This window comes from Triticum dicoccoides, chromosome 7A (assembly GCF_002162155.2).
Source record: "Triticum dicoccoides isolate Atlit2015 ecotype Zavitan chromosome 7A, WEW_v2.0, whole genome shotgun sequence".
In the NCBI taxonomy this organism is placed as follows: Eukaryota; Viridiplantae; Streptophyta; class Magnoliopsida; order Poales; family Poaceae; genus Triticum; species Triticum dicoccoides.
In genome coordinates, this window is record NC_041392.1 from 339859996 (window position 1) to 339932084 (window position 72089).

Consider the following 72089-nt stretch of genomic DNA (forward strand, 5'->3'; position numbering starts at 1 on the left):
ACTAGTCTCGCGTAAGCGTACGCGTAATGTCGGTCCGGGCCGCTTCAACCAACAATACCGCCGAACCAAAGTATGACATGCTGGTAAGCACTATGACTTATATCGCCCACAACTCACTTGTGTTCTACTCGTGCATATAACATCAACGCATAAAACCTGGCTCTGATACTACTATTAGGGAACGTAGTAATTTCAAAAAAATTCCTACGCACGTGCAAGATCATGGTGATGCATAGCAACGAGAGGGGAGAGTGTTGTCTACATACCCTTGTAGACTGAAAGCGGAAGCATTAGCACAACGTGGTTGATGTAGTCGTATGTCTTCACGATCCGACCGATCCAAGTACCAAACGCACTGCACCTCTGAGTTCAGCACACGTTCAGCTCGATGACGTCCCGGGAACTCCAATCTAGTAGAGCTTCACGGGAGAGTTCTGTCATCACGACGGCGTGGTGACGATGATGATGTTCTATCGTCGCAGGGCTTCGCCTAAGCACCGCTACGATATGATCGAGGTGGATTATGGTGGAAGGGGCACCGCACACGGCTAAGAGACCTAGAGATCAATTGTTGTGTCTATGGGGTGCCCCCTGGCCATGTATATAAAGGAGTGGAGGAGGAGGGGCGGCCAAGAGGAGGAGGCGCGCCCATGGGGGGCAATCCTACTCCAAGTAGGTTTTGCCCCCCCCCCCTTTCCTATTCCAACTAGGAGAAGGGGGAAGGAGGAGGTGGAGAGAACGAAGGAGAAGGGGGGCCGCGCGCCCTTCCCTTTCCCAATTCGGATTGGGGCAAGGGGGGCTGCATGCCACCTCATGCTGCCTCTCCTCTTCCACTACTTTGGGTCCATGAGGCCCAATAACCCCCGGGGGGGTTCGGGTAACCCCCCGGTACTCCGGTATATATCCGATAACCCCCGGAACCATTCCGGTGTCCGAATATAGTCATCCAATATATCAATCTTCATGTCTCGACCATTTCGAGACTCCTCGTCATGTCCGTGATCACACCCGGGACTCCGAACAACCTTCATTACATCAAAACTCATAAACTCATAATATAACCAGCATCGAAACGTTAAGCGTGCGGACCCTACGGGTTCGAGAACTATGTAGACATGACCAAGACATGTCTCCGGTCAATAAACAATAGCGGAACCTGGATGCTCATATTGGCTCCCACATATTCTACGAAGATCTTTATCGGTCAGACCGCATAACAACATACATTGTTCCCTTTGTCATCGGTATGTTACTTGTCCGAGATTCGATCGTCGGTATCTCAATACCTAGTTCAATCTCGTTACAGGCAAGTCTCTTTACTCATTCCTTAATACATCATTCCGCAACTAACTCATTTAGTTGCAATGCTTGCAAGGCTTAAGTGATGTGTATTACCGAGAGGGCCCAGAGATACCTCTCCGACAATCGGAGTGACAAATCCTAATCTCGAAATACGCCAACCCAACAAGTACCTTTGGAGACACCTGTAGAGCACCTTTATAATCACCCAGTTATGTTGTGATGTTTGGTAGCACACAAAGTGTTCCTCCGGTAAACGGGAGTTGCATAATCTCATAGTCATAGGAACATGTATAAGTTATGAAGAAAGCTATAGCAACAAACTAAACGATCAAGTGCTAAGCTAACGGAATGGGTCAAGTCAATCATATCATTCTCCTAATGATGTGATCCCGTTAATCAAATGACAACTCATGTCTATGGTTAGGAAACATAACCATCTTCGATCAACGAGCTAGTCAAGTAGAGGCATACTAGTGACACTCTGTTTGTCTATGTATTCACACATGTATTATGTTTCCGGTTAATACAATTCTAGCATGAATAATAAACATTTATCATGATATAAGGAAATAAATAATAACTTTATTATTGCCTCTAGGGAATATTTCCTTCACTAGAGAGGTATGTGTGTGTATTAGATATTCAAGAGAGGCATGGATAGAGGGTCCGGCGGGGGGCATGTGAGAGATAGCACGAGAAATGAAAGTGATCTAGAGAGAGAGAGATGAATATGACATCACGGCGAGAGATTACCTTGAGTGTGTATATGCAAGGGGGAGTGGATAGAGGCAACAGGAGAATATTTTTTTGAGTGCGGTGTCTGTGCTGGTATGTGTGGGTGTGACAGGATAACGAGACGTGGGGGCAGAGGGTGTGTCACCGCGTGAGGTCCGGTGGGTCGAGGGGAGGCCCTTCATTCGGTTTCGTCCTGCGCCACATTAGTCGGCCCGTGACACATTTAGGGAGACCCATGGATGATTAGTCGTACAAGACAAAGATAGCATAATTGTGAAGGACTCTGTGTCCACTGACAAAGCCGGCAGATTTGTAACCCTAGGTTCTTGGACTAAGGTAACCCCTTTATCTCTGATATTACTATTCATCCAACCTAACTTTAAGGGGCATCCTAGAGAATACTCTACTAGAATCATACTCATCGATTAGGAAGAGAGGTGTGAGACAAGGCGTGAGAGACAGGCCTAAAGATAATGTGCGTACAGGAGACATGTAGGCAGGTCTATGTATCTAGAAAGGGTCGATGGGGATTGTGCGTGTGTATGCTTGCGAGAGGAAGAGTGCTTGTGATAAAGGTTAGTGAAAATAGTCATAAATGGTTACGAGAGGGAGGGAGGGTTATATCGAGAGCATGTGTGCAAGAAAGACACCTCGGGAGAGAGTGTGTGAGCATGTGTGAGAGACCATCGATGGAGAGTGAAACTACACGTAAAAGACTGTTGTACACATTAATTAAAGATATAAATTGTATCCAAATATTAGGATCGGATCATGATATTTGCAATTCACGTAAGGAACGGTCATTGATCCATTAGACATCTAGATTCTATTGAATTTGATCATGTCTATGTTATTATTCGACACAATTGATCCACATAGTTAGTATTTTGAACTCCAGACAATGCATCGCTTTAGCAATTGAATATAAATGTGCGTATAGTTCATGTTGTGTGTGTAAAGCACATTATACATACGAAAGTTACACAATGAACATTATAAATAGCTACCTATGAACTAGCATACATTTGAATTCAACTTAAGGTGGTTTAAAAAATCAAATTCAATATGAAGTCCATTCAATTATTTGAATTTGATATCATGGCATTTGTAAATCATACCTAAATTATGGGGGCACCAATCTTTGCTCTGATTTTGTACATAATAGCATATGTAGTCGTGTACAAAATAGATTCAAATTTAGAGGGTGCTTGGATCCAAGGGACTATTTTTAGTCTGACTAAAAATAGTCTCTTTTAGAGGCTAAAGTTCCAAGCACCCCTGACTAAAGAGAGGCTAGGACTAGTCTTGAGGCTAAAAAAAATTAGTCATAGGAAACCTACTAAAATATGTATTAGCCCTCTCTCTCCTCATTTAATGCCTCTCCTTTAACACATGCGAGTTCTGGATTGGAGGGTTTGGAGGATAATAAATGCTCAATAACTTGATTTTAGTCTCTTTAGTATTTGGATCCAAGCATATGTGAGGCTAGCAAGTTTTAGTCCCACTACTTTTAGTCATGGGACTAAAACATATCCAAGCACCCTCTTAGCTCCTCCATTCCAAAATAATCGTAGTTATTGGATTTTAAAGTGTCAAAATTTCAAAAAGAAGCGGATAATTTAATGAGGTTTTCAAACATACAAGGTGAAAGTTAACGTTGTCTATTTAGGCCAATCCTCAAAGTTCAAGAGTACTCTAAACGTGAATGCTTGTGTTTCAAAATTTCGAATGAAGCACCAAAAGAGCCTCTACTCGCTCGAAACCACGTGAGACCAATGTTTGGTAGTACAAGGAAATTACTTTTCTAATAACTCCGACCCGTGAAACCTACCGACCCGATGTCCAAGGATCTAAACCAGGGTAGGTTTGTAGCTTCATCTAGACGCCACAGAACCACCTCCAAAAAACATTCATACACAATGGCCGCCTAAGCACACATGCGCGCGGCCAAAATCGCTCCCGCCCAATATTTGGCACACCTAGGATTACCATCCTACCCCGACCTGCAGTAGGTCCAAAATTTAAGAGGGGGGCAAAGTTTGTACTTTCCCCAAATTTCAAACAAGCGTGTCCCATCTTACGTTCAAAAAAGCCAAAAACAAGCGCATCCCAGACTGAAACATGGTTCTCCCCCCTCCCCCGGGCCACCCGTCTGATTCCCCATTCGTACTCCGTGGGCGCAAAAACTACCTCTCCACCACCCGCGAAACTCCGGCGTCCTCAATCTGCCACCCCATCCCACCCATCAACCGCCACCCTCCTCCATCACGCCAGAGCCGATACCCCGACGTCGTCGTCCACCGCAACCTCAACCGCAACGCCCTCCACGTCTAGTAGTTGAAGCTGAGGCCGAGCCATCCGTACCCGAGCCAGTTCAACCATGCCATCCTGCGCCTCACCGCTGCCGCTCCAACTTCGCCACCCTCCACCGCACCAGATATGTTCCTACTAAGTTGTCCTTCGCCGCCTCGGATCTGCTTCCCCTTCGCCGATATACGGCCACGGCAACACATTCAACAATTTGGCCATGGGTTTGTCCAAGGATCCATGGTTCTTCAAAACATCGGTTCCCCCGGTAGAAAAAATAAGATCGCCGCGACATATGGAGGAGACCACACTGGCAACCGATAAGGGTACTCCTCTTCCCTTACTCGTGCAAATCTTACATGTCTGCTTGCACGGTATTCATCCCATAGAAGACACTAGTTGACCACTGATACTAGATGTTCCTAGTAACGATGCACAAGGTTTCTCCTCATATACTATTTCACCTTAGCTAGAGGTCCATCGCCCCCCTAAATTTCAATTCCTGGTCAGTTGATTCCCAATTAACGGAAGCATTCCCCGGCGTAACAGGCGCTAGTGCGCCTATTACGCCGGAGAAGCAGTGCCTCAATGTTTATCTTAGGGGTGTGTGGGGCCTAGAGCTACTGGTGCCCGATATGGAGGTCGTCCGAGATTAAAGGGATGGCCTGGGGGCGCTGCCAAGCATGGTGGTGGTGTGAGGTCGAGGGGAGGACGGGGCGGCGGAGGCAGGGGTCTGGGCCGGTGGTCGCTGGTGGTTCGAGAAAGATCATCAACAGTGACTGGCGGGAGGTAGATGAAGGCCATCTGCCCATTCCTTATAGATCGGACGGTTCATTAAAAAATCGACTGACCTATTTATTTTTCAGTCGACTGTTATCTTGATATGACCACATGTGGTGGTGTGCTGGAGGAGTACCTGCATTTCCTGTGCTCATATATTACAAAATCATACGGAGTAGAATCTAATTTTGTTTGCCATGCAATGTTGTAGAGCTATCATATGTCTCCTATCATTTATTTTTCAGCCACCTGCTATCTGCTACTTTTACAGTGCACTAGTTCTGCACACACTTCACCCATACTCTCACTATTGTGTTTTTATGCAAGGGTATTTCAGAGTCTGCCTCGAGAGAAGCAGAAAAGAAAAGAGAGAAGTTGCTCCAGCTTTCTATGCAGGTAAGAACGGCACGTTACAGCGCTATAAAGGGTGTAGTGTCAGCAGATGGATACGGTAAACGTAGCTCTGGAGTTGATGACCTCGCTCGCAATGAACCACCATCCCAAGTGCTTGCTTTAACTTCGCGGTGTCATATGTGGTTGCATGTTCCATATGGTGTCTAGCTTGTATTCGAAAGGCCGGAGTCGGTCTTTATTAAGATAAGGAAAGATATTTTTTACATGAACCACCATCCCGTGAGCACCAGAAGACAAATAGCTAGTCAGGGCACTAGCCGAGCCAGTGACAAGCCCAGCAAAGACAGGCATCACCTGGAAGCCAACTAAAAAGACGCGATGGTGGCGAAGCAGCCCGCCTCCCACCAGGCTCTCAGGTCCTAGATGATCATGCTCACCACTCCAGCCGGATGTCTAGCTTGTATTGCTTCCAATTTGGTTAAATTGCATCTTCTTAGCTTACACATTATACCTTTGAATATGACATGCCTTTCTATTTTTGGTACATACTAGTACATCTGTGTATTAGCCATATTCTTACATCAAACTAATGTTCTTGTGTATCCCTCATCAATCACTTATGATGAGTCAGTCAGGCAAGTGGACTATTCCTCATTTAAAGAATGCAGCGTCAGCCTCCCGACATGATTCTCAAGAAACAACAAGGCTAGATGAAGATAGTGAAAGTAGCTCTATAGTTGATTACCGCATTTCCCCTACACTAGCATCTCAGGTGCTTGCTCTAACATGGCAGTGTGATATGTGGTTGCATGTTGCATATGGTGTCTAGATTGTAATTCTTCCAATCTAGTTAAACTGCATGTGCTATTCTGCATAGCTTATACATTATACCTGTTAATGTGATATGCATTCCTGTATTTAGTACATAGTACATCTGTCTATTAAGCATGTCCTTACATAAAACTATTGTTTTTTGTATCCCACATCAATCAATATGACGAGACACCTTTAGTATATGCAGTGTGATGTTAGTTACATCTTTCATATGATTTATAGCATGCGCCGCTTCTAATTTATTGAAATTCCATTTATGATGGGACGCTTTTAACTTGGCAGAGTCATATTGGTTGCATCTTTCATGTCGTGTCTAGCTTGCATTGCTTCTTATTTGTTTGAATGGTTTCTTCTTAGTTTACACAAACAGTTGTGAACATGCCATGACGTCCTGTTTTTCGTACATATTCCATCCTGGTATCATGTGTTTGCCTTACATCAAAGTAGTGATTGTCAGTATCATGCATGAATAAGTTCTGAAGAGAGAATTTTATTGCTTTTTCTTGTCGGTTTTACTTAACAATTCGAAATCAATAAAGCGGAAGGAAGTTAGCAAGGCAGCGGATAAAGGTGCTCCTTCCAAACGAAGGGCCTCTACAATTTCTACTCCTCCATGCCCCCAAGATGATTTCCAAGACAACACATGCATAGACACTCAACGCAACTGTGTTTATGATGAGCACGTCTCTCCTAGTGCACCATCATTGGTGCTCCCTCTAACTTGGCACTGTTATATGTGGTTGCATGTTATGTGTGATTTCTAGCTTGTATTGCTTCTATTTTTTTTGAATTCCATCTGCTTACTTTACACATTATACTTGAATAAGACACGTGTTCCTGTTTCTAGAACATACAATATCTGTCTATCACACCATGTTCTTACATCAAATTACTACTGTTGTGTAACCTGCAACAATCACTTGTCACAAGACACGTTTGACTTCGGACTGTGATATAGGTTACATCTCGCATTCTTTTCTATCTTGTACTACTAATTTGTTGAAATGGCACTTATGACGAGACAATTTTAACTTGGTAGAGTCATATTTGTTGCATCTTTCATATGGTGTCTCGCTTTCATTGCTTCTAATTTGTTGAAATGCCTTCTCCTTAGTTTACACATCATAAGCTGTGAATATACAATGGCACTAATGACGAGAGACCTCTAACTTGGTAGTGTGATGTTGTTTGCATCTTGCATATGATTTATTTATTGTACTGCTTCACATTTGTTTAAACGCCATTTATGATGAGACACTGTTAACTTGGCAGAGCGATATTTGTAGCATCTTTCATATGGTGTCTACCTTCCATTGCATTGCTTCTATTTTAGTGAAATGTCTTCTGCTTAGTTTACACATCATAGTTCTGGTTATCTCTTCCGTCCTGTTTTTCGTACATATTACATCCTCCTATCATGTGGTTGTCTAACATCAAAGTTTAATTCGTCTATATCATGCATCAATTTGTTCTGAAGAACTAAACTGTTATTCGTTTTTCTTGTCGGCTTGACTTAACATGGCACAGAGAAAGAGGAAGAAACACAGAATGGCAGGGAATGGGAACCAGAAGAATCATGTAGATTCTGTTGGTACTAATGGTGCAATAGAAGGTCAAAGTCCAGCGGAAAATTCTACAAACAGGGTATCCCATGCTACACGAGCTGTAGAAAAAGCCAAACAGAAATAAATAGCTGCCACCAAACAAGCAGAGACAGCCCTAGTTCTTGCAACACCTTCCAAATTACTACCAGCTGCATGAGTTACTCGTGTGTCAACTGAGCTAGCAGCACGTTCCCAAGCTCCCTTGCCACCTGACACTACTTCCAAAGCACTCTTGACACAAGATGAGTTGGCAAGATTAGATGAACCTTGTGAGCTTCAACAGCAAGAAGGTAGTTGTTGGAGTCAAGCTACAGTTGCATGCTTCTTTATATGTAGACTCACAATTTGATGTACACTAACACTTCCTATGTTCGTTGTTGGACTAGCACCTAGGCGCAAGAGGAAACAAACATCAGGGATAATGCTCGATAGGTTAAATAAATCTAGAGGAGGAAGAATGGAGATCCGTTTTGAGACAGTTTAAAAAGGCCACGTGATGCTATAGAGTCAGCCAAGTTAGTATCAGAGGCAGCGGTTGCCGTTAGGTGCCATGTACATATCCTCCCAACATGGATTCAGTACAGGAATGAGAAAGACGAAACCCAGTTCAACACCTTCCTCGACCATTTATCTGTAAGTATGGTTATGTATGAAAACTAGTAATATCGTCTTGCTCTGTCCCATACTTTCTAGGTTGCTGATAATGAGACTCCCATAATTTTCCACATATGAGGTTCAAGTTGGATAGCCAAGATGATGCAACCAGACAAGCTTGCACCCATGTTTTCAAGTCTGCTCTGCGACAGTATCAGTATAACTTGAGGAAAACTCACTTCGAAGGCAAGGATAACAGTGAACTTTCCCCAACATCTCCAATGGAAAATATATCGGATGAAGACTGGAGGGGCCTCGTTAAACACTGATCTGATCCAAAGTATCAGCTACATTATATATATATGTGATTAGATCACATGTTGAAGTCCTATTTACGCATGTGCCACACAAATCTATCTTCTTGTAGGTGAACTGTTCAAAGAAGAAGGCCAACCGTACGAAAGTGAAATTCCAACAGACGACAGGATCTCGTAGCTATATTGCACACTACGAGGCTCTTGTAATTAGCTGTTGTTTCACTCTTTTTGTTGTACCATATTATCAGATCTATATTGACTTGTTCCAAATGCAGAGGAAAGCCCGCAAGGACCAAAAACTACCTGAACCAAATGCTGTGGAAATCTTCAAGGACTGTCACACCAGCAAGAAGAAGGGCATGACTACACCAGTCAAAGCCGCTGTTGTAAGTCCTTAATCCTCATGCCTTTTAACTACTACTTACTCTGGCTTGTGCCTTGAACTGCATGGTTTGCAGCCAATGTCTATTACTCTTTTCAATTTTATACACAAATGTCTTAGCGTATAATTGCACCTTACAAGGTTTAAAAGAGAGGAGTGATGTTCCTTTGATCTTGACATGTAATCTAGTTCCGTGCTGGACTTGCCCACACAACGTTACAATAGCCTATTTGTCTGTTCTCATTTGTTTTGTGATATGAATGATGTCATACTATGCTTACCGTATTATAAACTTCGTCTCTTTATCCTTAGCCCTCAACAATGTGAAGAAATAGACAATACATTAGCGATGGTACATGGTCATATGTTTGGAACCTGGTTTTATTATGTACTTTGCAATAAAATACAACTAATATTTTACATGGGTTCACCAGAATAAGTTATGTATATAGACCAACGCTATTTTGTTTGGTTTTGCTGCTCCTTAATATCTTCTATTCTGGTACTACTAATGTAAAACCTCAACTTTTTAGCGAGCTATGGAAAAATGGTGGAACCGCCACCTTCTGAAGGTGGCGAGGCAACTATAATCGCAATATCAGCTCTTGCTGCAGTGGGTCAGTACCTATCCACTAAAAGTGCCAAAAGCACGTTCCTGCATAATACTGGGTTGGTTGTTAAGGCAATCTCGTCCAAACTGCCTCATGATCAAGATATGCAAGCTCAAAACAATGTTGTATCTGCGCTCCAGACACAAGTCCATTCCCTAACAGAGACCCTTTGTGAAACAAGGAGAGACATTGTTCGATGTTGTCAAGATATGCATGGTTTTGAAACCAGACTATCAGACATTTGCTATGTTGTTCAGGAGCCTAGGAGAACTAAAGGCGAAGGTTATGGTGCTCCATCGGACAATACAGCATGAAAACGTAACAGTCAGGTCAAATGAACTGATCTTCTAAACTTCTGGTGGTGCATTTATCTGCTAGACTATTAACTTTTATGCCAACCTTCCTTTTGTTTTATATTGTTATTTGTTTTGGTGCGATACAAAATTTGTTCTTAACGTGCAGCCACTGGCTGAAGAAAACAACAAGCCATTTTTGTATAGTGGAGGGTGTTCCCTATATTTGCACTGGTGGCGAACTTTGATGCCCAGTGGATGTAATATGTGTAATAGTCGTGATAGCCTAGCGTAAGTTGCTTGCTTATTTATTTCCTTATTTTCTTGTTTATTTGTTTTCTTGTAGTTAGTGCAGTTCTTTTTCCGCGGTTTGCTAGTGGCCGCAATAACCTATTTTTAAAAACTAGGCCACATTAACCATGGGCTACATATTTACTATAGTTAACATGGGCCTCCTACGGGCCATAGAAACAATGGGCCTTCTAAGGGCCGTAGAAACAATGGGCCTTCTATGGGGCGTAGAAACAATGGGCCTTATACGGGCCGTAGACATAATGGGCCTTCTACGGGCCGTATCATCAATGGGCCTTCTACGGGCCGTATGATCGGTTGGCCAAACATGGCCCAATAACGGACCACATTATGGCCGTAAATGGGCTAGAGTTGAAATCGTCCGTTCGTGGGCCGACCATAACAAGTCGTCGTTAATCCGCCGTATTTGATGATGCTATGAAAACGGCCCAACGTATTAACGGGCCGACTGTAACCACGGGCTGAATTTGGCCCACAAGCAGAAAATGACAGTAACGGGCCGAAAGTAAACGAATGCTAGAAATGAGCCCAAGAATAAATGGGCCTTGAGAAGGCCGAAAGATAACATAGGCTGGAAACGGCCCAACGGAATAACGGGTCGTTAATGGGTATAAAGTGATACACTGTTCATTACGGGCCAGTTTTACCACTGGCCGTTAATGGGCCGAGGGTTACTAAGGGCCTTATATGGGTCGAAAGACGTCATGGGTCATACATGGGCCGGAAGTTAAAACATGCTAGAATTATATTGGATGGCCCAGATGACACTACTGGGCCTAATTCGGATAGGCCGTAAACGGGCCCTAGGTTAGCGGCCTGTAAATGGGCTATATGTGAACAGGCCGTTAACAGGCTTGCCACCTTTTAACCAAGTCAAACGGGCCGGTCTTTTCACAGGAATGGGCCTCTGTTGGGCCGTGCCACATGTCGACGTATCATAGGCGCTTTGGGTCCAATGAGTGGATGACATCTGTCCCAACGGTGAGCCGACACGTGTTTCCTCCAACCAATGATGATTTTACACGTGGAAAATCCCCATTGGTCGGGGCTGTTAACGGGTTATCAGATCCAAAACCAGACCCGATATCTTAACGGTGTTCCGTTACGGTGGATGCCACGTGTTGGTGACCCTTGATGAAAACACTTCTGTGACGCGCGATTTATCGTCATGGAAGTGGACACTTCCGTGATGATAATTTTGGTAATGTCATGGAACACTTCTACGACAGCACAGGTATGACTATCTTGATTCTGTCATAAATTTGTCATGGATGTACATGCATGACAGAAAACGTGACCTACTATGGCAAACACGTATCATCACGGAAGTGTATTTTTTTGGTAGTGCCACCAGCTGAAGGTCCGAGAACAGGATATACCTAAGACAACTTTTACCACAAGGTACATGCTATATGAGTACACGGTCATGCATTTTGGTTTGATTAACGCCCCTGCCTACTTTATGAGTAAGATGAATAAGGTGTTCATGGAGTTCTTGGATAAATTTGTTGTGGTGTTCATTGATGATATATTGGTATACTTTAAGAATGAAGAACACAAGGAACATTTGCACTTGGTTCTCGAGAAGCTCAGGGAAGATCAGTTATATGCTAAGTTCAGCAAATGTGAGTTTTCGTTGAAGGAAGTTGGATTTCTCGGACATGTTATATCAGGAGAAGGTATATCAGTAGACCCTTCCAAGGTATAGTCTGTCAATAAGTGGTTGGCACCCACCTCAGTTGGATAGATACGCAGTTTTCTTGGACTCACAGGATATTATTGGAGATTCATTGAGAATTTTTCCAAGATCGCGAAGCCCATGACGGAGTTATTGAAGAAGGACACCAAGTTTAAATGGACCAAGGAATGTGAGGCCAGTTTTCAGGAGTTGAAGAAACGTTTAGTTATAGCCCCAGTGCTAATTCTTCTGGATATACACAAGGATTTCCAAGTATATTGTGATGCTTCTCGCCAGGGACTTGGAGGCGTACTTATGCAAGACAGAAGAGTTGTTTCATATGCCTCACGTCAAGCTTCGACCTCATGAGTTGAAGTATGCCACGCATGATTTGGAGTTAGCAGCCGTAGTGCATGCGCTTAAGAACTAGAGACATTTTCTTATTGGAAACCGTTGTGATGTATACACGGATCATAAGAGTTTGAAGTACATCTTCACGCAGAAGGAGTTGAATCTCAGGCAGAGGAGATGGTTGGAGCTCATAAAGGATTATGATATGAAGCTGCATTATCATCCAGGAAAGGCCAATGTTGTAGCAGACGCTTTGAGCCGCAAGAGTTATGTTAATACCCTCATAACTGAAAGATTACCTCAGGAGTTAGCCGACAATCTCACACAACTTCGCTTGGAGATAGTTCCGAGAGGTTTTCTTGCAGCGTTGGAAGTTCAGTCCACGTTGTTGGGAAATATTCAAGAAGCGCAGAAGACTGATAAGGAGATTGCGGAGATAAAGCAGAAGATGAATAAAGGAAAGGCCAAAGGTTTTCGTGAGGATGAACATGAAACATTATGGTTTGAGGATCGTATTTATGTGCCCAATGATTCAGAGATCAGGAAGTTAATACTTCAGGAAGCTCATGACTCGCCATACTTGATTCACCCAGGAAACACCAAGATGTATTTGGATTTGAAGGAACGTTTCTGGTGGACATGTATGAAGAAGGATATTGCCGAGTATGTATCCGTATGTGATGTATGTCAGAGAGTTGAGGCAGAGCACCAGAAGCGAGCAGGATTACTTCAGCCTTTGCCGATACCCGAATGGAAGTGGGATAAGATTGCACGGATTTCAGCACCAAATTACCCAGGACACGATCAGGATATGATTCCATTTGGGTAGTAGTTGATGGCTTGTCCAAAGTGGCTCACTTTATCCCCGTGAAAACCACTTATACGAGCGTGAAGTTGGCCAAGATATATATGACTAGGATCGTATGTCTGCATGGAGTTCCGAGGACCATCATATCAGATAGAGGAACACAGTTTACCTCGAAGTTTTGGAATCAATTACACCAGACTTTGGGTACCAGACTAGAGTTTAGTACAACCTTTCATCCGCAGACAGATGGACAGACTGAGCGAGTCAACCAGATTCTGGAAGACATGTTGAGAGCTTGTGTGCTAGATTATGGATCTAGTTGGGATGATAATTTGGCTTACGCAGAGTTCTCGTACAACAACAGCTACCAAGCCAGTTTGAAGATGGCCCATTTCGAAGCCTTGTATGGAAGGAGGTGCAGGACACCATTGATGTGGGATGAAGTTGGAGACCGACAATTGTTCGGACCACATTTAATCAAACAGTCTGAAGAGAAGGTTAAGTTGATTCGTGATAGACTGAAGGTAGCTCAGTCCAGGCAGAAGAGTTATGTTGACACTAAACACAAGGAGGTAGCCTATGAAGTCGGAGACAGAGCATATCTTTGTGTGTCACCACTTCGAGGAGTTAAACGATTTGGAGTCAAAGGAAAGTTAGCCCCAAGATTTGTAGGACCATGCCGAGTTTTGGAACGTATGGGAGAAGTTGCCTACAAATTGGAGTTACCCGAAGGTTTTTCAGGATTTCATGATGTGTTTCATGTTTCCCAGTTGAAGAAGTGCCACGCAGAGATGGCCGATATTGAGATAAAGTGCCCCTGGAAGCAATTCAGTTGGAGAGTGACCTAACCTACGAGGAGAAACTCGTCAAGATTCTCGAGTTTGCCAACCGAGTTACACGCAGCAAGGTTATCAACTTTTGCAAGGTTCAGTGGAGCCATCATACCGAGGAAGAAGCCACCTGGGAGCGAGAGGAAGACCTACGAAAAGACCACCCACACCTTTTTGCTAGCCAACCCGAATCTCGAGGGCGAGATTCATCTTAAGGGGGGTAGGTTTGTAACATCCCAATTTTCAATTTGGATGATAATCATTAGGTCATCATATGCATCCATGATTTGTGCATTTCGAATTTGGTTTATTTGGACCTTTGATCCTATAGACCTTAAGCAACTCAAGGACCATTTGAGAGAGTTGGAGTTTTTCATAAAATTCCATTTTTAAATCAAAATTGGTAATTTGGATCAAGGTGATTTTTATTTGAAATTATTTTTCCAATTATTTTCAAAATAAATAAATAAATGAGAGAAGATAATATGACTTCTTCAAAACAACAAGGAAATAATGGAAATTTAATTTTGAATAAAATATATTTTTTTTGTAATTTTATTCGGTTAAATTAGGGGAAATATGCATTTTTTAAAATTGCATTTAGCCTAGAAAAATGTTCACTTTGTCCTAAATATTTGGAGAGGATGGTGAAAATTATTTTTGGAATTTTAGGATTTTTATTTTTATTTTATTTGGAATTTTCTTTGCGGCAAATTTTTTTTTTTTAAATCTCCGCTGAAACTGGGCCAGCCCAGCCGCCACCGCCTCGTCCCCGTCTCCTGGACAGAGTCCCACTCGCCACCGCCGCCTTGGCCCCTCCTCCAAGAAGCCGCCGCCCCTCGCCCTTTATAAGCTGCCGCTCGACCCCCCCCCCACTCTCCCCTCAAACCGCCGCAGCCGTCGCGTGTTGCACCGCTGCCGCAAGTCACCGCGCCACCGCTGCCGCAAGCCGCCTGCCGCGCTGCCGCCTCCCGTCGCTGCCCCGCGCCGCTAGCTGCCGTTGCCGCGCCGCCACCCAGCCGCTATCGCGCCACCCCGCCTTGCCAGAGTTGTTGCCACCGCCGCCGGTTTTTTTTCAAACCGGTATAACCGGTAAAACCCGCCCCGGTTTTTTTCTAGTTTCGGTTTTTCATTTTAGATCGGTTTAATTTTATTAGGTTAGGTTAATTAGCGAACATTCGTTCGTTTAGATCTGTTAGTGAAAGTTTTCGTTCGTTAGTTTCTGTTAGCGAATGTTCGTTCGTTAGATTTTTCATTTAGTATTATTTTCGGCCAGAGACCTATCCGCGAGTAGTTTTCTTACCGATTAGTCCCAAATCTTTAAACCCTCACTACATTTTGCTCGTTCATCCAAGTCCAATGAAACCAATGCCAAAATCTTTGTCTTGTTTCCCTCTGTCCAGATAAACAACTTGAACATGATTTTAAAAATTTAAAAATTGGTTTCAAGCAGATTTGAATTTGAACTTTTTTATCATAGTTTGTGTTCCCTAACTCCGATTCGATTCACTCCTTTTGCAAACCGAAGCTCTTCTCTTGAACTTTATATTTAGATCTTTTCTTTTGGTTTTACCTTTGCATCTTATGCTTGAGTGATTATGTATGCTATTGTTTGTTCACGAAAGAGTTTCCGGAGTGCAAGGCTTGCTACTAGGAATCTCTACGGTATTCCGATCGTCAGCAAGGCAAGTAACACTTTGATCATATCCCTTTATTACCCGGTTTTTATGCATTAGTCTCAACCCTCAAACATTGCATGAGTAGGACTGTGAACATGTGGGTATGGTTAAGTAGTTGGTGAGGTAGGAACCTATTGTCTTTTATCAACCCTGGGATTATACGTTATGCTCATTATCTCTTTGATATGCTCGTAGACGTGGATTGGTTTGTGAGATTCATGAAAGATGTGACAGTTAAATTTTAACTAAGGGAAACTTAAGGTGGCTACTTTAATACACATCTAGGTGGATTGGTTGTGGGCACCTGGGGAATCCAGTGTTGTCCTAGGAGATCCCGGGGGTACCCGTGTGATCATCCTATGGAATGCCACCCAGGCTCAAAGGGATCATAAGATTATTCATGCTAGAAACTTCCATGTGCAGCCACAAGCCATTATGGGCTCTGGCATAGTTGAGTAAGTTGTGGGAAACCTTTCCATGATGGGCTAGCAGATGTAGGGGAATTGTAGGTGTATCGGCCTATCTATCGGTTAAGGGGACCTCTTTGGAAAGACTGTGTCTCGATCATCCGTTTCTCAAACATCATGTAGTGCGAGAAATCTAACAGAGGAGATTGAGTCTTGTGGGGAAAAGTACGCAAACCTCTGCAGAGTGTATAAACTAATCATGGTTAGCCGTGTCCCCGGTTATGGACATCTTGAGTATCTGGTACTTGAATTATTGTTTGATCTCATCACTTTGCTTAATGAATTTGTTCGGTTATTAATATTATTTTGGGATTGAGTTGGGGGTACCTTCTCAATAATGACATAAACTTTGTAGTTAAATCAAATATATTCCTTTGTTGCTGGGGAAAATTAGCTTTATGCAAATGATAACCATAGAGCCTCCACCATCCAAATATGGATGCAGTGATGGCTGTTATTTGTACATTGCTCTATAGTGTTATCTTGCCAGCATATTCCATGTGCTAACCTACACGGCTGGAAAGTATCATGTTGCAGTGTTTTCAGCTGAAGAGTAAGGTGTGATAGGTGATACGTCTCCAACGTATCTATAATTTTGGATTGTTCCATGGTATTATATTATCAACTTTGGATGTTTACGGGCTTTATTATGCACTTTTATATTATTTTTGGGACTAACCTATTAACCCAGAGCCCAGTGCTAGTTTCTGTTTTTTCCTTGTTTTAGAGTATCGCAGAAAAGGAAAATCAAACGGAGTCCAATTGACCTGAAACTTCACGGAACTTATTTTTGGACCAGAAGAAGCCCACGGAGTATTGGAGATGGACCAGGAGAGTCTCGTGCTGTCCATGAGGGTGGGGGGCGCGCCCACCCCCCTCGGTGCGCCCCCTGCCTGGTGGACAGCCCGGAGGTCCACCGACGTACTTCTTCCTCCCATATATACCCATATACCCTAAAAACTCCAAGGAGCACAATAGATCGGGAGTTCCGCCGCCAGAAGCCTCCGTAGCCACCGAAAACCAATCTAGACCCGTTCCGGCACCCTGCCGGAGGGGGAATCCCTGTTCGGTAGCCATCTACATCATCCCGGTGCTCTCCATGACGAGGAGGTCGTAGTTCTCCCTCGGGGCTGAGGGTATGTACCAGTAGCTATGTGTTTGATCTCTCTCTTTCTCTCGTGTTCTTGAGGTGGCACGATCTTGATGTATAGCGAGCTTTGCTATTATAGTTGGATCTTATGATGTTTCTCCCCCTCTACTCTCTTGTAATGGATTGAGTTTTCCCTTTGAAGTTATCTTATCGGATTGAGTCTTTAAGGATTTGAGAACACTTGATGTATGTCTTGCGTGGGATAACCATGGTGACAATGGGTTATTCTATTGATTCACTTGATGTATGTTTTGGTGATCAACTTGCGGGTTCTTCCCATGAACCTATGCATAGGGGTTGGCACGCGTTTTCGTCTTGACTCTCCGGTAGAAACTTTGGGGCACTCTTTGAGGTTCTATGTGTTGGTTGAATAGATGAATCTGAGATTGTGTGATGCATATCGTATAATCATACCCACAGATACTTGAGGTGACATTGGAGTATCTAGGTGACATTAGGGTTTTGGTTGATTTGTGTGTCTTAAGGTGTTATTCTAGTACGAACTCTAGGGCTGTTTGTGACACTTATAGGAATAGCCCAACGGATTGATTGGAAAGAATAACTTTGAGGTGGTTTCGTACCCTACCATAATCTCTTCGTTTGTTCTCTGCTATTGGTGACTTTGGAGTGACTGTTTGTTGCATGTTGAGGGATATTTATGTGATCCAATTATGTCATTATTGTTGAGAGGACTTGCACTAGTGAAAGTATGAACCCTAGGCCATGTTTCCTAGCATTCCAATACCATTTGTGCTCGCTTTTATCATTAGTTACCTTGCTGTTTTTATATTTTTCAGATTACAAAAACCTTTATCTACTATCCATATACCACTTCTATCACCATCTCTTCGCCGAACTAGTGCACCTATACAATTTACCATTGTATTGGGTGTGTTCGGAACACAATAGACTCTTTGGTATTTGGTCGGGTTGCTTGAGAGAGACCATCTTCATCCTACGCCTCCTACGGATTGATAAACCTTAGGTCATCCACTTGAGGGAAATTTCCTACTATCCTACAAACCTCTGCACTTGGAGTCCCAACAACGTCTACAAGAAGAAGGTTGTGTAGTAGACATCAAGCTCTTATCTGGCGCTGTTGCCGGGGAGGTTAGCGCTTGAAGGTATATCTTTAGATCTTGCAATTGAGTCTTTTAGTTTCTTGTTTTATCACTAGTTTATTTTATAAAATAAAATTACAAAAAATGGAATTAAGTTTGCCTCATATGCTTCATCTTTTTAATATCTTTCGTGAGTATGATGGAAAGGAAAATTGTGCCAAAGTGTTAGAAGAAGAATGCATTAAAATGTTTGGCACTAAATCTTTGAATTATGAGCATGATTGCAATGTTTTTAGTATGAACTCCTTGAATATCCATAGTACTAATGATGATTGCACTAGTTATGATGAAAATGTCTCCTATAAACATGTCAATTTTTGTGGAGTGCATTGGGTTTGCAAGTACACACCAAATAGGTAAGATAGATATTGCAAGAGGCATAAGCATTTAGAAACTAAATTGTTGCAAGAAAGGCTAGATGTTTGTGCTGAAAATTTAAATTTTCTTGGCCATACTTGTGAACTTTGGAATGAACGGGGTCATTTAACTATCCGATGCAAATTGTTTCATGATCTAATCGTGTCCAAAAATTGTGATGACTTGATTTCCCTTGCACATTATAATGAACTTAGTTTGCTTATGGGTTACGAAGAAATGAAACGTATAACTAAGCATCTTCCTGAATTTTCTTGTTATAAACTTCTTGATTTTGATCTAGAAGAAATTTATATGTATTGTGCGGTGAATTGCATTGAAAATCCTTATATTGCCAATTACATAAAGGAAAGAAAACAAATAGAAGATGAAGATAATACTAATTTAAGGGAAGAGACTTCCCAATATCCTACTATTATTTCTTATGATGAATGAGGTAACGAGGACGAGCCTTCTATTCAACCAATCTCATTAATAAGGAGCTCCAAAAACAGGATTGAACCCACACGTGATGTGGTGAAGAAGAAGAAGAAGAAAAGAAAAAGGAAGAGAGGTAAAAAGATATCTATCCCAAATAATGTTGCTCCTATTACTGTTGTGCCTCATGAAAATATAATTGTGGAAGATGATGCACTTGATGATGATCTCGTTATGCCTATTGCTTGTTGTGATGATTATGATTGGGAAGATAATGATACTTCTTATGATCTTGAAAATCTTTTTGGCATTTGCTTGGAAGAATATGATAATTGCTATACTATTGGTGCTATCCATACTATTGATGATGAGAGTGATTATGCTTATGATATGAAAAGGCCCAAGCTTGGGGATGCTATGCTTGATGAAGATGATATTTTTGAGAATATATTTGCTGCAATTAATATTTGTCCCAAGCTTGGGTATGCTACATTTAATGAAGATGATATTTTTAGTCTCCCAAGTTTTGATATGCAAATTTATAATGATGATAGCATGCCTCCTGCTTATGATGATTATATTGATGAAAGTGGGTTTGGAAGAGTTTCAACTTTAGGAAGTAATGATCCCACTACTTTGGAGGATGTTTAATCTTTTTATGATAATTATGAAAGTGGATTTGGAGAGTTCATGACTTTATTTAGTGATGATTCCACTATCTTAGAAGAGGTTTCAATCGATTATGATGAGAACAAAGTTGCTACTTATGATAATTATTGTGATGATACATATGCTATAAAAAGTAGTGATGATTATATTTATAAAATTTGTCATGATTATGATTAACCTTTTTCTGAACATTACTATTTTAATGTAGAATCAATTTATAGTATTCGAGTCTCTTATGATACTCCCACTATTCTGAATGAGAAGAATTTTGCTTATGTGGAGAGTAGTAAAATTTCTACGCTTGTAGATCATGAAAAGAATGCTTTAGGTGCTGGTTATATTATTGAATTCATTCATGATGCTACTGAAAATTATTAATGGAGGAACATATGCTTGTAGGAATTGCAATAATATCAAGTTTACTCTCTATGTGCTTAAAGTTTTAAAGTTATGCTTGTTTTGCTTTCCTATGCAAGTTTATTCTTGTTCCCACAAGTTGTTTGCTCACAAAATCCCTATGCATAGGAAGTGGGTTAGACTTAAATGTTCTAGTAATATTCTTCATGATGCTATCTTTATGTTTCAATTCTGATCCTCTATGTGAGCATCATTGAAATCATCATGCCTAGCTAGGGGCGTTAAACGATAGCGCTTGTTGGGAGGCAACCCAATTTTATTTTTGCTCCTTGATTTTTGTTCCTGTTTAGTAATAAATAAATTATCTATCCTATGTTATGATTGAGTTTTTATGTTTTAATTAGTGTTTGTGCCAAGTAGAACCGTTGGGAAGACTTGGGGAAAGTCTTGTTGATCTTGCTGTAAAAAACAGAAACTTTAGCGCTCACGAGAATTGCTGCCAATTTTATTTGGATAGTTATATTTAGTTAATTCTTTTTGAAGATGATTAATAGATAAATTCCTCACGTCCAGAAATTTATTTTAGAATTTTTTCAGTTCCAGAAGTTTGCGTTAGCTACAGATTACTACAGACTATTCTGTTTTTGACAGATTCTGTTTTTCGTATGTTGTTTGCTTATTTTGATGAATCTATGGCTAGTAAAATAGTTTATAAACCATAGAGAGGTTGGAATACAGTAGGTTTAACACCAATATAAATAAATAATGAGTTCATTACAGTACCTTGAAGTGGTGTTTTTTTTCGCTAACGGAGCTTACGAGTTTTCTGTTAAGTTTTGTGTTGTGAAGTTTTCAAGTTTTGGGTAAAGATTCGATGGACTATGGAATAAGAGTGGCAAGAGCCTAAGCTTGGGGATGCCCAAGGCACCACAAGGTAATATTCAAGGACAACCAAGAGCCTAAGCTTGGGGATGCCCCGGAAGGCATCCCCTCTTTCGTCTTCGTTCATCGGTAACTTTACTTGGAGCTATATTTTTATTCGCCACATGATATGTGTTTTGCTTGGAGCGTCATTTTATTTTACTTTGTTTTGGTTGTTGTTTGAATAAAGTATCAAGATCTTAAATTATTAAATGGGAGAGTCTTCACATAGTTGCATAATTATTCAACTACTCATTGATCTTCACTTATATCTTTTGGAGTAGTTTGTCATTTGCTCTAGTGCTTCACTTATATCTTGTTAGAGCACGGTGGTGGTTTATTTTTTAGAAATTAATGAACTCTCATGTTTTACTTATATCATTTTGAGAGTCTTTAGAACAGCATGGTAATTTGCTTTGGTTATGAAACTAGTCCTAATATGATGGGCATCCAAGAGGGATATAATAAAAACTTTCATATGAAGTGCATTGAATACTATGAGAAGTTTGATACTTGATGATTGTTTTGAGATATGAAGATGGTGATATTAGAGTGATGCTAGTTGAGTAGTTGTGAATTTGAGAAATACTTGTGTTGAAGTTTGTGATTCCCGTAACATGCACGTATGGTGAACCGTTATGTGATGAAGTCGGAGCATGATTTATTTATTGATTGTCTTCCTTATGAGTGGCGGTCGGGGATGAGAGATGGTCTTTTCCTACCAATCTATCCCCCTAGGAGCATGTGTGTAGTACTTTGTTTCGATAACTAATAGATTTTTGCAATAAGTATGTGAGTTCTTTATGACTAATGTTGAGTTCATGGATTATACGCACTCTCACCCTTCCACCATTACTAGCCTCTCTAGTACCGCACAACTTTCGCCGGTACCATAAAACCACCATATATCTTCCTCAAAAAAGCCACCATACCTACCTATTATGCCATTTTCATAGCCATCCTAACATATATTGCCATGCAACTTTCCACCGTTCCATTTATTATGACACGTTTCATCATTGTCATATTGCTTTGCGTGATCATGTAGTTGACATCATATTTGTGGCAAAGCCACCGTTCATAATTCTTCCATACATGTCACTCGTGATTCATTGCACATCCCGGTACACCGCCAGAGGCATTCATATAGTCATATTTTGTTCTAAGTATCGAGTTGTAATTCTTGAGTTGTAAGTAAATAAAAGTGTGATGATCATCATTATTAGAGCATTGTCCCAGTGAGGAAAGGATGATGGAGGCTATGATTTCCCCATAAGTCGGGATGAGACTCCGGACGAAAAAAAGAGGAAAAAAAGAGGCCATAAAAAAGAGAAAAGTCCCAAATAAAAAAATAAAAAAATGAGAGAAAAAGAGAGAAGGGGAAATGCTACTATCCTTTTACCACACTTGTGCTTCAAAGTAGCACCATGATCTTCATGATAGAGAATATCCTATGTTGTCACTTTCATATACTAGTGGGAATCTTTCATTATAGAACTTGGCTTGTATATTCCAATGATGGGCTTCCTCAAAATGCCCTAGGTCTTCGTGAGCAAGTGAGTTGGATGCACACCCACTAGTTTCTTTTGTTGAGCTTTCATACACTTATAGCTCTAGTGCATCTGTTGCATGGCAATCCCTACTCACTCACATTGATATCTATTAATGGGCATCTCCATAGCCCGTTGATACGCCTAGTTGATGTGAGACTATCTTCTCCTTTTTGTCTTCTCCACAACCACCATTCTATTCCACCTATAGTGCTATATCCATGGCTCACGCTCATATATTGCATGAAGATTGAAAAAGTTTGAGAACATCAAAAGTATGAAACAATTGCTTGGCTTGTCATCGGGTTGTGCATGATTTAAATATTTTGTGTGGTGAAGATGGAGCATAGCCAAACTATATGATTTTGTAGGGATAGCTTTCTTTGGCCATGTTATTTTGAGAAGACATAATTGCTTTGTTAGTATGCTTGAAGTATCATTATTTTTATGTCAATATTAAACTTTTGTCTTGAATCTTATGGATCTGAATATTCCTGCCACAATAAAGAGAATTACATGGATAAATATGTTAGGTAGCATTCCACATCAAAAATTCTGTTTTTATCATTTACCTACTCGAGGACGAGCAGGAATTAAGCTTGGGGATGCTGATACGTCTCCAACGTATCTATAATTTTTGATTGTTCCATGCTATTATATTATCAACTTTGGATGTTTATGGGCTTTATTATGCACTTTTATATTATTTTTGGGACTAACCTATTAACCCAGAGCCCAGTGCCAGTTTCTGTTTTTTCCTTGTTTTAGAATATCGCAGAAAAGGAAAATCAAACGGAGTCCAATTGACCTAAAACTTCACGGAACTTATTTTTGGACCAGAAGAAGCCCACAGAGTATCGAAGATGTACCAGGAGAGTCTCGGGCTGCCCACGAGGGTGCGGGGCTCGCCCCCTGCCTCGTGGACAGCCTGGAGGTCCACCGACGTACTTCTTCCACCCATATATACCCATATACCCTACAAACTTCGACGAGCACAATAGATCGGGAGTTCCGCCGCCAGAAGCCTCCGTAGCCACCGAAAACCAATCTAGACCCGTTCCGGCACCTTGCCGGAGGGGGAATCCCTCTCCGGTGGCCATCTTCATCACCCCGGTGCTCTCCATGACGAGTAGGGAGTAGTGCTCCCTCGGGGCCGAGGGTATGTACCAGTAGCTATGTGTTTGATCTCTCTCTCTCTCTCGTGGTCTTGAGGTGGTATGATCTTGATGTATCGCGAGCTTTGCTATTATAGTTGGATCTTATGATGTTTCTCCCCCTCTACTCTCTTGTAATGGATTGAGTTTTCCCTTTGAAGTTATCTTATCGGATTGAGTCTTTAAGGATTGGAGAACACTTGATGTATGTCTTGCGTGGGATAATCATGGTGACAATGGGTTATTCTATTGATTCACTTGATGTATGTTTTGGTGATCAACTTGCGGGTTCTGCCCATGAACCTATGCATAGGGGTTGGCACGCGTTTTCGTCTTCACTCTCCGGTAGAAACTTTGGGGCACTCTTTGAGGTTCTATGTGTTGGTTCAATAGATGAATCTGAGATTGTGTGATGCATATCGTATAATCATACCCACAGATACTTGAGGTGGCATTGGAGTATCTAGGTGACATTAGGGTTTTGGTTGATTTGTGTCTTAAGGTGTTATTCTAATACGAACTCTAGGGTTGTTTGTGACACTTATAGGAATAGCCCAACAGATTGATTGGAAAGAATAACTTTGAGGTGGTTTCGTACCCTACCATAATCTCTTCATTTGTTCTCCGCTATTAGTGACTTTGGAGTGACTCTTTGTTGCATGTTGAGGGATAGTTATGTGATCCAATTATGTTATTATTGTTGAGAGGACTTGCACTAGTGAAAGTATGAACCCTAGGCCTTGTTTCCTAGCATTGCAATACCGCTTGTGCTCACTTTTATCATTAGTTACCTTGCTGTTTTTATATTTTCAGATTACAAAAACCTTTATCTACTATCCATACACCACTTGTATCACCATCTCTTCATCGAACTAGTGCACCTATACAATTTACCATTGTATTGGGTGTGTTGGGGACACAAGAGACTCTTTGTTGTTTTGTTGCAGGGTTGCTTGAGAGAGACCATCTTCATCCTATGCCTTCTACAGATTGATAAACCTTAGGTCATCTACTTGAGGGAAGTTTGCTACTGTCCTACAGACCTCTGCACTTGGAGGCCGAACAACGTCTACAAGAAGAAGGTTGTGTAGTAGACATCAATAGGTCGTTGTCATGCACTCAGTTTTGCCGTGGAGTTAGATGGACTCATTTATCTTTGAAGCTTCCGCAGTTATCTTAATTTAGATGGCCTTCAGTCATATTATTGTAATAAGTACTCTATTTGAGACACTCGATGTAATAAGTGTGTGATTGAACTCTACAATAAATTCTCGAGTACTGTGTGTGTCAGCAATACCGATCCAGGGGTGACACTTAAGGACAGGGACTACGATCCATTGGGATCGGGTCGCTACATAAAATTCTGAGAAGCAGGTAACTGAACTTATGCTAGCTCTTTGTATAGGCACACTACAACTTCTTTTTTGCTTACAAGGTTCTACGAAGGAGTCCATGGCATCAATTGCTTGGATACGCAGTCCCAATACTTCTTTCTTCCCACACTGCATTGGTAAGTCGAATGTTTAATCTGATAAGATGGTGCGTCCTTGATATGTTATATGAGGACGGGTTGTCAGACTAGTTGTAGACACACACATCACACTAACTTTTACTGTATCTTTCATGTGATTACATTTGGCTTATCGAGATCTAAGCAATCTACAATAGGATGAAAAGACTAGCATCCTTCACATTATTGGTGAACTCGGTTCATAGAAACAAGCAACTCAACCATTCTGTGGGTAAATCAATAGCGCCATTGGAATATTTTTCACTACCCCAATCATACACGCAAAAAGGGGCGACACCACCGTAGGGGCTAGTATGGGTGACCACCTCGGGTGGCTGAAAAGTGTGCACCTAGTTTGATTCGTCCAGGTTGGCCCAGTCCAGTTTTGTTCGTCCCAGCACACAAGCAAGCAATGTAAAAAATGAAGAAAAATCTTTCAGTTTGGATGGGCCAATAACGTAAGTGCAGGGCAGGCCCTATAGCAGGCTCGCGGCCCAAACGAGCGCCTCCCATATTGATCGACAACAGGAAAAATCCCCAATTCGTTCGCTCCAGCCTCCAGTATGGTTCGCTCCTAACCTAGCTACCGCTGGACAGACCAACACAGCAATTCCTCATGCCCACGTTTGACGCCGGTCGCCGGGCTTCAAGCGAATAGAAGGACAAGAATATGAAGATCCAACCCTGGGTGTAGCCTGCTTGGGAGGCAGCGGCGGCAGCACGAGCATGGCATCGAGCTTGCATAAACGGACAGTCACAACTTGTAAGAGCAACATGCTCAACGAGCAGGTACATCACATCCCTGATTATATCTAATTCAACTGTTCAATTTCTGGCCAATAGTTAAACCTGGCGGTGTTGTACAACTTCTTGTATGTAGGGAATCTGTAAGAAAATGAAACCAATTTCTGCTTATCATATAGCTCCCCCAATCAATACTGAACTGACTGAACCTGATGTGCCTAATCAAGTTTTCGGTGCAAACATACAAGCTCGTGTTGTTCTTGATCCTAAAGTGTCTAATGAACAGACTGCTAATGAAGGATTTGATGCAAACATTTTACATGCTCTTGGTGATGAACATATAGTGCCTAATGAGGGATCTAATTCAAGCATTGTGCAAGCTTCCATGGAAGGATTTAGTGTCTAATGATGATCTACTATGTTGTGAGGGAGATAGAGATTTGCAGGAATTGATGACAAGCAAATTATAGTACATTCTCATGGCTTGACGAAACTTCGAGGCCATCTACCAAAAAGTCCCCGTATCATGACAACATAGCATAAATACTTTTCTAATATGTTGTTTGAAACTATTGGCGTACTGGTTATAGGTGCAATTATACTTGGATATTTTTGGCCAGAGAATGAATAATTCAAGCAGGTACAATCCATGCTAGTAGTCCATGTAAACCAGGTTGCATTTTCTGTTTTTTGGTGCTTACATCATTTAGTGTTTTATAATCTGGAACTACTTTGGATCATTAGCTGGTTTTCAAAGTGCATGTAGCTTCACATTTCTCAAGTTATGTTGATTTTCATAGTGCAAGTGCCTTTGTATTTTTTAAGTTAAATTTTTGCCCCTGGTAACTTGAATTCGTGGATCCACCATTGCGCACAAATCATACACGTAGGCCAGTACGAATTAAATGGAATGCAGGGACTTACGCTAGCTTGTTGTACAGGCTCACTGCAGCTCTGCTTGCGCTTGGGATGTTCCATGTACAAGTCCATGTTACCACTTGCTTGGATGTGTAGGCCTTGTGCTCCTTGCATCCCCCTCTGCATTTTTGACACGGCGAATGGTTGACCAACTGAGAGGAATCGACCTTGCTGTTGTATTGGAGAACAGGTACTTACAAGGTTATAACGGCGTGCAGGATGTGTACCAGATTCCGTAGCACCGTCATGCTCGCTAAAAATGGTATTGCTTGTTTCAGATGACATCTCATGAAGAAATAAGAGTTGAAGTCAGAGTTGCATAGGCGTGTAAGCTAAGAGATCAGTAAAAGGATATCCAAACATCGTCGGAACAGTGCAGAAGGGAGTGATATGTGGATACCTAGTTTGGGCCAGTGTTTGGGTATGCCCGCCTAGCTAGAGTGAGGGTCACTTCAGAGCCGTTGAGGGTGATGCACTGGTGTTGGCTGGCCGCACACAGATGCATATCTTGAGCGGCAGCGGAGCGCTATGATGCGGTGTACGAGGCCGTTGGTGAAGCCCCAATGGCCTCAGGGGGTAGAGGTGCGATGATGTGCTCGATGAAGTAGCCCCGATGAGGTGGGAGACAACGTCGGTGAAGCGCACCTGATGCAGTGGAAGTCGGTATCTGTGAGGCACATTGTTTGCGACGGCCGATGATATCGGTGGACCACCTGGTGTGGTGGACGAGGGCATAGATGAGGTAGCTCCGGTGCGGTGGTGAAGCGCGACTATCGTCTTTGTCGTCATCGTACGACACAGTGGTGGGGAAAGAGACGAGACGAGGGGTGATTCGAACTTTGCTTGGGTTGGCGGGGAATTAGGGATTTGAGCGCTCTGGGCGCGGAAGGGGACGGTGGAGAAGGGAGATTTTGCAAGGCTGGAATTGGGGTTGCCAAATATTTCAATCTAAAACGTGGAATCACAAACTTTTTTGTCGTTGTTATTTTGGGGGGTGGCTGGGTGCTAGCATCCGTACGACACACACGACCAGCACTACACGACCCTGGTCTGCCTGGTGTGCCTACATTTGAGAATGCAAATGAATTTCTTTCATTTGCAAACGAATCTATATGTATTACCATGCTCGTGTTTTCCTTGCAAATAATTAGTCCTTCGAAACGAGATACTATAAATTAATTAATGAGGAGTTATTTGAATTAGAGTGTGTGTCACATAACGATCTCCAATTCTAACGTGGATTTTGCATTTCACGGTACCCATGCTACTTTCTTAATACAAATTCATATGTATAAGATGAACACCATGGTAGTGAGAAAACTTGGGATGGATTCAAACATATGATCACACACATACAAAATAGCACAACAATCGAGTCAATGTCAACTTTTCCAACCTAGTATGGCACAAATTCGAAATAATTACAGAAGCCATATGCATGGTCCTCAATTCAAATCTTACAATGTACACTAAATTGAAATGTCAATACTAAGTCTAGTACTATCTACATTCAAATGTTGTTTTTAGCCCCACCCCACCTCGGCATACACGCTACATACTTCATGTATCGATAAATCTTCCTCTCCTAACCACCTTACAAAGCTATTGGTTTCCGACACAGGTTCATTCTTTCTTTCCATGTTTCGATCTCTAACTCTCTCAACTAGACAACCCCCTTTCTCCACTCTGTTAACAAATGTATCTCTCTGACACATCGGCCATTGCACTCCATGCTGAGCTCTCTATCTCTCTCTCCTCCTCCCACCCTCTCTCGCTAGATACATGCATTGCCTATCTATACCCCCCTCTCGTGCGCACACATGCACATTGTCTATCTAGGTCACTCTCTCGAGACTGTCTCACTCTTTCTTCCGTACGATGGCCCACACTCGCTCAATATCTCTCTCTTTATCTAAGTCTCGATTAACCTTGCTTTCTCTCGCACACAAATGATATATCTCCATGTTCGAGCCTCGAACGACACACTCTATACTCTCTCAGCAGATTGTCTATCTAGGGCAGTCCATCCAAGCTGCCCCCACTCCCACGCTCGCTCAATCTCTCTCTCTCTATGTATGTCTCGATTGAACTTGCTCTTTCTCAGACACAAACAATATATCTCCATGTTCGGGCCCAATTCGACGTATTCATATTGTATACTGTCTCACACACATTGTTTATCTAGGTCACTCTCTCCAACCCATTTCACTCTTTCGATCGCATGGCGACCCACACTCGCTCAATCTCTTTCCCTTTATCTATGTATCGATTGACCTTGCTTCCTCCCATGCACAAAATATATCTACATGTCTGTGACTAGATCATGGCTCAAGATCTCTCTTACAGCCCTCACCCTTCCCGAAAGCTTAATCTGGCAATATCTCTCCAAAGCATATATCTTTTCAACGAATGTCAGACCACACTCCCTTCGTCTCTCTATCTATCTATGTCTCTATTGACCTCGCTTTCTCACGCCGTATCTTCCACACATTGAAGCTACCTCTCCATCCCTCGTAGAGTCATAGCTATTTACATTGCGAGGGGGACTCCAACCTTGGATTAATTTGTGAAGGCTTTTATTCCGGTGAGTTTAGATGATATTTTCGTAGCATTCGGCCCACAACTACTCCAAACACCTTGCAACCCCCGCACCTCCCCCAATTGATTTCCCTCTGGCTCGGACACCGCTCTCTCGCACGCCCTTTCTCACCTTCCACGTCGCACCATGGTATTTTTGCAAAAAATCTATTGTTCTCTTTAATTATTACAAATAAGCTACAAACTACACACCGATAGTCCACCTGTAATGGAATAAATTTTGACCCAGAAATTAAAGTGCTTCAAACTACTCACTGAGGGGCCCACCTATCATGGAACAAATTTGGACCCATATATAATCTAAAAATGAAAAAGGATGAGGATCGAACATGCGACCAGGGCCTTCAAGCCACACGCCAATAGGCAACATGGTAGCAACATTTCTTGTACCCCCCCTTTGTTGATATAATGTTTTTATATTACCAGAATCTATTTAATGGATACCATGTTTAATATTAATTTTAGTACATTAGTGGGACCAGCTCGTTAGCATGTACTATTCGCCTTCACTTACTGGTGGGTTCCATGTCTGCTCTATCTCTCTCTCTCTCTCTCTCTCTCTCTCTCTCTCTCTCTCTCTCTCTCTCCTCCCCTTCTATGTTTAGATGCACGAGCAAACACCAAGAATGCACGGGTGGTGTTGCTGTTGACCGTATCTGGACACGTTCTCAAGTTACGACACCAGTTTCACGTACTAGTAGTATCATACATGTAACAAGTCTAGGAACAAAAGTGACCGTGACGGTTGTAGTACTATTTATCTACTACTCCGCAAAAATAAATGCATGGATAAATAGATGTATCGCCTAGTGCTCGAACAAGGGGACTGGTTGCGCCCTACAAGTATTTGGAATTGACTTCCCTAAAAAATATTTGGAATTGACGTGGTATTTAATATGAAATGTTTACTATGAGAAGGAATACATGTGGCTAGATGACGTTTTATATTTAATTTGATACAGCTCTAGCAGAACATTCAATCGATCAAACCATAGATTTCATTCAGTCTGACTCTGACTTTACATTCACATGACGATCAAACTAAAATAAATAGAAATGATAAATCCCAAACGTTCGGATTTTAAAGCATGGCAATCCGAACATTTTTCATGGCAAATTTAGATTATGCGGCGGCGGGGGCGTCTTGCCGTGGAAGTGGCTCCTCTGCTATGCTCTGTGTGTCATCGGGCCACTCACCGACAGCGAAGGTGACAGCAGCATCTTGCGCCATTGATGGCGTACTCTTGGACGTTGGCCCTAGCTTCAAGGAAGGCCATAATGTTCTGGACTTCGGTCTCCAGGAGCGAGTCAACTGGCGGGAGAAGGCGATGATACGTTCATTTTTGCATCATGTTTTCCTACTGTTATTTACTATGTTTTTATGCAAAATAATGATTTTTGGTGTAATTCTAATGCCCTTCTCTCATAATATGCAAGGTTTATACAAAGAGGGAGAATGCCAGCAATTGGAATTCTGGACCTGCAAAAGCTACATGAGAGTTACCTATTCTGCACATCTCCAAATGAGCTAAAAATTTATGGAGAATTGTTTTGGAATATATGAAGAATATTAGATAAAATAACTACTAGAGGGGGCCCACCAGGTGGGCCCAACCCACCTGGGCGCGCCAGGGAGCCTAGGCACGCCAGTGAGCCTAGGCGCGCCCTAGTGGGTTGTGCCCTCCTCGGCCAACTAACGATGCCCCTCTTCTGGTATATAAGTCATTTTGACCTCGAAAAAAATAAGGGGAGGACCTTTAATATGGGGCGCCACCGTCGTCTCGAGACAGAACTTGGGCAGGAGCACTTTTGCCCTCCGACAAAGCGATTCCGCCGGGGGAACTTCCCTCCCGGAGGGGGAAACCATCATCATCGTCATCACAAACAACCCTCTCATCTTTGGGAGGGCAATCTCCATCAACATCTTCAACAACACCATCTCCTCTCAAACCCTAGTTCATCTCTTGTGTTCAATCTTTGTGCCGGAACCTTAGATTGGTACCTGTGGGTGACTAGTAGTGTTGATTACATCTTGTAGTTGATTACTATATAGTTTATTTAGTGGAAGATTATATGTTCAAATCCATTATGATATTTAATAACCCTATGATCTTGAGCATGATTATCATTTGTGAGTAGTTACTTTTGTTCTTGACGTCCCGGGAGAAATCTTGTTGCAAGTAATCATGTGAACTTGATATGGGTTCGATATTTTGATGATATGTATGTTGTGATTCCCTTAGTGGTGTCATGTGAACGTCGACTACATGGCACTTCACCATACTTGGGCCTAAGGGAATGCATTGTGGAGTAGCTATTAGATAATGGGTTTCTAGAGTCACAGAAGCTTAAACCCTAGTTTATGCGCTACTTCATAAGGGGCTGATTTGGATCCAAAAGTTTAATGTTATGGTTAGATTTTATCATAATACTTTTCTCGTAGTTGTGGATGCTTGCGAGGGGGTTAATCATAAGTAGGAGGTTTGTTCAAGTAAGAACAACACCTATGCACTGATCCACCCACATATCAAATTATCAAACTAGCGAACACGAATCAAATCAACATGATGAAAGTGACTAGATGAAATTCCTGTGTACCCTCAAGAACGCAGTCCCCATTATAAGAAACCATTTTGGCCTGTCCTTTGCCACAAAAGAATTGGGCTACCTTGCTGCACTTTACTTACCGTTACCGTTACTTGGTCGTTACAAATTATCTTGCTATCAAACTATCTGTTACCTAGAATTTCAGTGCTTGCAGAAATTACCTTGCTAAAATCCACTTGTCATTTCCTTCTGCTCCTCGTTGTGTTCTACACTCTTACATATCGAAAGGGCTACGATTGATCCCCTATAGTTGTGGGTCATCAAGACTCTTTTATGGCACCGTTGTCGGGGAGTGAAGTGCTCTTCGTAAGGGAAAATTATTAGTATGTGCTGAAATTTATTGTCACTTGCTACTATGGAGAACAATCCTTTGAGGGATTTATTCGGGATATCGACTGGAACCACAATTAGTTGCCCCTCAACCTACTGCACCTACTGAAAATATTAGTTATGAAATTCCTTCGGGTATGATAGAACAACGGCTAGCTAATCCTTGTGCAAGAGATGGAACTGAACATCCTGATATGCACTTGATATATGTAGATGAAATTTGCGGATTATTTAGGCTTGCAGGTTTACCCGGAGATGAATCTAAGAAGGAGGTTTTCCCTTTATATTTGAAGGGAAAGGCATTGGCATGGTTGTGATGCCCTCGATTCAATCATACACTAATCATACATGCAAATGTGTACAATCAAGATCAAGGACTCACGGGAAGATATCACAACACAACTCTAGACACAAATTAAAATAATACAAGCTTTATATTACAAGCTAGGGGCATCGAGGGCTCGAATACATAACCTCGAATACACAAGAGTCAGCTGAAGCAACATGTAACACCCCGGATGTAACTTTCCCAATTTGTACTCCAACTCTTGCCGTTTTCGGCGTTAAGTTATATTTATTTTCTCGGGTTCGGGTCCTTGTCTCCGTGTGTTGTTGTCGTTGTCATGCATCTCATATCATGTCATCATGTGCATTGCATTTGCATACGTGTTCATCTCATGCATTCAAGCATTTTCCCCGTTGTCCGTTTTGCATTCCGGCGCTTCGTTCTCCTCCGGTGGTCATTTCTAGCTTTCTTTCGTGTGTGGGGATTGAACATTTCCGGATTGGACCAAGACTTGCCAAGTGGCCTTGGTGTACTAGCGGTAGACCGTCTGTCAAGTTTCGTATCATTTGGACTTCGTTTGATACTCCAACGGTTAACCGAGGGACCGAGAAGGCCTCGTGTGTGTTGCAGCCCAACACCCCTCCAATTTGGCCCAAAGCCCACCTAAACCTGCTCCATCATCTAGTGCGTTCGATCACGATCGCGTGGCCGAAAACCGCACCTCATTTGGACTCTCCTAGCTCCCTCTATGCCTATTTAAAGACCCCTTCCCCGAAATCCGGATCTCCCTCTCCGAAACCCTAAAAACTGCACCTCCCGCCGACGGACACGTCCGATTCGGGCCGGACGCGTCCGCCACCGCGCCCCAACCAACCGTCGCCCGCCATGTGTCCACGCCGCCGCCTCCCACCGCTCCGGCCCGGGGAGCCCGACCGCGGCCCTCCCGGCCCGCGCGTCGCCGCCGCCCGGCTCCCTCGCCCGCGCCTCGACCCCGCCGCCTTGCTCGCCGGCCGGAGCCGCCGCCACCTTGCTTGCCGGCGCGCCCCGCCACCGCACCGGGCCGCCGCGGCCACCGCGCCCTCCGGCCGCTCCGCCGCCTCCCCGCCTCGCCTCCGGCCAGATCCGGCCACGGGAGAGCCGGATCTGACGCCCCCAACCCCGGCCGCCACCGTCCTCGACTTCTCCGGCGAGCCGCGCCACCGCCTCGGCTTCCATGTCCCGAGTTGACTTTTCTCCGGAGGTTGAATTTTTCCTAAGTCCCAAAATTCTCAGATCCATGTGCCTTTCTTCATGGCCCCGTAACTTTGCATCCGTAGCTCCGATTCATGCATATAGCATATCAAAATGTTCACCTCAGAGAGTACATCATTTCATTCCATTGCATCATTTTCATTTGAGTTCATCTTGATGCCCGAAATGCTGTTAGAAGAGGGCTACTTGAGTTAATTGTCAGATGTGCTACTCCATTTAGGTTTTTGTCATTTTTGTCATGATTAATGTGTGCATGCTATGCTCTGATGCTCTACATGTGTTTTGTTAAGGGTTTTGTCATCTTTCCAGAGGTGCTACCCATGTATTTTTGTGATGTGTGTGGTGACTTGTGCAAGCTTGCAAAGTGGTGCACTTGCTAATTCTGTTTTCAGGGACTTAGCAATTCCACTAAGTCCTGGATCTGTTTATCTCATGATGCCATATGTTCTTGTTGTTTCCTAGTGATCCGTGCCTCTTTTGAGGATGATCAGTAAGGGTGTTTTGTTAATATTGTAGTGCTCTATCCATCCATGTCTTTGTTTGCAATTATGGAGCATCCTAGCTTGAGTCAATCGAGCTCTACTTTTGCTACTTTGTGAATCTGGGCAGATTGTCAACTTGTTTGCAATTTTGCCGATGATGTTGTAGTTGATCCGTGCATGCTATGCTATTGTTCTTGCCATGTCTAGATTGCATTTTGTGTGTTCTTGATATATGTATGCTTAGCTTTTCATGACTTGCACCGTAGTGAGTGCATCGAGCTCGTAAACATGCCTACTTGAGATATGTTTCAGCATGCTCCAGTTTTCACTAAGTCTGAGATCTGATTATGTTTTTGCCATGTTCATATGCTTGCAATTGTATTTTCTGATCCCTTTTGGCTCAAGGTCACTAAGGGACTTTTGTTAAGCTCTTTTAGTAGCTCCATGCCATGCTTTACTTTTCCATGTTCAGTTCCTGTAGCATGTAGTTTTGTTGCTCCGAAGAGTGCTACTTGATCTGAAATTCCAGACAAGTGTTAATTTCACTAAGTCTGAAATCCGTTTCCCATATGCATTTTTGTCATGCTTGTTTGAACCTGTTAATGGACGATTTGGCCGTAGCTCAGTGCTAGACTTTTGTTAAGCATCTTGTATGCATCCCTGCCATGTATTTTGTTGTCTTGTTTGGGTGCTGTAGCATGTTCATCTCATTGCATTTAGATGCCTACTTGCTGTAAATCGCAGACCGGTGTCATTTTTGAATCGCTTGCCATTTCCAAACCGTAACTCCGATTCCGGCGTTCTTTATATCGTTTTCAAGCGATTTCATCTCATATTTCTAGTGGCACACTTGGAATTCTAAGTTGAGGCCAGGTTCATGTGTTTCCTATCATAATCTTGCATATGCATTCCGCATCGCATCCCGCATAGCATACCATCCTTGCATCATATTGTTTGATCCTTGCACGTGGTTGATTGTGTCCTTGTTGCTTGTTTGTCTTGTTTGGGTAGAGCCGGGAGACGAGTTCGCTAACGAGGAGCCCATTGAGTTTGCTTTCAAGGATCCAGTCAACTCTGACAACTGTGCAGGCAAGATGATCATACCCTCGAAATCACTACTATCTTTGCTATGCTAGATTGCTCGCTCTTTTGCTATGCCAATGCTACGATGCCTACCACTTGCTTTCAAGCCTCCCAAATTGCCATGTCAAACCTCTAACCCACCTTGTCCTAGCAAACCGTTGATTGGCTATGTTACCGCCTTGCTCAGCCCCTCTTATAGCGTTGCTAGTTGCAGGTGAAGATTGAAGGCCGTTCCTTGTTCGAACATTTATTTACTTGTTGGGATATCATTATATTATCTTGTTATCTTAATGCATCTATACTTGGTAAAGGGTGGAAGGCTCGGCCTCTCGCCTAGTGTTTTGTTCCACTCTTGCCGCCCTAGTTTCCGTCATATCGGTGTTATGTTCCCGGATTTTGCGTTCCTTACGCGGTTGGGTTATCATGGGAACCCTTTGATAGTTCGCCTTGATTAAAGATTTTCCAGCAATGCCCAACCTTGGTTTTACCATTTGCCACCTAGCCTCTTTTTCCCTTGGGTTTCCGGAGCCCGAGGGTCATCTTATTTAAACCCCCCCCCCCGGGCCAGTGCTCCTCTGAGTGTTGGTCCAAACTAGAGTCCTGTGCAGCGCCCCCTCGGGGAAACTCGAGGTTTGGTTTTAGTTGTATGGAGCGCTCATCTGAGTGTGCCCTGAGAACGAGATATGTGCAGCTCCTATTGGGATTTGTCGGCACATTCGGGCGGTGTTGCTGGTCTTGTTTTAACCTGTCGAAGTGTCTTGAAGAACCGAGATACCGAGTCTGATCGGAACGTCTTGGGAGGAGGTCTATTCCTTCGTTGACCGTGAGAGCTTGTCATGGGCTAAGTTGGGACTCCCCTGCAGGGATTTGAACTTTCGAAAGCTGTGCCCGCGGTTATGGGCAGATGGGAATTTGTTAATGTCCGGTTGTAGATAACTTGAACCTTAACTTAATTAAAATGAATCAACTGAGTGTGTTACCGTGATGGCCTTTTCTCGGCGGGGTCCGGGAAGTGGACACGGTGTTGGAGTAATGTTTGCGCAGGTTCTTCTCTAGTTTCTCGATCGCGCTTTGCCTCCTCTTCTCGCTCTCTTTTGCGAACAGGATAGCCACCATATTTGCTGGTCGCTTGCTGCAGCTCCACATATTTACCTTGCCTTACCTCTAAGCTTAAATAGTCTTGATCGCGAGGGTGCGAGATTGCTGAGTCCCTGTGGCTCACAGATTACTATTATACCAGATGCAGGGCCTGATGATTCCGCTCCAGGAGACGCACTTGAGTTCAAGTGGGAGTTCGACGAAGACTCTTAACGTTACTATGTTTCCTTTCCTGATGATCAGTAGTGGTGCCCAGTTGGGGGTGATTGGGACCGTGTCGCATGTTGGGTTATCTTTTATTTTGGCGCCGTAGTCGGGCCATGAGTGTTTGGATGATGTAATGTTATTTATGTACTTGATTGACGTGGCGAGTGTAAGCCAACTATGTTATCTCCCCTTTTATTATCTATATTACATGGGATGTTGTGAAGATTGCCTAACTTGCGACATATGCCTTCAATGCGATTATGCCTCTAAGTCGTGCCTCGACACGTGGGAGATATAGTCGCATCGAGGGTGTTATACAACAATATCTGAGTACAGACATAAGTTAGACAAGTTTTCCTTAAGAAGGCTAGCACAAAAGCAACAACGATCGAAAAGGCAAGGCCTCCTGCCTGGGAGCCTCCTAACTACTCCTGCTCGTCGGCGCCCTCCACGTAGTAGTAATCGTCGGTGGTGTCATGTGGCTCCAGAGCTCCACCATCTGGTTGCAACATCTGGAAATAAAGGAAAAGGGGAAAAGGAGGGAGCAAAGCAACCATGAGTACTCATCCAAAGTACTCGCAAGCAAGGATCTACACTACATATGCATCGGTATCAATGAAAGGGATAGTATCTGTGGACTAACTGCAGAATGCCAGAATAAGAGGGGGAGAAGCTAGTCCTATCAAAGACTGGCGTCTTCTGGAAACCACCATCTTGCAGCAACAGGAGGGAGTAGAGTAGCATAAAGTAAAGTAGCAGTAGTGTTATCAACCTCGGCCAGAGATCCTTTCTCGACTCCGTGCGAGAAAGCAATCCCAGAGCCATACTATCCATTTCTCATATCCATGTCTCATCTCAAGTATCCAATTCTAGTTGTATCGATCGAGATGCAACTCCAAGTGTCTGTTACTGTAGGACAGGCTATCGATAGATGTTTTCTTCCCTGCAGGGGTGCACCAACTTACCCACCACGCTCGATTAACTCCGGCTGGACACACTTTCCTGGGTCATGCCCGGCATCGGCCAAACAATACGCCGCAACCCGACCTAGGCTTAATAGAGAGGCCAACACGCCGGACTAAACCTATGCCCCCAGGGTTCATGGGCCATCTCCCCGAGAACTCCTGCACGTTGCGTAGGTAGCCGGTGTGCAGACCTAGCTACCTCCTTCAAAAAGGTAGGTGCTTACCAGTCCAACCTGGCGCGCACCGCTCAGTCGCTGACGTCTATTAAGCTTCAGCTGATCTATATGACGCAAAACGCCCATACTATGTCCACGTGATGGTTAGTGCTATCAGGCCACAGGCCCCTCGGATCAAATATCCAAATCGTAGTGGATTAGGAACGCGCGGTAACAAGCAGAGACTCACGAAAGATGTGACCCCGTTGCCCTGTCTTGAGGACTTCCGACAAGGGCTAGGAATGCCCGGCACGCCTCGTAATTATCTCGCGGGCACCCTCCAGGTCACCCGTCTCCACATCACTCGCAATTAAACTCGCCCGGGTACCCCTCAGGGTCGACCCGTCTTTAGTAACATGGTTCAGTATAAAGTCACAGTAACCATAGTAACCGTGTGTCCAATCATCAAGGGGAAAACCCGAGGAATCACCCCCGGTGAATTCCACTCGATGTAATCATCAAGGTGAACATAAGAGGGACCACCCTCGAGGTTCACACTTGAGGGGTTGCACGATAGAGTCGTATCAGAAGTGGTTAAGGAGGAAATCTCCCTCCATGACCACGACCGAATAGCTACACTACAGGTTAACATCAGAAGTGCTGAAGAGGTCTCACCCTCGCCACTCGATAGTAACCCAGTAGTGTCGAGCAACTAAGGGGAAAGTGATGTGCGGTGCCGGGGCCTGGTCTTCGATCCCGTTGATCGGGTCTTCAATGATGAAGCAGGGGCAACAAGGACAAGGTGGGGGGCACTGATGGATCTCTAACCAACCGATACTAAGCAGTTTAGCATAAGCAGGTAAGGTATGAAAGCAGGTAACAACAACAGGCTATGCATCAGAGTAGGATCATACAGAAAGAAGTAGCAGTTCTAATGCAAGCATGAGAGGGAAAGAAATGGGCGATATCGGAATGCTCAAAGAGGGTTTGCTTGCCTGGAAGCTCTGCTGAAAAATAAGAAGTTTCGTCGACGTAGTCGATCACAGCGGCATCATCAGCGGTCTTGGGGTCTACCGAAGGAGAAGAGGGGTGTTCTCACGCGGCACTACACGATACCGGCGAAGGGGGAAAACATCCGGGAATGTTTCCCCGATGTTAGGCATTTTCGGACAGATGAAATAAAGGGGAAAGGTTGCATGTTCGCTATTCTAGGGATGTGTGACAAACAAACGGACGGCGTATTTGGATCCGTCTCGTCGTTCTGAGCAACTTTCATGTATAAAACATTTTCATCCGAGTTACGGATATTTTTCTAGGATTTTCCGAAGTTTTAAAAACCTTTTGAATTTTTCGGAATATTATTAATTAGAATCTAAACAGTGGAATATCTTTCTATACCCAACAGTAGCTAGCCACTGAGTATGACAGGTGAGGTCCAGAGGCTGAGTCAACATGCACAGTCAGTAGGTCAAAGGTCAAAGTTGACGAGTCAACAGGGTGTGTCGCCCACATGTCATAGGCTATACCTAAGTAAATAAATGAAAACTACCTTAATTAAAGGGGACCACATGCCATAGGCGCACTAGACTAAATAATCAACTAACCTAGCTAACCTAATTAGTACAACTAACTAAACAGACACGGCCGGCCTCACATCTAGTGGCACCGCCGGCCACACACACGCACACGGCCATGGCCAATGGTAGTAGTAGGCTAGTAGCCGGCTGTAGTAGCAGTAGTTCTAGCAGCGGCAGCGGCATGCAACAGCAGTAGCGACATCAAGCACGAGCAGCAGCAGAGCAACGACGACGGCAGCAACAGAGCAGCAGTGAGTAGCGCAAGCAGCAGGATCGCAGGCGTGGGCACGCGCGCTCGAGGCGCAGCCAGAGGCAAGTGGATGCGGCGTGGGGCATGCGCGGATGCTTGCGTGCGGGCGCACAGTGGCGCGAGGTTCTGGCGCCGACGCAGACCGGGATGGGCGAGCGTGCATGAACGACTTCGGCGGCCATGGCGGTCGAGCACAAGGCGGGCCTCAACGGCGACGGATCAAGGCAGGGAAAGTGGGGATTTGGGGGAAAAGCTCACCGTGGAGCCGTAGGTGTGCCCAGGGAGGTCAGCGGCGGACCGGAGCGGTGGCAATCGACGATGGACGAGGACGACGTACGCGGTGGAAACGAGGTCGATGGCGAATGTACGAGCCTCCTCTGCTCTAATCGGTGCTCGGGACGGACGAAGTCAGTCATGGCGGTTCTACTGGGTGCCTTCCCCCACGACGATGACCACGGTGGCCGCGACAACGGTGATGACGAGCGCGGTCACCGCGCGAGCTTTCAAGCTCGAATTAGAGCGGTTGCGGAGGGGGGCGATGGGGAAAAAGGGGGGACTGCAAGAGGACAATCTAGGGTTTCGCGTGGGCGTATTTGTAGGGCTGGGGAAGGCACGTGGTGGCCATCCATAGCCATGGCGGCTGGATGCACGCCACCGCTCTCCTCTTCCTCTCCCTAGCGAGAGGTGGGAGAAAGGTCGTGGTGGGCTTGGGCCGAATGCACTGTAGCTACATAGAGCCCACCCACACAGTAGCTTATTAGGCCTTTTCCCACTTATATTTACTTTTTAATATTTTGTTCATTGTTTTGTATTTTGTTTTCGATCCAAATAAATTTTGTTACATAGGAAACTTGTCTCATAAATACTTTGCAATATCGTGGAACCATCCACAGAGTCTTAGATAACTTTTGAAAGGCTTTATTTTCAGTTTGAATTTAAAGGAGCCACTAAGTGTTGTTTGCTCAACTCAAAAATAGATAAGGGCAATTTTGAAGTTTCAAATGATGCTGGTCCCAACATGAATATTGATCAGGGGAATTTATACTAATATTCTAACATTTTAGTTTTTTCTGCTTGAAGAAAAAATAATTTCACTTGAAATTTTAATTTGAATTTGACTTCAATTTTTGACAAGTGGCAAGCTGCATAGTAATCACGGTGACATGGCCACCATTAGGGGGAGATTACTGTAGCATGATTCTCGGGGTGTTACAAATTTCCTCCACTACAAGAAATCTCGTCCCGAGATTTAAGAGGTAGAGTGAGGGGGGAAGTTATGGTTACGAATTTCTAGCGGACCTTCTCGTCCTGAGTTGCTCTTCTCAAGATGTTGGTCCCTCTCGTTGATGTCTTCAACGCTCTGCTCTAGGTCATCATGAGAAGTTATCATTCTTCCCTCAGGATCTTCATCGTTCTTACGGAAAAGACAAGGGGGTAACTTCAGAAGAATGGTCCTCTATAAGGTTGCTTATCTGGTAGATAACATCAGGGATGGTGGCGGAGAGGAACTCTCGAATTGATGAAACTTGAGAAAATACCAAGAGCAAGTAAGAAGGTGCAATTAGAAGCTTCAAGCAGATAGGTGTTCGTTCGTTTCCTGAAGCGGAGTGTGAAAGGGTGGTTCACAGCAACGGTAATACGTATTGTGTTCGATTCCAGAATTGATAATCCCTTGGAAGGTGGCTCGTAAATTACATACGAAGCCAAGTGTGAGGAATAATATTTGGAAATAGGGATGTATAAGAGAGTCAGGTTTAGATCCTGTGGAACTGTGGGTTATGGGCCCACCATTAAGAGTAGGAAGAGCGGTGACATATTGCACAGTCATGATAGCAAGGTAGGTCAGAGCATAGCCTGCTAGTTATGTTGGCAACAAAATCGGTACCAAGGGCGATGGATGAAGAGAACCATTTTCCTGCTCGTTGAACGAGGCGGACCAATAGGCAAGGTTCTCGTCCATCGGTGGCTACCGGAATGTCAACAACAATAGTATCGGGGTCTTTACTGACAGAGTTGTACATTGAGGTGTTTACCTAAGCAGGAAATTATCTCTACTGAGATAAGTTAGTTTACCGGAAAGGTTAAACAAAAGAATGGAAAGGAAAAATATGGTTAGTATAATAATCAGAACAATGGAAAGGAAAATATGTTTAAACACAATTATCAGGAGTATATCCTTCTCAAGGACAAGCAGAGGATGATATCCATGACAGGATAGTAAGTAGATAACCAATTAGGTAAAGGGGTGAGGGAATTCATGATGTTACACATACAACGGTGTTTGGATAAATGAACAAGAAGCATTTAGCATTATGCTTCCAATGTTCTTGTTGGCGTTTGAGTACCACAATCATGCTTTGGGATAGCATTGACATGGTCATCAGGTAAAGGTCAGACCTTGGATTCACAATGGATCCATCGGGAATTTCTAGAACATATCATGTTATTTTATCAGGGAAAAGATGAGGAGGTGGCCGATGGGTTCAGTAGCAATCCATCGACATGTCAAAAAGGACGTATCCCCAAAATTAATATGATCAAGTTTGTGTTGGGGAGGAGACAAGAATGTTGTTGATGCTGACACAAATCATCGAGAGGCAAGGATGGTATTACTAGCCATGAATTCAATTGACATCTCTGAAGAAGCCAAAGTGTTGACGGTGATCAAGACAAATTTTGTCGAGAGACTCTACGAAGATGCCATCGAGCAGAAAATGAAGGATGAAGTGAAAGGCTATGAGAACCACGGATTCGACACAAGCTCAAAGTCAAGCTTGTTGTTCAAGGTGAAATGATAAGATGAGGAAGATCAGCATAAGCTTAGCTCATCGTCGGAAGTTGCTTCGGGCATAAGTACCAGGTAGCACAATTAAAAAGTTGACATGATAAAAATATAGCCGATCAAGCTAGGAATGATGTGACGGGGTATAAATTTTCTCAGTATCAAGTACTAGGTGTAAAGCCAGAAGGTAAATCGGAGTAGAGGTTGGACGGGGGAAATGATTTGCAAAGGATAAGTAATTTTAACTTACCCAGTAAATGGGATCAAGGAGGAAATATGGTGAGGACCATAACTGCAAGGGATCCAATTTATGATACCGGAAGAATTATTCAAATGATTAAATATCCTTGCAAGAAGCTTTGATGATAAGTTCCACACCTTGTCCGTGGGCATGAACACAAAGGTTCAGGGTCGACTCCCACTTCTACAATGCATACCCTTTCATTTTACTTTTCGCTCTTGATGAAGCTGTAGTATTAAAATTTTATCTAACGAAAAGCCAGTAGAGTAAAACCCGCATAACTTTCAAGTACACACAGATTAGGGAAGGCATAGGTTCAAGCCATCGGGCCATCTTAGAAACATATATCATAAATTTCAAGAATAAATAACACAAGATCGGTAGTAAAGCATGCTTGAGAAAGCAGCGGATACAATTTACCAAAAGCATTATGTATCAGAGGAAAGGCTCAGAAGCTTATTGAATATGAAGGATGTTGTCGGATAAAATCCGAAAAAGGGGTCTGATGGTCCACAAGGGATCTGATGTGAGCTTCAGTACTCAACCAGAGGGAGAAAGAATGCAAGGAGATCAGATTATAGAAACAACTGACTAACTCAAAGCTCAATTGCAAAGGAATTATGAATTCCAAGACAAGGGATCAGAAGCAATGCTCTGATTAGGGATGGATAGGTAGAATAGCCTTAGGGGTACAATCGACGGCGATTTGATTGGTCGAGATCCAACACATGTTAAAATGACGTCTGAGACGGAAGGATGAATTCTAGGATCTGATTGAGGATTGCGAGCATTCACAACATATTATATCAACGGACTCAAAATGATAAAGACAAAGGATGACAATAAGATTACTAGACTTATGGTATTAACCATAATGCAAGCAAGCAAGAAATTGAAGAACAATAGGCTGTTGAGGATTTTTCACAAGAACAAATGGTATTACGAAGACTTTTGTGAAGTACATAAATCAACGAAGGATGAGCGGATACTCGATAAATGCGAGAAATTATCCGTAGTGGTATTTAGGTGTCAAAGAACTGCAAGGCAGTAGGCACAAAGGATTCTTGGAACAAAAGAGAGAATTTCAGGGTATCTTGTAATACAATATCAACGGGGAATGATTGTATGAATGGAAAGTGTACATGGTAATCCATAGGGTTTTACCCTTGGAAGGGAATTGCAATAGCGATGGCACAAAGTCTCGAGAGAACATCAGAAGGTATCTTCAGAATCCTTCGATGCACCAAGCAATCATCTGGAGTCAGGGTCTCTCCGGGAGGAAGTGGGTTCGAGAACCTAATCTCAGAGTTAGTAAAATGTTTAAACCGAATAGACGAGAGATCAGATTCCCAAAGTATAGACGAGGAATAAAAGATCCTAATACCACCCAATGGTGATGTGGGACCATAAGCCACACAGCCAAGTGAGTAAAACAATTTTCAGTTTCTAGACTGAACTTCGGCCAAGGAGTTGGAAAGGGGAATCCTACAGGCAGTTGGCTCTGATACCAACTTGTGATGCCCTCGATTCAATCGTACACTAAGCTTACACGCAAATGTGTACGATCAAGATCAAGGACTCACGGGAAGATATCATAACACAACTCTATACACAAATTAAAATAATACAAGCTTTATATTACAAGCTAGGGGCCTCGAGGGCTCGAAACATAAGCTCGAATACACAAGAGTCAGCGAAAGCAACAATATCTGAGTACAGACATAAGTTAGACAAGTTTGCCTTAAGAAGGCTAGCACAAAAGCAACAATGATCGAAAAGGCAAGGCCTCCAGCCTGGGAGCCTCCTAACTACTCCTGGTCGTCGGCGGCCTCCACGTAGTGGGAGGCACCCTTGGTGTAGTAGTAATCGTCGGTGGTGTCGTGTGGCTCCTGAGCTCCACCATCTGGTTGCAACATCCGAAAAGAAAGGAAAAGGGGAAAAGGAGGGAGCAAAGCAACCGTGAGTACTCATCCAAAGTACTCGCAAGAAAGGATCTACACTACATATGCATCGGTATCAATGAAAGGGATAGTATCTGTGGACTAACTGCAGAATGCTAGAATAAGAGGGGGAGAAGCTAGTCCTATCGAAGACTGTCGTCTTCTGGAAACCACCATCTTGCAGCAAGAGGAGGGAGTAGAGTAGCATAAAGTAAAGTAGCAGTAGTGTTATCAACCTCGGCCAGAGATCCTTTCTCGACTCCCTGCGAAAAAGCAATCCTAGAGCCATACTATCCATTTCTCATATCCATGTCTCATCTCAAGTATCCAATTCTAGTAGTATCGATCGGGATACAACTCCAAGTGTCCGTTATCGTAGGACAGAATATCGATAGATGTTTTCTTCCCCGCAGTGGTGAACCAACTTACCCACCACGCTCGATTAACTCCGGCCGGACACACTTTCCTGGGTCATGCCCGGCCTCGGCCAAATAATATGCCGCAAACCGACCTAGGCTTAATGGAGAGGCCAGCACGACGGACTAAACCTATGCCCCCAGGGTTCATGGGCCATCTCCCCGGGAACTCATGCACATTGCGTGGGTGGCCAGTGAGCAGACCTAGCTACCTCCTTCAAAAAGGTAGGTGCTTACCAGTCCAACCCGGTGCACGCCGCTCAGGCGCTGACGTCTATTAAGCTTCGGCTGATGTATACGACGCAGAATGCCCATACTATGTCCATGTGATGGTTAGTGCTATCAGGCCAGAGGCCCCTCGGATCAAATATCCAAATCGTAGTGGATTAGGAACGCCCGGTAACAAGCAGAGACTCACGAAAGATGTGACCCCATTGCCCCGTTTCGAGGACTTGCGGCAAGGGCTAGGAATGCCCGACCACGCCTCGTAATTATCTCGCGGGCACCCTCCAGGTCACCCGTCTCCACATCACTCGTAATTAAGCTCGTGCAGGTACCCCTCAGGGTCGACTCGTCTTTAGTAACATGGTTCAGTGTAAAGTCATAGTAACCATAGTAACCGTGTGTCCAATCATCAAGGGGAAAACCCGAGGAATCACCCCCGGTGAATTCCACTCGATGTAATCATCAAGGTGAATGTAAGTGGGACCACACTCGAGGTTCACACTTGAGGGGTTGCACGACAGAGTCGTATCGGAAGTGGTTAAGGAGGAAATCACCCTCGATGACCACGACCGAATAGCTACACTACAGGTTAACATCAGAAGTGCTGAAGAGGTCTCACCGTCGGCACTCGATAGTAACCCAGTAGTGTCGACCAACTAAGGGGGAAGTGATGTGCGGTGCCGGGGCTTCGTCTCCGATCCCGTTGATCACGTCTTCAATGATGAAGTAGGGGCAACAAGGACAAGGTGGGGGTCACTGATGGATCTTTAACCAACCGATACTAAGCAGTTTAGGATAAGCAGATAAGGTATGAAAGCAGGTAACAACAACAGGCTATGCATCAGAGTAGGATCATACAGAAAGCAGTAGCAGTTCTAATGCAAGCATGAGAGGGAAAGAAATGGGTGATATCAGAATGCTCAAGGAGGGTTTGCTTGCCTGGAAGCTCTGCTGAAAAAGAAGAAGTTTCGTCGACGTAGTCGATCACAGCGGCATCATCAGCGGTCTCGGGGTCTACGAAGGAGAAGAGGGGGAAGAAACTGTAAATACAAGCAAACAGATGCATGACAATCAATAAGCATCGCTAGGGGTGTTCTAACACGGCACTACACGATACCGACGAAGGGGGAAAACATCCGGGAATGTTTCCCCGGTGTTAGGCATTTTCGGACAGATGAAACAAAGGGGAAAGGTTGCATGTTCGCTATTCTAGGAATGTGTGACAGACGAACGGACAACGTATTCGGATCTGTCCTGTCATTCTGAGCAACTTTCATGTATAAAACATTTTCATTCGAGTTACGGATATTTTTCTATGATTTTTCAAAGTTTTAAAAACCTTTTGAATTTTTCGGAATATTATTAATTAGAATCTAAACAGTGGAATATCTTTCTATACCCAGCAGTAGCTAGCCACTGAGTATGACAGGTGGAGTCCAGAGGCTGAGTCAACATGCCCAGTCAGTAGGTCAAAGGTCAAAGTTGACCAGTCAACAGGGTGTGTGGCCCACATGTCATAGGCTATACCTAAGTAAATAAATGAAAACTACCTTAATTAAAGGGGACCACATGCCATAGGCGCACTAGACTAAATAATCAACTAACCTAGCTAACCTAATTAGTACTACTAACTAAACAGACACGGCCGGCCTCACATCTAGTGGCACCGCCGGCCACACACTCGCACACACGGCCAGGGCCATGGCCATGGCCAACGGTAGTAGTAGGCTAGTAGCCGGCTGCAGTAGCAATAGTTCTAGCAGCGGCGGCGGCATGCAACAGCAGTAGCGACATCTAGCACGAGCAGCAGCAGAGCAACGGCGACGGCAGCAACAGAGCAGCAGTGAGCAGCGCAAGCAGCAGGCCCGCGGGCATGGGAACGCGCGCTCGAGGCGCAGCCAGAGGAAGCTGGATGCGGCGCGGGGCATGCGCAGATGCTTCCGTGCGGGTGCGCAGCGGCGCGAGGTTCTGGCGCCGACGCGGAACGGGACGGGCGAGCGCGCACGAACGACTTCGGCGGCCATGGCGGTCGAGTACAAGGCGGGCCTCAACGGCGACGGATCGAGGCAGGGAAAGTGGGTATTTGGGGGAAAAGGTCACCGTGGAGCCATAGGTGTGCCAGGGGAGGTCAGGGGCGGACCGAAGCGGTGGCAATCGACGACGGACGACAACGACGTACGCGGTTGAAACGAGGTCGATGGCGAATGTACGGGCTTCCTCTGCTCGAATCGGTGCTCGGGACGGACGAAGTCAGTCGTGGCGGTTCTACTAGGTGCCTTCCCCCACGACGACGACCACGGTCGCCGCGACCATCGTGATGACTAGCACAGTCACCGCGCGAGATTTCAAGGTCGAATTAGAGCGGTTGAGGAGGGGCGATGGGGGAAAAAGGGGGAACTGCAAGAGGACAAGCTAGGGTTTCGCGTGGGCATATTTGTAGGGCTGGGGAGGGCACGTGGTGGCCATCCATAGCCATGGCGGCTGGATGCACGCCACCGCTCTCCTCTGCCTCTGCCTAGCGAGAGGTGGGAGAAATGCCATGGTGGGCTTGGGCCGAATGCACTGTAGCTACATAGAGCCCACCCACACAGTAGCTTATTAGGCCTTTTCCCGCTTATATTTACTGTTTTATATTTTGCTCACTGTTTTGTATTTTGTTTTCGATCCAAATAAATTTTTTTACATCGGAAACTTGTCTCATAAATACTTTGCAATATCGCGGAACTATCCACAAAGTCTTAGATAATTTTTGAAAGGCTTTATTTTCAGTTTGAATTTAAAGGAGCCACTAAGTGTTGGTTGCTCAACTCAAAAATAGATAAGAGCAATTTTGAAGTTTCAAATGATGCTGGTCCCAACATGAATATTGATCAGGGGAATTTATACTAATATCCGAGCATTTTAGTTTTTTCCGCTCGAAAAAAAATAATTTCACTTGAAATTTTAATTTGAATTTGGCTTCAATTTTGGACAAGTGGCAAGCTGCATAGTAATCACGGTGACATGGCCACCATTAGGGGGAGATTACTGTAGCATGATTCTCGGGGTGTTACAATGGTATAAGCTATGCGATGATATTGGATCTTGGAACAGGAATCGAGTGAAATTGGAATTCCACCCAAAAAAATTATCCTATGCATCTTGTTCATCGTGATCGGAATTATATAATTTTTTTGGTCTTGTGAAGGAGAAAGTATCATTCTAGCTTCTGGAGGCTTAAGTCAATGTTCATGCCCCAATCATGAGCTCTCAAGAGAAATTATCATTCAAAATTTTGATGATCGGCTTTCTCATGATGATAAATCCATGCTCGATACTTCTTGTATTGGTTCTTTTATGAAGAAGAATATTGGATTCAGGTGGGATCATTTAGAAAGAATTAAGTGCAACTCTGAAGATTGGGAACTCGACGGAGGTAAAGAGTTAGGTATTAAGATTAGGTTTGATTGTGTTAAATCTTTTATGAATACCGATGCTTTTCTCAAGTTTAGCACTAAATATGGACTTAACGCTGAGATAGTAGCCTCTTTCTATGAATCATTTGCTACTCATGTTGAGCTTCCTAAGGAGAAGTGGTTTAAATATCATCCACCTATTAAAGAAGAAATTAAAGAACCGGTAATAGCTAAAGAAGAAACTATCATTTACAATGTTGATCCAGTTGTTCCCACTGCTTATATTGAAACCCCACCTTTCCTTGTTAGGATAAAGGAAAATGCTAAGGTTTCAACTGTGGTTCGCCAAAGTAATGTCAAAGCACCTAGACCTTTAGAACAAATCAAAGGATAACCTAGTGTTGCTATGGTTAAAGATCTCTTGGTAGAAAATATGGATCGGCATGTTATTTACTTATGTGATGAAGCTACTAGAATTGCCAAACCCGATGAAAAAGATAAACATAGACCTATTGTTGGCATGCCTATTATCTCAGACAAAATAGGAGATCATTGTTATCATGGTTTATGTGATTTAGGTGCTAGCATGAGTGCTATTCCTTTTACCTTATATCAAGAAATTATGGATGATATAGCGCCCGCTGAAATAGAAGACATAGATGTTACTATTAAACTTGCTAATACGGACACCATCACACCACTTGGGATTGTTAGAGATGTTGAATTCTTGTTTTGGAAATTAAATACCCTACTTATTTTCTAGTTCTTGGTTCCCCACAAGATGACTTCTGTCCCAGTATTTTTGGTAGACCTTTCTTGAACACCGCTAATGCTAAAATAGATTGTGATAAACAAACTATCGGTGTTGGTTTTGGGGATGAGTCTCATGAGTTTAATTTTTCTAAGTTTAGTAGAAAACATCATAAAAAGAACTACCTAGTAAGGATGAAATAGTTGGTCTTGCTTCTATTGTCGTGCCTCCCACTGATCCACTTGAACAATATTTGCTATACCATAAAAATGATATGCATATTCATGAAAGAAATTAAATAGATAAAAATTTCTTTGAACAATGACCTCTGCTCAAACACAATGTTCCTATTCAAACTCTAGGAGGTCCTCCTCCACCTAAGAGTGATCTTGTGTTTGAATTAAAACAATTTGCCACACACTTCGAAATATGATTATCTTGATGACAAAAAGATATATCCTGTTATTATTAGTGCTAACCTTTCAGAACATGAATAAGAAAGATATTGAAAATTCTGAAGAAGCACCGAGATGCTATTGGGTATACTCTTGATGAACTTAAAGGCATTAGTCCCACTCTATGTCAGCACAAGATTAATATGAAACCTGATGCTAAAGCCGTTGTTGATCACCAATGATGTTTGAATCCTAAGATGAAAGATGTGGTAAGAACTGGAATATTAAAGCTTATTGAAGGACGTATAATTTATCCCATAGATGATAGTAGATGGGTAAGCACCGTTCATTGTATCCCTAAGAAGGGAGGTATTACTTTTGTTCCTAATGATAAAAATGAACTCATTCCACAGAGAATTGTCACTCGCTATAGAATGGTAATTGATTTTAGAAAATTAAATAAAGCAACTGGAAAACATCATTACCCTTTGCCTTTTATTGATCAAATGCTAGAAAGACTTTCTAAAAACACACACTTTTGCTTCCTTTATGGATATTCTAGTTTTTCTCAAATACATGTTTCACAACCTGATCAAGAGAAAACCACCTTTACTTGCCCTTTTGGAACCTATGCTTATAGACGTATGCCTTTTGGTTTATGCAATGCACCTGCTACCTTTCAAATATGTATGACTACTATATTCTTTGATTTTTGTGAAAAGATTGTTGAGGTTTTCATGGATGATTTTTCTGTTTATGGACTTCTTTTGATAATTTCTTAAGCAACCTTGATCAAGTTTTGGAGAGATGTGAGCAAACTAATCTTGTCTTGAATTGGGAAAAGTGCCACTTTATGGTTAATGAAGGTATTGTTTTGGCGCATAAATTTTTGAACGAGGTATTGAGGTGGATAAAGATAAAGTTGATGCAATTGGAAAATGCCATGTCCTAATGATATTAAAGGTATTCATAGTTTCCTTGGTCATGCTGGTTTCTATAGGAGGTTTATTAAATACTTCTCTAAAAATTCCAGGCCTCCTACAAATCTTTTACAAAAGGATGTTCCATTTGTATCTCATGATGATTGTGTAGAAGCCTTTGAAACACTCAAGAAAGCCTTAACTTCTGCACCTGTAGTACAACCACCTGATTGGAACTTGGCTTTCGAAATCACGTGCGATGCTAGTGATTATAGTGTTGGTGCTGTTCTAGGACAAAGAGTTGATAAAAAATTAAATGTTATCCATTATGCCAGTAAAACTGTACAGTTCTCAATGAAATTATTCTACTATCGAAAAAGAATTTTTAGAATTTGTGTTTGCTTGTGATAAAATCAGATCTTATATTCTTGATTCTAAAGTAACTATTCATGCTGATCATGCTGCTATAAAATATCTTATGGAAAAGAAAGATTCTAAACCTTGACTCTTTAGGTCGGTTCTCTTGCTACAAGAATTTGATTTACATATTACTGATAGAAAAGGAGATGTGAACTCCGTAGCCAATAACTTGTCTAGGTTAGAAAACGTTCTTGATGGCCCACTACCTATTGATGATAACTTTCTTGATGAACAACTAGCTGCAATAAATGTCTCTCATAACACTCCTTGGTATGCTCACTATGCTAATTACATTGTTACTAAATATATACCACCTAGTTTCACATACCAACAAAAGAAAAAAATTCTTCTATGATTCAAGATATTACTTTTGGGATGACCCACACCTCTATAAATAAGGGGTAGGTGGTATTATTAGACGTTGTGTACCTGAGCATGAAAAATAAGAAATCCTATGGAAATGTCATTCCGAAGCTTATGGGGGACATCATGCGGGAGATAGAATTGCTCATAAGGTATTACAGTCTGGTTTTTACTGGCCTACTCTCTTCAAGGACTCCCATAAGTATGTTTTATCTTGTGATGAATGCTAAAGAATTGGTAATATTGATAAGCAGCAGGAAATGCCTATGAATTATTCACTTGCTATTGAACCATTTGATGTTTGGGGTTTTGATTATATGGGACTTTTTCCTTCCTCTAATGGGTGTGCTCATATTTTGGTTGTTGTTGATTATGTTACTAAGTGGGTAGAAGCTATTCCAACTAGTAGTGTTGATCACAACACCTCTATTAAAATGCTTAAGTAAGTTATTTTCCCAAGGTTTGGAGTCCCTAGATATTTAATGACTGGCGGTGGTTCGCACTTTATTCATGGTGCTTTCTGTAAAATGCTTGCTAAGTATGATGTTAACCCTAGAATTTCATCACCCTATCATGCTCAATCTACTGGTTAAGTTGAACCTAGCAATAGAGAAAGAAAATAAATCTTACAAAAAACTGTCAATAGGCCTCGAAAGAATTGGTCTAAGAAATTATAGGATGCACTGTGGGCCTATAGAACAGCATATAGAAATCCTATGGGTATGTCTCCTTATAAGATGGTTTATGGAAAAGCTTGTCATTTGCCTCTTGAGTTAGAACATAAAGCATACTGGGAAATAAATGAACTCAACTACGATTTCAAACTTGCTGGTGAAAGAGGTTATTTGATATTAGCTCACTAGATGAATGGAGAACCCAAGCTTATGAAAATGCCAAAATATTTAAAGAAAAAGTTAAAAGATGTCATGATAAAAGAATCCAAAAGTAGGAATTTAAAGTTGGAGAATATGGTCTTTTTTACAACTCTCATTTCAGATTCTTTGCAGGAAAACTTCTCTCAAAATGGGAAGGACCATATGTTGTCGAAGAAGTCTACCGCTCTAGAGCTATCAAAATAAATAATGCCGAAGGTACTAACCCGAAGGTTGTCAATGGGCAAAAAATCAAACACTATATCTTAGGTACGCGTATTAATGTTGAAAGCAATATTATGAAAACTATGACACCGGAGGAACACATAAAAGAAACCTTCTCGAACACTCCAAAATCATTAATAAAAGGAGGTACGTGGTACGGTAAGTAAACGGACTCCAAAAAATCTGAAAAAATATTTTTTGTCAGTTTTGGAATATTACAAAAATTAAGAAAATAATAAACAGCCCAGAAGGCAACCGAGGAGGGCACAAGACAGCCAGGTGCGCCTAGGTGGGGTTTTTCCCACCTTGGGTACCTTCCGGACTCTGTTTTTCTCCCGTTTGCTTGTTTCCCAATATAAAATCTTTATATACCCCCCGAATCTATTGACCACCGCATTGCGGAGAAATCTTCTGTTTTCTGTTAGATCTGTCAAACCAGGCATCATGTCTTCTCCCTCCTCCAACAACATAGAAGAGGATGCTTGGTTGATGAAGATGGAACTGAAGAGAGAAGAACCAAAAGAAGCCTTCAAGGGGGACAAGAGCAAGGAAGCTGATGGCGATCAAGCTCCAGCAGTAGAGTAGGCCTTGCCCGCAGAAGAAGAAGAATATATCCTTCAACCATACTATGAATATCATACCCCTCTGAAATTGAAGCTTTTAGGACCATTTAAATGGTTCATGTTCAAAACAAATACCTCACTCATGAAAATATTCTATTGCAAGAGCACATCATTGCCCTCCAGAGCATCATCCGTAGATTGGAGTATCTTTTGAGCTTGAAGGACAAGCTCTCTACTACCTCATCACCACCACCATCACCTTCTTCATCACCAAAGGAGACTTGAGTTCATGGTATGGGCACTCCCCTTGTCTTGAGCCAAGCTTGGGGGAGGTGCCCCGGTATCGTATCACACCACCTCTTTTGCCTTTTTTTATCTTAGTTCGATCTTTAGTTATCTTTTGAATTAGTTGAATAAAAGTTTAGTTTGATCTTTTTCGAGTGTTTTGCTTTGTGATCTATCTATCTTTGTAATCGTGTGCGAGATATTTAATAAAGTTTAGTTTGAGTTTTGCTTTCTTTACTTTTTTGTTTCAATCGAAACAAAGAAAAGAAATAATGAAAAAGATCATATGTTAATCTTATGGTAAGTAATGATATCACATAAGGAATAGTATAAGTAGTAAAAATTATTGGAGACTGACAAACACATCATTGGTCAATGATGCAATTCATGAAAGAATTAATAAGGGAAGAGAAGATTCACATGCAATTCATGAAAGAATTAATTCATGAAAAGACATTTTTTATGATTGTGAGCCCCCATCAAAATATTTTTTGCCAAATTTGTTGATGTTTGACAAGGAAGACAACGCAATGATTTATGCTTGTTCATATTCACATAGAAGTTATATTGTTATAGATCCTTTAACATGTGGTTCTTGCCCCCTATCTTTGCTAGCCAAAAATTCCGCACTAAGTACAGATACTACTTGTGCATCCAAAAATCCTTAAACCAAAATCTTATTTTGAGATTCCACCATACCTACCTCTGGATTGAGTAAGATCCTTCAAGTAAGTTGCCATCGGTGCAATAAGGCAATGAAAATTGCTTCTAAATGTGTTGGATCATTCAGCGTAAGAGAAAATTGAGCGTTGTATGAACTTGTGATGGCAAAATAACAAAGAAGATAGACTGAGTAATAAAGGTTGCTATCGTAACGAGCAATACATTGTGATGTTCTTTTGCACTAAGAGATTGAGCGTACAAACCAAAAAGCGCATGACAACCTCTGCGAAGGGCCTATCATTTACTTTCATGTATTTACTTTTATGCAAGAGTCAATGTATTCTTCCCTATTCCTTTTTATTTTTCTCTTTTGCAAGCATCATATGGTGAGGAAAGATCTAGGCACATATATCCAGTTGGATATGGGTGAGCATGAGTTATTATTGTTGACATCACCCTTGAGGTGAATACGTTGGGAGGCAAAACTACAAACCCCTATCTTTCTATGTGTCTGGTTGAATCTTTTTGCTCATGGGTATGCAGTGAGTGTTAGCAATCATAGAAGACTATGTGATGGTTGAGTATGTGGACTTGCCATAAGGCTCTGATACGTGACCCTTCCTGAAAAGATGATGAATTGTAGTTGCAAAGGTAACTGAGAACATAGTTTGTTGGTTTCCAATAGAGTTTATGCTTTATACTTCGATGTTGTGATGAATTGTTACTTGTTCACGAGAAGTTTATGATAAAAGTTATGTGGTAAAAAGTTCTATGATAAATATTTTGTTGTTATAATAATGTACACGATTCTTCGATGTATGTATCTTGTTTTATTCAACACCTCTCTCTCTCTAAGCATGTGGACATGTTTTTCATTATCGATTTTTCGCTTGAGGAAACGCGAGGTCTAAGCTTGGGGGAGTTGATATGTCCATTTTGCATCATATTTACCTATTGTTATTTACTATGTTTTTATGCATAATAATGCTTTTTGGAGTAATTCTAATGCCTTTTATCTCATAATATGCAAGGTTTATACCAAAAGGGAAAATACCGGTAGCTGAAATTCTGGACTTGGAAAAGCTACGTCAGAGTTACCTATTCTCCACATCTCCAAATGAGCTGAAAATTTACGAAGAATGATTTGGAATATATGAAGAATTTTGGAGAAAATAACTAGCAGATGGGGCCCACCAGGTGGGCACAACCCACCTGGGCGCGCCAGGGAGCCCGGGCGCGCCCTGGTGGGTTGTGCCCTCCTCGGCCCACCTCCGGTGCCCCTCTTCTGGTATATAAGTCATTTTGACCTAGAAAAAAAATAAGGTGATGACTTTCGGGATGGAGTGCCGCCGTCTTAAGGCGGAACTTGGGCAGGAGCACTTTTGCCCTCCGGCGGAGCGATTCTGATGGGGGAACTTCCCTCCCGGAGGGGGAAACCATCATCATCGTCATCACCAACAACCCTCTCATCGTTGGGAGGGAAATCTCCATCAACATATTTAGCAACACCATCTCCTCTCAAACCCTAGTTCATCTCTTGTGTTCAATCTTTGTACGGGAACCTTAGATTGGTACCTGTGGGTGACTCGTAGTGTTGATTACATCTTGTAGTTGATTACTATATGGTTTATTTAGTGGAAGATTATATGTTCTGATCCATTATGCTATTTAACACCCCTATGATCTTGAGCATGGTTATCATTTGTGAGTAGTTACTTTTGTTCTTGAGGTCACCGGAGAAATCTTGTTGCAAGTAATCATGTGAACTTGATATGTGTTTGATATTTTGATGACATGTATGTTGTGATTTCCTTAGTGGTGTCATGTGAACGTCGACTACATGGAACTTCACCATATTTGCGCCTAAGGGAATGCATTGTGGAGTAGTTATTAGATGATGGGTTGCTAGAGTGACAGAAGTTTAAACACTAGTTTATGTGCTACTTCGTAAGGGACCGATTTGGATCCAAAAGAGTAATGTTATGGTTAGATTTTATCATAATACTTTTCTCATAATTGCGGATGCTTGCGAGGGGGTTAATCATAAGTAGGAGGTTTGTTCAAGTAAGAACAACACCTAAGCACCGATCCACCCACATGTCAAATATTCAAAGTAGCGAACATGAATCAAATAAATATGATGAAAGTGACTACATGAAATTCCCATGTACACTCAAGAACGCTTTGCCCATTATAAGAAACCGTTTTGGCATGTCCTTTGCCACAAAAGGATTGGGCTACCTTGCTGCACTTTACTCACCATTATCGTTATTTGCTCATTACAAATTATCTTGCTATCAAACTATTTGTTACCTACAATTTTAGTGCTTGCCAAAATTACCTTGCTGAAAACCACTTGTCATTTCCTTCTGCTCCTTGTTGGGTTTGACACTCTAACTTATCGGAAGGACTACGATTGATCCCCTATGCTTGTGGGTCATCAGGAGACTGGCGTTGGTACAAGGAAGCAGTCGACGGCGGCGATCCATGCCGCTGAGGGAGGCATTGGCACCGGCATGGGGACAGGTGCTGGCAACGGCGCGGCGTAGACATTCGTGTGCACGGGCACCGGCATGGGCCCGTGTGTCAGTGCATGCGCATGCGCTGGCAGGTGCACGAGCACGGGCGCACGCGTTAGTGCATGCGCAGGCGCATGCGCTGGTAGGAGCACGGGCATGTGAAAGTCAGCGGAGACCTCGTGAAACATCATGGCATCAAGCTCGGCGACAATGTGCGGCTCCCAGCCCAACAATGCCATGGAGATGGGCGCTGGCACAGTCGGAGCGACGGGAGCTGGAACGGGAGCAGGGACAGGCGCGACGTCTTCCCGCAAGGCCAGTTCAAGCCCGTCCCAAAGTGCCTTATGTTCTTGAGACTCTGGCTGGGTGTTTTCATCGGGAAACTAGAAGAAGCCCATCGTGATGTGGCATGGCGTACGGTTAGGTCAGGCTAGTTGGAGGTAGACGACAGGAGAATCGGAGAGGAAGAGATAATATTGTAGCGATATCGGGTAGTGCGGAGGTGATTTTCAACTACGGCGATGATGCCATTAAAAGTGGGGCTAGTTTGGACGAAGGTGGGCGGCGGAGCCTGGTCAAAGGGCTCGCCTCCCAGTGAGCCTGCGCAGCGGCCTGCTCGCACGCCTCCCCGTCAACCGGTGCAGAGGTCTATTCGCATGCCTCCCTTCGACTCACATGCTTGCTCGGACAACACCTGCCGATGAGATGCGGGACTCATGGCGGCACGTAAACGCCCATAGTTTGAATAGTGAAACTGTTCGCGTTAACATGACATGTCTTTATTCCAAAATACCTTGGCTCTTCATTTGTAACTTTTCATAAGTAGTTTGTCTCAAATTGAACAAAAGAATACGAGAACATATTTGTGCCATATCATGAGACCATGCTCAGTTTCATGAATTTCAGGTCACTTTTGGATTTTCTGAAATTTAAAATCCAGGATTCAAACCAATATCATAACCTGCATCATGAAATAAATTTTCAAGCGATACATCTTTACTGCGGTAGATGTTAATATTTCTTAAGAAAGGATTTGGTCAAACATTTTTCTTATTTAGACTTCAAATAAGTTTTATATGCAGAGTAAAAGGATAATCCCTCCATAGCAGTGCATTGCCTGATATAGTAACTCTAGTACTAGGGACAAAAAAACGGGGCTCAATTATGTGCTCATCCTAATGTAGTACTATTAGTACTAGGCAACGGGTGACCTTGGGTAGCGGCGACGGAGGGAATTGAATCATGCTCCGCACGGTAGGTAACGTGGTTAGTTATTAAAGCATCCCTCCATTGTTCATCGGTAGTCATTATGGACCGGGGACATGAGGGGAATTTCCTAGGGTTGGAGTTCTAGCCGCCAGATATTTCGACTCGAAACGCTAAGGTTCGAGTGCAGGCTCGAGTGGTTGGGGTTGGCTAATGTGCGTACCACGCAAGCCACCAGAAGGACACGAGCATGGGTCTTTTTTTAGGATCAACACGAGCCTGGGTCTAGCTGTTCACCATCAGTGCTACCATTTGAGAGTACGAAAGGAATCTTTTAAATTGCCGAACGAATCTATATGTATTACAATGCTCGTATTTTCCTTGCAAATAACTGGCCATTCCAAAAGGCATGGTAATTGATTTATGATGAGTTCTTGAATTAGAGTGAGTTTGTGATATAGTGATCTCAACGTGGATTTCACATTTCATGGTATCCCCAGTAAGTTTTTCATTGCAAATTCAAATTTAAAAGAAGAACGGTATGGTTGTGAGAAAACTTTGTATGTATCAAGCATATGACCACACACACACACACACGAATACAACAAAAATCCAGTAAGCATAGTGCATCTATATTTCCAGACCATGCATGTATGACACGAATTAAAAAATACTCCATCTGTTCCTACATATTTGTCTTTCATAGATTTCAACAAGTTGCTACATACGGAGCAAAATGAGTGAGTCTACACTTTAAAATATGTCTATATACATCCGTACGTGGTAGTCCATTTGAAATCTCTAAAAAGACAAATATTTAGGAATGAAGGGAGTAAAATTTAAGCCATGCATGGTCCTCAATTCAATATTGAAAATGCACAGTAAACTGAAACATGAATATTAAGTCTAGTACTACATACATGCAAATGTTGTGTTTAGGTCTCTCCATCAACCCCCTCTCCGCACCACCGCACATACACTAAAAAAAAGACACATCCATGACATTTTGGGCCAAACGAAAAAAAATATGTCATGCTTATGACACCTATGATGATAATTGTGACAAAACCCGGTATCATCGTAGATGTGGTGGGCTCCTACTTCTATGACAAAAGATCATGATAGAAAATAGGCTTTTTGTCATGGGCGGACCGGAGACGCGGCTGCATGACATTCTTTGGGCCGTCCATGACGGAAAAAACCATGGTAGAAGCGAGGGCTAGGAAAATGCCGGGGAGTTCCCGGTTACGGTGGTTGGTCAGGACCGAGCGATGCACGGAGGGATTACGTGTTTCTATCTTATATGTATGCATGTGGGTGCGAGGCGTTGGGCTCTAACTGAATCCGAGCGAGGCATTCGCCTACTGAACCTGAGAGATTGCACTGGCTACGCGTTACTGAACTCGAGTGATTGATTGATCCCTGGCTGTTAACTGAACCCAATCGAGCGATTCCTTCACCACTGCTGCTAACTGAAGCCGGTCGAACTTGTTGCGTCTTGATGAACAGTGAGCATTGTTGGGGGGTCGGATGAACAGTTCCGGTGGGGGTTGGATGAACAGGACCTCGTGGTAGTAGAGGTCATTGCCACTGGATGAACAGGAGCCCGATCGAGCCGGTTGGGGGTGGATGAACAGGACGCCGTGGAGGGATGGTTGAATAGTAGCTGGTGGAGGGCTGGATGTATAGTAGCCCGTGGTGGGCTGGTGGAACAGTAGCTGGTGGAGGCTGGATGAATAGGAGCCCGTGGATGAACAATAGCTGGTGGAGGCAGGAGGGAGACGCTGTGGATGAATAGTCGTAGGTGGAGGCTGGAGGAGGTCGACGGTGCATGAACAGTAGCCCGTGGAGGCTGGAGCGAGGCAGTATAAATGATGGATGAACAGTAGCCCGTGTAGTCATGTTTTGCGGTACGCCACACCCCTCCTGATGAGCAGGACCCCCGTTTCGACCGTAGGAGGTCGAAGAGAAGTTTGTTTCCTCCGTTTTGCGGTACGCCACACGCCTCCTGATCCATAGGACCCCGTTTTGACCATAGGAGGTCGAAGAGAAGTCCGTTTCCTCCGTTTTGCAGTACGCCAGACCCCTCCCAGTGAAGAGGATCCCGTTTCGACCATAGGCAGTCGAACAGAAGGCCATTTCCTCCGTTCTGCGGTATGCCAGACCTCATTTTGGTTGTTCTGTCCAAGCCGGTTGGCTCCTGATGATGCGCCCCGTTGCCTCCCAATGAACAGGATGCAGTTTCTCTATTCCGACCCAGTCGGTTGGCTGCCGATGAACAAGACACCGTCGCTGTATGCGTTTGAGACCCCGCCCATATGTACGTATGTAGCCGTATTTACTTTCTTGCAGCGTGGCTGTACGTACATGTACATGATATAGAAGGGACTCTGTGACATGCTACGTCCGCACCTCTACTACGACACGTGCCGCTCGTTACTTGTCAAGGTTCATCGTTGCAGAGAGACCGATCGACCATTATGTATGTACACATTCATGACCAGACAAACAACTCTATGTACGGTTCGACCGGGTGGGTCCCAGCTGTCAGAGGGAGGATAAGGAGGCACTTCCTTGCGTGCGAAGATATAGCTGGTGGGTCCCAACTGTCAGGGGGAAGAATCATTTTTTTGTAATATGGACACACTTCCTTGCATGCGAAGATGTAGCTGGTGGGTCCTAGCTGTCAATGGCAGGAATGAGGAGGCACTTCCTTCCGTGTGAAGATATACGTGGTGGGTCCCAGCTTTCAGGGTGAGGAATAATTTTATTTTCACGTAATAAGGAGGCAGTTGCATGCGTGCGTCCATGGACCTGGTGCATCCCCACTGTCATCCTCTCCACGTACAATCCTCTTCCGATGACTCTCGTTTGTTGACCACGTTGACCACGCTGCCCCGAGCGCATCCAAGGTGGTGGACGACGGCGAGGCCCCGGACAACAACGATACATAGATGGGAAGACGTGGGAGTGGAGTCGCAGACGGAGAGGTGTACGAGGGTTAACTGGTTCTGGTGCGGTGTGGTTCGATAGTCGGTAGAGAAGAACAGGAGGTGTGGAGGGGTGGAGGGATGGCCTGGCCGGTGGTGGGGTAACGCTTCAAAGTGAAGCGTGCTAAGAAGAGCTGCTAGCAGCAGGAGGCGGGAGCAGGTGGTCTCGGCGGCGCTGGAGGAAGAAGACGAGAGATTGAAGATGGATGCCGGTCATTGGATGTTAATCCAACGGCTATCAATGTCAGAATCATTTGTTGACTAAGTTGACAACGACTTGCATTGGCTTCGACCTATTGGCCCATATTTCAGCCTCCAAAAGTGTGGCACAAATTCAACCCATTTTTCGGATTTTACAGTCCATTTGATCTTTTTTGAGAATTATAATCCATTTGCTGGGCTGGGTGAACAAATAATGTAGCGTCCATGCGGCCCATTTAAAAACTATAGCCAGTTTTTATTTTCTCGAAATACATGAATTTGCTGGGTTGGCTGAACAAATAATGTAGCGTCCATGCGGCCCATTTATTTTTTTTCCTAAAAAATTACAGGTCATTTGCACTTTCTCGAAATACATGATTTTGCTGGGCTGGTTCTAATTATAATGTTGGGTTGGGTGCAGCAATGTTATCAAAAAATAAACAGGGACTGAGCATTTTATTATAAATATATTTAAATAATAAGTGCTTTATTATTACATTGGTCCTTAAATGTTACCAAGCTTTTGTACACAATCACTAGGATTTTCGTTGCCTTAATGAAAAAAAATCTAGGATTTTATTGTTAAAAATTTATTTTTATAAGTTAATAAGACGTGGGATATTGTTTTCTTATATATGTAAGTATCTATTAAATATATGATGACAATAACAATAATATATAATAACATATAAAATAATATAAATATATATAATATAGTTAGAAGGGAAACATAAGTTGGACCTGGCATTCCTATTCTTATATAGAAAAATAGAACAGACCTCTATGTTTTCTTCAAAAAAATACATAAGTTGGGCTGCGGGTGTTTCAGGAAAAAAACCCTAGTATAGGAAGTCCATAGGCCGGTCGATACATGCCGGCCCTCAAGAAAATACAAACCGGCATGTCATGGGCTGCACATATTAAAAAGAAAGCCTAGACGGGGCAGCCCACAACCCAGCTGATACTTGCTGGCCTACTAATAATAAATGATACCTTCCAGCTCCCCATCTTTGTTGTAAATTTATCTCCTTTAGTAACTACTCCCTCCGTCCCATAATGTAAGACGTTTTTTGACACTACACTAGAGTCAAAAAACATCTTACATTATGGGACGAAGGGAGTACGTGAAGCACCTAAGAAAAATGTTACTATGTTGACAAACCTGTGGGCCCCAATGTCAGTATAGCATTAGGAGGAAGTGTTTTTTTCAATGAGGCACTTGCTTGCGTACGGCCATAGACCTGGCGGGTCCCGACTCTCCGCCGCTGCACATACAGTCCTCTCCAGATTCCTCTCGTTTGTTCAGCATGTTCACAACGGCAGACAGTGGCACCGCGGCGAGCGCACAAAGGCGGAGGATGAGAACAAATCGGAGCCGAGGAAGGCATGCTACAGTAATGGTAGATGTTGTGCCCTATTTCTAGCGGAACTACTGAACTAGCCTAGTGGCCAAGTAAACACTACCCGACCACTGTCCCGCCCGGGTTTGATTCCACCTGATGAGTCCCCAATATCTCCAATTTTTTTGCCTCTGCCATTATTGGCATGTGGGTCCCCATTGTCATCTAGCAGGCCACGTCCAACACTTGCCAAAACTTCATCCCTCATTTTTCTATTTTTCGCACACTCGGCATTGTGTGGGCATTTTGAAAATAGCATATGAACACATGCTATGCATGAATGTTGATCAGCATGATGTTAACTGGCTGGTACTTCCATTTTCTACCATGAATAAAACTTCCAACATGATGTTATCCCTGTTTGAAAAGGGCGTGTAAATATAAATGTTCTGCCTATGAAACTTGCAGTTTCTTATCTGAAACTGAAACATGCAGTTTATTCTCTAAGAATCACATTGTCTGCACTTTTATATGAAACTACATCTTAAGTGCTAAAAATAGATCTCTAGAATTCAAATAATACTTCATATGTTCAATACTGCAAATCTGAAATTCAGAAGACATTTATATCTGAAAGTACTCTCAAAATACACAACACAAAACACAATTCACAACCTGCAAATATTGACAACCCTAAGCTCCTCCTGACAATTCACAACCTGCCGACTATTGGGTTGGGGGCGGTCCCCTCCTATTCCTCAGTGGCAGACAGCCACCCCGTGAGATGATGTGAACGGCGAGGGACAGGATGGCGGGGAAGCATCATCGGGCCAACTTCTTTTCTCCTCTTGCAGTTGGGTTCGGTCGATGAAGACTCCACCGACTCGCTCTGGCACAACACCCTGACAAATGGGACCCTGTAGATGCTTGATCCTTCAATCTCTGGTGGATGCTCCATCTTGGATCGATACTCCCACCATCGCTGCCTCACGATTGGATTCAGTGAATCTGTTTGCTCCATGGCCCAGAGGAGCAACTCGATGTACTCCCAGGCGACTCCCTTCGGGAGTATCACCGCCTTTTCACTCTGTTGCAGATATTTGGCCATGGATGTCGCCGTCGCCGCTAGTTGGTCCTTGTTGTCAAACCAAGACGGTATCAACAACATCCTAGCTAGCTTCACAGGGTCGCCATCTGATACGTCTCTGCTACCTCTTGAGCATGCATTAGTTTTCCATTGAAGAGGAAAGGGTGATGCAGCAAAGTAGTGAAAGTATTTCCCTCAATTTTTGAGAACCAAGGTATCAATCCAGTAGGAGACTACACGCAAGTCCCTCGTACCTGCACAAACAATCAATAACCTTGCAACCAACGTGATAAAGGGGTTGCCAGTCCCTTCAAGGCCACTTGCAAAAGTGAGATCTGATAAAAATAATAAGATAAATATTTTTGGTAATTATGTTGTATAGATTGAAAAGTAAAGATTGCAAAATAAACGGCGACAGAAATAGCTAGTTGACGGGAAAATAATATAATGGAGAATAGACCCGGGGGCCATAGGTTTCACTAGTGGCTTCTCTCAAGATAGCATAATCTACGGTGGGTGAACAAATTACTGTCAAGCAATTGGTAGAAAAGCGCATATTTATGAGAATACCTAGGCATGATCATGCATATAGGCATCACGTCCGCGACAAGTAGACCGAAACGATTTTGCATCTACTACTATTACTCCACACATTGACCGCTATCCAGCATGTATCTAGAGTATTAAGTTCAAAAAAACAGAGTAACGCATTAGGCAAGATGACATGATGTAGAGGGCTAAACTCAAGCAATATGATATAAACCCATATTTTTATCCTCGATGGCAACAATACAATATGTGTCATTTCCCTTTCTGTCACTTGGACCGAGCACGAGAAGATTGAACCCAAAGCTAAGCACTTCTCCCGTTGCAAGAAAGATTAATCTAGTGGGCCAAACCAAACTGATAATTTGAAGAGACTTGCAAAGATATTTAAATCATGCATAAAAGAATTCAGAGAAGAATCAAATATTGCTCATAGATAATCTTGATCATAAACCCACAATTCATCGGATCTCGACAAACACACCGCAAAAAGAATTACATCGAATAGATCTCCAAGAGAATTGAGGAGAACTTTGTATTGAGATCCAAAGAGAGAGAAGAAGCCATCTAGCTAATAACCACGGACCCGAAGGTCTGTGGTAAACTACTCACATATCATCGGAGAGGCTATGGTGTTGATGTAGAAGCCCTCTGTGATCGATTCCCCCTCTGGCGGAGCACCGGAAAAGGCCCCAAGATGGGATCTCACGGGTACAGAAGGTTGCGGCGGTGGAAATAGGGTTTCGTGGTGCTCCTAGATGTTTTCAGGGTATATGAGTATATATAGGCGAAAGAAGTAGGTCGGTGGAGCCTCGAGGGGCCCACGAGGGTGGAGGGGGTGCCCACCCCCTGGGGCTCGCCCTCCTGCCTCGTGGCTTCCTCACTGCTTCCTTAACGTCCACTCGAAGTCTCCTGGATTGCGTTTGTTCCAAAAACTATCCTCGCGAAGGTTTCATGCCGTTTGGATTCTGTTTTATATTCCTTTTCCGTGAAACACTAAAATAGGCAAATAAACAGCAATTTGCACTGGGCCTTTGGTTAATAGGTTAGTCCCAAAAATAATACAAAAGTGCATAATAAAGCCCATTAAACATCCAAAACAGATAATATAATAGCATGGAACAATCAAAAATTATAGATACGTTGGAGACGTATCAAGCATCCCCAAGCTTAATTCCTGCTCGTCCTCGAGTAGATAAATGATAAAAACAGAATTTTTGATGTGGAATGCTACCTAACATAATTTTCAAAGTAATTCTCTTTATTGTGGCATGAATGTTCAGATTCGAAAGATTCAAGATAAAAGTTTAATATTGACATAAAAATAATAATACTTCAAGCATACCAACTAAGCAATTATGTCTTCTCAAAATAACATGGCCAAATAAAGCTTATCCCTACAAAATCATATAGTTTGGCTATGCTTCATTTTCGTCACACAAGAATGCTCTCATCATGCACAACCCCGATGACAAGCCAAGCAATTGTTTCATACTTTAGTAATCTCAAACTTTTTTCAACTTTCACGCAATACATGAGCGTGAGCCATGGACATAACACTATGGGTGGAATAGAGTATAATGATGTGGGTTGTGTGGATAAGACAAAAAAGAGAAAGTCTGACATTGACGCGGCTAATCAACGGGCAAGGGAGATGCCCATCAATTGATGTCCATGCAAGGAGTAGGGATTGCCATGCAACGGATGCACTAGAGCTATAAATGTATGAAAGCTCAACAAAAGAAACTAAGTGGGTGTGCATCCAACTTTCTTGCTCACGAAGACCTAGGGAATTTGAGGAAGCCCATTGTTGGAATATACAAGTCAAGTTATATAATGAAAAATTCCCACTAGTATATGAAAATGACAAAATAAGAGACTCTCTATCATAAAGATCATGGTGCTACTTTGAAGCACAAGTGCGGAAAAAAGGATAGTAGCATTGTCCCTTTCTTTTCTTTTCTATTTCTTTTTTCTTCTTTTTCTTCTTTTTTGGGACAATGCTCTATTAATGATGATGATCACACTTCTATTTATTTACAACTCAATGATTACAACTCGATACTAGAACAAAATATGACTCTATATGAGTGCCTCCGGCGGTGTACTGGGAAGGGCAATGAATCAAGAGTGACATGTATGATAAATTATGCATGGTGGCTTTGCCACAAATACGATGTCAACTACATTATCATGCAAGGCAATATGACAATGATGAAGCGTGTCATAATAAATGAAACGGTGGAAAGTTGCATGGCAATATATCTTGGAATGGCTACGGAAATGCCATAATAGCTAGGGATGGTGGCTGTTTTGAGGAAGATATAAGGAGGTTTATGTGTGATAGAGCGTATCATATCACGGGGGTTGGATGCATCGGCGAAGTTTGCACCAACTCTCAAGGTGAGAAAGGGCAATGCACGGTACCGGAGAGGCTAGCAATGATGGAAAGGTGAGAGTGCATATAATCCATGGACTCAACATTAGTCATAAACAACTCACATACTTATTGCAAAAATCTACAAGTCATCAAAAACCAAGCATTACTCCCATGCTCCTAGGGGGATAGATTGGTAGGAAAAGACCATCGCTCGTCCCCGACCGCCACTCATAAGGATGAAAATCAAAGAACACCTCATGTTTCAAATTTGTCACACAACAGTCACCATACGTGCATGCTACGGGACTTGCAAACTTCAACACAAGTATTTCTCAAATTCAAAACTACTCAACTAGCATGACTCTAATATTTCCATCTTCATATCTCAAAACAATCATCAAGTATCAAACTTCTCGTAGTATTCAATGCACTTCATATGAAAGTTTTTATTATACCCATCTTGGATTCCTATCATATTAGGACTAATTTTATAGCCAAAGCAAACTACCATGCTCTTCTAAAAGGCTCTCAAAATTATATAAAGTGAAGCATGAGAGATCAATAATTTCTATAAAATAAAAACCACCACCGTGCTCTAAAAAGATATAAGTGAAGCACTAGAGCAAAATTATCTAGCTCAAAAGATATAAGTGAAGCACAAAGAGTATTATAATAAATTCCGATTCATGTGTGTCTATCCAAAAGGTGTGTACAGCAAGGAGATTGTGGTAAACTAATAAGCAAAGACTCAAATTATACAAGACGTCATGTGGTGAATAAAAATATAGCCTCAAGTAAAGTTACCTATGGACGAAGACAAAAGGGGGATGCCTTTTGGGGCATCCCCAAGCTTAGGCTTTTGGTTGTCCTTAAATTTTACCTTGGGGTGCCATGTGCATCCCCAAGCTTAGGATCTTGCCACTCCTTATTCCAAAATCCATCTAATCTTTACCCAAAACATGAAAACTTCACAACACAAAACTCAACAGAAAATCTCATGAGCTCCGTTAGTATAAGAAAACAAATCACCACCTCCAGGTACTGTAATGAACTCATTCTTTATTTATATTGGTGTTAAACCTACCGTATTCCTACTTCTCTATGGTTCATAGCCCCCGATACTAGCCATAGATTCATCAGAATAAGCAAACAACACACGAAAAACAGAATCTGTCAAAAACAGAACAGTTTGTAGCAATCTGAATCAAACGTATACTTAGGTAACCCAAAAATTCTGAAATAAACTGGTGGACGTGAGTAATTTGTCTATTAATCATCTGAAAAAAATATGGCAGCTAATATCGTGAGCGCTAAAGTTTCTGTTTTTTACAGCAAGATCGCAAAGACTTTCCCCAAGTCTTCCCAAAGGTTCGACTTGGCACAAACACTAATTAAAAACATAAAACCACGTCTAAACAGAAGCTATATGAATTATTTATTACTAAACAGAAAAAAGCAAGAAACAAAAATAAAATTGGGTTGCCTCCCAACAAGCGCTATCGTTTAACACCCCTAGCTAGGCATAAAAGCAAAAATAGATCTAGGTATTACCATCTTTGGTGTTGGGAAAGAAAAGAGAAAATTTCTTATCTATAGCATTTATCTTTCTATTTTGATAAAGCACATGGCCATTAATGGTGGAAGAAAGGTTAAGCACGCTACGGAAACTTGCATCTAAGCTATCCTTCATTTCTTTGATAATTTCATTTTGATAAAAGCACAAAAGAGAGGTGGATTCAACCTTCTCACTCATGGGGTGCCCAAATATAGTTTTCATCTTTTCATAGGTATCTATGGGATCCCCCTAAAGAAAACCTTTTTCAAAAATAGAATCTAAAACTTGCTTGAACGAAGAGGGTAAGCCAACATAAAAGCTTTTTAGGTATATCTCAATTTGATATTGAGGCACATAGCTAGCTCGGATCCTTAATAACCTATCCCAAGCATCTTTTAAAGACTCATGAAGTAAATAACGAAAAATTCTGGGATCATCTTCATCGAAAATATTCAAACCCTCATTGATAACCCCGATAGGTCTTTCCATAGCATCATTATTTATGAGCCTAGAGAGGACAGAGGGACTATCCAAAGTATTAGAACCGGGGAGAGAACCCTTAGCCCTTTTTGATTCAGCCATGGCGAAAGAAAGTGAAAGGAAAAAGGGAGAACGGAAAAGAGGTGAATAAAACGGCAAGGGTGAAGTGAGGGAGAGGAAAACGAGAGGCAAATGGCAAATAATGGTATGCGAGGGAGAAGAGTTTGTGATGTGTACTTGGTATGTCTTGACTTGTGCGTAGATCTCCCCGGCAACGGCACCAGAAATCCTTCATGCTACCTCTTGAGCATGCGTTGGTTTTCCCATGAAGAGGAAAGGGTGATTCAGCAAAGTAGCCTAAGTATTTCCCTTAGTTTTTGAGAACCAAGGTATCAATCCAGTAGGAGACTACACACAAGTCCCTCGTACCTGCACAAATAATTAAGAACCTTGCAACCAACATGATAAAGGGGTTGTTAGTCGCTTCACGACCACTTGCAAAAGTGAGATCTGATAAAAATAATAAGATAAATATTTTTGGTATTTTTGTTGCATAGATTGAAAAGTAAAGATTGCAAAATAAATGGTGACAGAAATAGCTAGTTGACGGGAAAATAATATAATGGAGAATAGACCCGGGGGCCATAGGTTTCACTAGTGGCTTCTCTCAAGATAGCATAATCTACGGTGGGTGAACAAATTATTGTCGAGCAATCGATAGAAAAGTGCATAGTTATGAGAATATCTAGGCATGATCATGTATATAGGCATCACGTCCTTGACAAGTAGACCGAAACGATTCTGCATCTACTACTATTACTCCGCACATCGACTGCTATCCAGCATGCATCTGGAGTATTAAGTTCATAAGAATAGAGTAACGCATTAGGCAAGATGAAATCATGTAGATGGATAAACTCAAGCAATATGATATAAACCCCATCTTTTTATCCTCGATGGCAACAATACAATACGTGTCGTTTCCCTTTCTATCACTGGCACCGAGCACCGCATGATTGAACCCAAAGCTAAGCACTTCTCCCATTGCAAGAAAGATCAATCTAGTGGGCCAAACCAAACTGATAATTCGAAGAGACTTGCAAAGATATTTAAATCATGCATAAAAGAATTCAGAGAAGAATCAAATATTGTTCATAGATAATCTTGATCATAAACCCACAATTCATCAGATCTCGACAAACACACCGCAAAAAGAATTACATTGAATAGATCTCCAAGGAATCGAGGAGAACTTTGTATTGAGATCCAAAGAAAGAGAAGACGCCATCTAGCTAATAACTATGGACCCGAAGGTCTGTGGTAAACTACTCACACATCATCAGAGAAGCTTTGCTGTTGATGTAGAAGCCCTCCATGATCGATTCCCCCTCCGGCGGAGCACCGGAAAAGGCCCCAAGATGGGATCTCACTGGTACAGAAGGTTGCGGCGTTGGAAATAGGGTTTCGTGGTGCTCCTGGATGTTTCCAGGGTATATGAGTATATATAGGCGAAAGAAGTAGGTCATTGGAGCCTCGAGGGGCCCACGAGGGTGGGGGCGCGCCTTCCTGCCTTGTGGCTTCCTTGCTACTTCCTTGATGTCCACTCCAAGTCTCCTGAATTAAATTTTTTCCATAAACGATCCTCGTGAAGGTTTCATTCCATTTGGATTTTGTTTGATATTCCTTTTCTGCGAAACACTAAAATAGGCCAAAAAACAGCAATTTGCACTGGGCCTTCTGTTAATAGGTTAGTCCCACAAATAATATAAAAGTGCATAATAAAGCCCATTAAACATCCAAAACAGATAATATAATAGCATGGAACAATAAAAAATTATAGATACATAACGTATCTATAATGTTTTATTGTTCCATGCCATTATATTATCTGTTTTGGATGTTTTACATGCATTAATATGTTATTTTATATTATTTTTGGGACTAACCTATTAACCTAGAGCCCAGTGCCAGTTCCTGGTTTTTCCCTGTTTTTGAGTTTCGCAGAAAAGGAATACCAAACGGAGTCCCAATGGAATGAAACCTTCGCGATGATTTTTCTTGGACCAAAAGAAAACCAGGACACTTGGAGATGAGGTCGAAGGTTCCACGAGGTGGCCACAAGGACAGAGGGAGTGCCCAGGGGGTAGGGCATGCCCCCCACCCTTGTGGGCCCCTCATGCACCTCCTGGCCTAATTCTTTCGCCTATATATTACCAAATATTCCCAAACCACCAGAGGCATCCAGGAAAACACTTTTCCACCACCGCAACCTTCTGTACCCGTGAGATCCCACCTAGGGACCTTTTCCAGCACCCTGCCGGAAGGGGATTCGATCATGGAGGGCTTCTACATCAACTTTATTGCTCTTCCAATGAAGCATGACTATTTTACCATAGACCTACGGGTCCATAGCTAGTAGCTAGATGGCTTCTTCTCTCTCTTTGATTCTCAATACAATGCTCTCCTCGATGTTCTTGGAGATCTATTCGATGTAATACTTTTCTGCCGTGTGTTTGCTAAGATCCGATGGATTGTGGATTTATGATCAGCTTATCTATGAATATATTTAAATCTTCTCTGAATTCTTTTATGCATGATTTGATATCTTTGTAATTCTCTTCAAACTATCGGTTTAGTTTGGCTTACAATGGGAGAAGTGCTTAGCTTTGGGTTCAATCTTGCGTTGTCCTTTCCAAGTGACAGAGGGGTAGCAAGGCACGTATTGTACTGTTGCCATCAAGATAAAAAGATGGGATTTTCATCATATTGCTTGAGTTAATTCCTCTACATCATGTCATCTTACGTAATGTGTTACTTCGTTCTTTATGAACTTAATACTCTAGATGCATGCTGGATAGCGGTTGATGCATGGAGTAATAGTAGTAGATGCAGAATCATTTTGGTCTATTGACATGGACGTGATTCCTATATTCATGATCATTGCCTTAGATATCGTCATACTTTGCACTTTTCTATCAACTGCTCGACAGTAATTTGTTCACACACCATATTATTTGCTATCATGAGAGAAGACACTAGTGAAACCTATGGCCCTGGGTCTATTTTCCATCACATAATTTTCGATCTACATTATTAGTTTCCAGTTTACTATTTTTGCAATCTTTTACTTTCCGATCTATAAACCAAAAATACCAAAAATATTTACTTTATCGTTTATCTATCTTTATCACATCTCACTTTTGCAAGTAACCATGAAGGGATTGAAAACCCCTTTCTCGTGTTGGGTGCAAGTTGTTTGATTGTTGGTGCATGTATTTGGTGATTTGTGCGTTGTCTCCTACTAGATTGATACCTT